The sequence below is a fragment of the Anguilla anguilla genome, chromosome 9 (genome assembly GCF_013347855.1).
Source record: "Anguilla anguilla isolate fAngAng1 chromosome 9, fAngAng1.pri, whole genome shotgun sequence".
NCBI lineage: Eukaryota > Metazoa > Chordata > Actinopteri > Anguilliformes > Anguillidae > Anguilla > Anguilla anguilla.
This window is the reverse complement of record NC_049209.1, coordinates 38920746-38992834: the sequence shown is the minus strand read 5'-3', so window position 1 is coordinate 38992834 and position 72089 is coordinate 38920746. Positions and strand designations below refer to the sequence as shown.

Genomic DNA, 72089 nt, shown 5'->3' with positions numbered 1-72089 from the left:
GAGAAAAAAACCCATAAGAGTGTTATGGGGATATTACATGCCAGAAAAACAGTTGCAGGAATAAGTGAAAATGTCTGAGATGGCATCTTTGAAGGCAATATTTAAAGTGTCTCAATTACTTTTAGAGAAACTAATGCAAAGATAAACAGAAAAATGGTCATTTGAACCATTCAATATTCAATATGCAAAACTGTAGTTGAATATTTGAATGTATTCGCAACTGTATTTTGGAAAGTATTTGCATATATCTGAATTTACTTAAATAGATCTTGTTTCAAGTATTTAATTAGAAATACAGCATACTTAGCCAAAGGATTTAAGTGAATTCAATTTACAGTCAAGTTTCACAGGAAAAAAGTGGACATTATTCAGCTAAAATATTTCATCATTAAGGGGATCACTTTGCATATTACATTCGTCGGCAAAGTGCGAGTATGTGAAATATGTTTAATTTTTTGAATCCCGCTGTTTTAACTGCTGACACCCTCATTTGATCTCTAGCACTCTGAATACCCAACACAAGCATATCAAGAGTTAAAACCCCTCACTTATCCAACATCCAAAAATTAGTAGATTTAATTTGTTAATTATTATCAAAGATATCAATTATTAAATTGCCTAATTTGTTGATAGGCAGAGAAACCTGTTGAGTTTTTATCAAATGTACAACTCACAACCAGATTAAAATTAAGAAATGTATTAAGTTTAAACAAATGTTCATGTCTAATCTAAAGACAAGGTTCAATTACATTAAACAAAACAATGAATGTTACAGACATGGACAGGTTACAGTCACACAAAGGAATGAATGAAAGAAAATACTAAACCACAGCCCATTCTCCCAAACAGTCCCCATTAAACCAAGCTCAAAATCCAAAAACCAAAAGACAGCCAAATATTTCAAAAAGGCAGGGATGAAAATGTAAGAATAAGAAAGCAATACTTCCTTTCTCCTAACTCTGACTAACTAGATAAAGAAATATCTGCCTTTTTAAGTTTTCCTACGAGGGAGGGGGAAATGGTTGAGGGAAAGGGGGGCCACATAACTGCACTGATTTAGTGAGGTGTGAAGTGTGGGGGTGTGCATGTTGTTGGAAGCAGGGCTAAGCACTATGATATTATTATGAAAAGATTCCTGGTTTTAATTTCCAAAAGAAAGATCCTGTTCATTTTTGTGGAGTGGAGAGCAGGGAGCGGTGGCAGGGAGAAAACAGGCATATATAATATTGCCTTTTTCTTAGAGATGTTAATCTAAAGACTAAACATCTGGCATATTTTAAAACTATCAATGTTTGAAAATGGTCATCAGACAATTAACAGTGGTCTGGCCTGAATACATGACGTCTAATTCTAAAATGATTCTCTACAGCAGCAAAGGATGCAGGAACATACAAGTATCCAGATGCAAGTTTGCTCAGTGCTCCTTCCAGAATACCAGTGGATTAGATGGTGGGAGATGTGGGGTATTGAGGTATTCTTCCAACTCTCTAGAGATGGAAGCAAAGTCTGTTTGGGGTGTGCTTGGTTGGTCCATGAAACCAAACAGTATGTCCGTTGAATGTTTCTGCACAGCTGGGTCAGTGGGACAGCCTCTGCAGTGATGAATTTTGCAGCAATATCTTTGACCTCTGCTTTCAGAGTACTCTTCTCTGTTTGACTGCACCCTGTAACTTTGAAGCATGGATCAAGCATGAGACTGAGGCAATTTGGTGGAGCTTTCTTTTCACATACACAGCCAGGCACTGCACAGTGGCCTCCTTGAGAGCTTTGATAAGCTTGCCCTTGTACCTGGTGAACCAATGACTGATGTGGTTGTTGAATCCTCTGACATGTGAAGTAATGTAGCTGGCAGTGACAACATCTGAGCCTTGAACACCAAACAATTTTTTAAGATATTCTGCTATCACAGATTTCATCTGGGCAAAAAAATACCATAGATTAAAGTTACAATCTCGAAGATTTCCGTTTCGTTCTCTTTGGCGGTACCAATGGCGAGAAGCAGTAATTGCAGGTGTGTTTTTGGACCTCACTTCCCATAGATCCAACCGGATCTAACCAGTGTCGCCTGTGTGACGTCAGTCAGTTGGCACCTGGGCCACGCCAACTATAACACTTACTATTTACTGAATAAAAAATGGTTGTTATAAAAGTAACGTTATGTACATACTCATTCATTGTCTAACATTAGGCTATGTCTTTGCACTGCCGAGCCGGGTTAAAATGCTGTAGCAGACCTGGGGTAGAATTAGTGATGATCAATTTCCACAAACATTCTTTATCCACCTTTTGCCCGGTATGAACATCTTTACACTGCAGAGAAGAATTCGCGGCATTCGCTGTGGCGCGTGCAATTATGTATCTCGTGCACAATAAACAGTCTTTTTCGTGAATGATTGTCACGTGATATTTTTGAAACAACAGCCTTGCAAAATGTTACCCCTGGTGTTTGAGGTTTTGCTAGCTAAACTGTTCGAGGATAAAGCTGAGCTGGGTGTTAAATTAGCAATCAGAACAAGAATAAAACAAAAACACAGGAGATTTCATCAAAAAAGGGCATCAAGGCTGAAGGAACATATGAGGAAGCATAATAAAATAATAACAACGCTAATCCATACTGCCGTATTCTTTTATTTAGTTTTCTCCAGCTTGACATCTTTACACAGAAATCAGACCCGGCTCTGCTCCACCTATACCCCGGCTTTATTCTGATCATTATAATATGATGAACTTGATGGCAATGTAAATAACGGTAACGTTAAGGCCAGTTCAGATCAATGATTCGCAACGAGACGAAACGGTGTTGCAGAGAAAATTGCAGCGGTGTGAACTGGTTAGTTGCAGAGCGTCTGAAGCCGTTGCCTGGGGTCTCAAAAGATCCACCTTGTCAAATCGCCAAGTGCAGTTTTAGAACATTTACAATCAGACGTCTTGGAATTTTGCAAGTTGCATCCAGTCTCATTGCGAATCATTGATCTGAACTGGCCTTTAGTTAGCTACATTGCAACGTTGCAACAAGGTAGCATTGCATTTGAGAGAGACGTTTGCGAGGTCAGTACCGGTTGGTAGAGCAATAGAGCAGACACGCTAGTTAGCTCAGCCTCAAGTGTAAAGCTGACCTTTTGCAGAGCTGACACACTAGGTAGCTCAGTTTAAGTGTCAAGCTCGCTTTACGAAGAGGACATGCTAGTTACCTTAGCTTCAAGTGTCAAGCTGGTCCTACAGAGTTGACATACTTGGTAGCTTAGCATCAAGTGTCAAGCTTGCCTTAACCTTACCTTCTCTGTTTCTGTTTCCATGGGGCTCCCGCCCCTTATCTCGGCCTAACTTCAAAGACCACTCCAGCCTGTTTGCTCAGCCTGAATCCATGGGATCACTCCAGTCTTGTCCTTTGCTTTATAGTTATGGACTGCTTCAGCCCTGTTCTTTCCCTAGCCCATGCCTTGACACTGTCTGGTGCCCCAGATCCATCATCCGACTCCTCTTAACTGCACTATACCAAGCTATACCATTTGGTTTTCTATTATTCCTGTTACCTTTCACCTCAGCTGTAACCCGGATGACACAAATTGGCATCATTAATCACTACCATTCATTGTCAACAAATATCTCAGTTTTTTCCAAAGCTGAGTCAGTTTACTTTTTTCATCAATGAGGGAGGGTCTGAACTTTGAGTGACATGTATCTGGAGCCAAACTGGTGCTTAACTATGTCAGCAAAACACGCCCGAAAATTTGTGTTGGCAAAGCAATGGAAGTGTCACTTGCGGACATAATATACTCATTCATGATACAAAAGGTTGTGAAAGTTTTTTCCCAGTTTGAATTTGTTTTGAAATGGCTCCAATGATGCATTTGAAAATCTGGCTGACATCTCCACCTGGATGGCCAGCCACCATCTGAAGCTCAACCTCAACAAAACAGAGCTGCTCTTCTTCCCGTGCAAGACCTCCTTACTCTGTGAGCTCTCAATCACGGTTGATGGCACCACAGTGACTGCCTCTCACTCTGCCAAGAGCTTGGGGGTGTTCCTGGATGACTAACTGGACCTCAAGGAGCACATCAAGGCAACATCACGGTCCTGCAGATTCCTTCTGTACAACATCAGAAGGATTCGACTATACCTGACGACGCACTCCATGCACTCGTCCAGGCTACGGTGACCTCTCGCCTTGATTACTGCAACTCTCTCCTTGCAAGCCTGCCAGCTTGTGCCATACAGCCACTACAGATGATTCAGAATGCCGCTGCCCGACTCATCTACAACCTTCCCAAATTCTCCCACGTCACTCCTCTGCTGCGATCACTCCACTGGCTACCGGTCGCTGCCAGGATCCGGTTCAAAACCCTGACCCTTGCCTACACTGCTGCCAACAGGACAGCCCCCATCTACTTGCAGGACATGACTCGATTCTAAGTGCCTGCTCGACCACTCCGCTCTGCGGCAGCAGGGCGCCTTGTAACCCCTCCCACCCGCCCAAAGGGATCACAGAGCTTCTCCACTCCACTCCACCGCCGTGGCCTGAAGACTCATCTCTTCAGACTATACCTAGACTAACCACCACCACGCTGTATATTTCACTCTAAATCTCCCCCCCCCCCCCTTTTTTTCAATGACACTTGCTACATATTGCCCTATCCCAGCACTTTTTGGTAATTTGTATTTGTCCTAGTACTGTAGCTTATTCTTCTGCCTAGTTGGCTTTGCAGAGGTTAGGTCTGAATAGTGTTCACTGTGTGAACTAAACTGTGTTCTTGGCTAGAAATAGCTGTACAAAATAAGTATTGCACCTTACTGAACCTGTGTTTAGCAGTTGTCTATGACTATGAAATGCACTTTTTGTACGTCGCTTTGGATAAAAGCGTCTGCCAAATAAATGTAATGTAATGTAATGAAAAGAGACATGGATGCTAAAAAAGCTCTTGAAGCTATTCTAACATCCTGTGAGGAGGATTCTGGTTCTGCAAAAGAGTGCACTTTCTGGGGATGAAGAATTATTTTTCTTTGGCATGGATCCATTTTAAGACGATATCGGGTGAGTTTGTTTATTCTTTAGATCCGTCATTATGCAGAGAAATCGCTTAACCATTTTTATTCATAGTATTTGCGTTTCTCTGCAAAAACAGGAAAATATGCTGGTATAATAAAACAATGATGGTAAATATATATATAGTATGCACCGTAATGTAACAAACTTTCTTGTGTATACAGCAGTGGTTTTTCATTACAATTACTAATATTGAATATAAACATAAGACACAATTTATGCTGTAGTCTGTCAATGTCCAAATAAATAAAACAGTACTCAGCGCGCAGCACGCAGGTAGCTAGGATGGCGAGTTGATATTTCCCTCGTAGGTAACGGGAGCGACGTCTGCTGCTGCTACTCCTAAACCACTGGCTCCCTGGTCTCAGTGGCTCAGAGGAACATACCGGATTCCAGTAAGGATTCAAGGGGATACACACCAGGCTTTGCTGGATTCAGGGTGCAGACAAACCATGATACATCAAAGCCTGGTTCAACCCAAGGCACTGCTAGAAGCGTCATGGGTTTCGATAAGGTGTGTGCATGGGGATGTTCATGATTACTCGGCGGTATCATTAGAAATTTGTTTCAATGGAAAAAATCATAGCGTAAAGCCTGCGGTTAGAGTAGTCTCAGAATAATACTCTTTGCCTTCGATCAAGTGATGGTAATTGATTGTCACCAGGTGCGCCCTGATGCCACAGCAGCTCACCCTTATTTTGCAATTATTAAGGATAAACTATATTGAGTGAGTTGTGACACTCAAACAGGTGAAGAAATAACCCAGTGGTTGGTCCCGAAAAGCCGTGGGGAAATTCTGGTCACCTCTGGGCGAATAAAACACTGAGTGTTTATAGAGAATAGAGATCCCGTTTGAATGTGTGAGTATGGATCTCATCAGGCCATTGGACCAAATTGCAAGGGGTTATCGCTTTGTGTTAGTGTTGGTGGACTATGCAACACTATACCCCAAGGCATTGCCATTGTGCAGCATATCGGCTAACAGTGTTGCACAAGCATTGTTTCTGATACTCTCCTGAGTTGGAATCCCTAAAGAGACTCTAACTGATCAAGGCACTTCCTTTATGTCATGCACACTGTGCAAACTGTATGAATTTTTAGGAATTAAATCGATCCAGACATCCATCTACCTTCTGGAAAGGCAGACTGGTGGAATGATTTAATAAAACTTTAAAAACAATGAGCTGTAAGTTCGTACATGAGGATAGTAAAAATTGGGATAAGTGGCTGAACTCTCTATTATTTGGAGTGGGTGAGGTTCTCCAGGCCTCCACAGGATTTTGTCCCTTTGAGATGCTTTTTGGTTGCCGACCATGTGGTATAATGGAGTTGGATAAAGAAAGCTGGGAGGACGGTCCGACCGTGAGTAAAAACAAAATTCAATATAATACGTTCTGGACCTGCGAGCAAAACTCCACACATTCGGACAGTTGTCATGTGAGCGTTTGCTCCAGGCACAAGAACTACAGCAGCACTCATATAATAGAGGGGGTCAACTGAGGCAGTTTGCGCCAGGAGATTAGGTACTTGTATTACTCCCCTCGTCTAGCTCAAAATTACTTGCCAAGTGGCAAGGGCCGTTTGTGGTTACACGGTGAATTGGAGATGTTGATTATGAGGTTGTGCAATCAGACAGGGGTGGTGCAACAAAAATTTACCATCTAAATTTGTTGAAAGCATGGAGAGAGCCGATTCCTGTCTTTCTGGTTACTTCGGAAAGTAGAGAGAGATGAGTTGGGGCCTGAGGTAACAAAAGCAGCCAACTCCAACTCAGTCCTTTTTGACAACCATATCTTGTCAAACCAGAGAGCAGATGTGGCCTTGTTGCATAAATGCTTTTCTGATGTGTTCTTTCCCCTGCTAGGGCACACAAATCTCATTCACTACCATCCTGAAACCTCTCCTGGGGTAATGGCACATTCCAGACCCTATAGGTTGCCTGAGCATGAAAAGAAAATTGTGCAGGCTGGATTAGAGACTATGTTAGAAATGGGAGTAGTAGAAGAATCAACCAGTGCATGGTGCAACCCCATTGTGTTAGTACGTAAGCAGGATGGGTCTGTACGGTTCAATGTTTATTATTGCAAGGTGAATGAGATCTCACATTTTGAAGCTTATCTCATGCCTGGGGTCGATGACCTCCTGGATCGGTTGGGCACTGCTCATTTTTTCACAATGCTGGATTTGACCAAGGGCTACTGGCAGATCCCCTTGTCTCTGGAGTCAAAGGAAAAAATGGGCTTCTCCACTCCGTATGGTATATACCAATTTGTCACACTTCCTTTCGGGCTGTTCGGGGAACCTGCTACATTTCAACACCAGATGGACTGGGTATTACGCCCTCACTCTGCATATGCTGTGGCCTACCTGGATGATGTGATCATCCATAGTGACACCTGGGAGCAGCATGTGGAGCAGGTGGGGGCGGTGCTCAAATCTCTCAGGTGTGTATAGCTAACCCGAAGAAGTGTGCAGTTGGATGGAGGGAGGTACGGTATCTGTAGGACCACTTGGGTGGTGGCCAGGTGCGTCTCCAGGTGGATAAGATGGCAGCAATTGCGGCCTGTCCACGGCCTAAGACAAAAAAGAGGTGAGACGGTTCTTGGGGCTGGCAGGCTATTATAGGAGATTTATTCCAGCTTTCTCTGAGCGGACCAGTCCCCTGACCAATCTGGCCCAAAAGGGTGCCTCAGATCCGGTCCAGTGGACGGAACAATGGAGAAGGAGTGTCTGGACATCAAGTGGGTGGTCGGCACTCTCCGTTATTAACTCCTGGGGTGCTCTTTCACCTTCTGCTCGGATCACGCTCCCCTTCAGTGGCTCCACCCGATGAAAGATTAAAACACGCGGATCACTCGTTGGTATCTAGCATTACAACCCTATAAATTTACGGTGATCTATAGGCTGGGAACGCAGATGGTGGTGGTGGACTTCTTCTCCCAGTTGGAGGGGCGGGAATCTGTTATTGTATGGATGGCTCCCCAGGATGGGGGTGTGTGAGGAGGCGGCATGGTTGTAGTGCCAGCTGCAGGCGGAGAGATGGGGGAGTGGTTTAGCCTGCTGGCAGTCGCAGCTGTGGGCAGTTACGTGATTAGTGCTCACCTTTATCTGTGCTGTCTGCAGTGAGACTGGTGTTGACCACAGATGCACATGGTCACGTATAGGAACTGCAACAGCAACAATGACAACTACAACAACTGCAACGGTAACGGTGACCATGACATTGACAGTGTTGTGGTTTGCTGAATCAATAAACATGTGCATCGTACCCTGTCGATGCCTGTGTGGTTCTATGGGACTAATAATAATAATAATAATGATAATAATAATAATAAGTGAAATAAACTAATCTTAACTTAAATGCGTTGATATATATGTGCTTAGTGATATAACTTTTTTCACTACTTATTTGAAGCGCTTTTTTCTTTTTGACAGTTTCCCTATCACAGATTATGTGCCAGGAAAACAAACTTCTGTTGTGACCTGTAGCAGGTGACAATGTTGCCAACAGTGCTAAAAGCTCTCTGAGAAGGAGAACTTGTGGCCGAAATAAAGAGGTACTTCAGAAGACTGCTCAGGCGGGTACTAAGTGCCAAGTTTTCTTGTCGGCACCAAGGACCTGTTTTTGCTGCATCGTTATTTTGTTGCAAAGTTGTGCAGAGTCCATAGGACTAGTTTGGGATTTGTAACAGTGTTACTTTGCTTGATATGATTTTGCGTCCGGTCGGTAGTTCTGTCACTTTGAGGTGCGCTACTTTTTAAATTTTGTAGCATTTGTCCACGTACCACCTACTCGTGACTTTCTGTTAATCACAGACTACTATAAAATCGATGTGGTCTGCTCTGAGACAAAACTGGTCATTAAAGCTAAGGTAACGGAGGGGTTGCTCGAACCACAGATACGGTCTGTGAAAACTAACCCTTGGGAATCAACCCTTATTATGTCAGAGAGCCATGAATCTACGTAGTCTATTACTTAAAATATTGCTTTATTTAACAAAATGCAAAAATGTATCTGTAAAATTTCATTTTTTGGAAATCTCAAATTTGCTCTTTTCTACTGACACACTAATGCAGAAAACAAAAAATAAACATCTAAGACCAAATATATACTATATATTGTATTAAAAAATTTAGGGTGCCTAAGACATTTGCACAGTACTGTAGGTTTTATTGACCATTTTAATTTGTTTTGGAACTGCTCTTCCTTTTTTAGATTTGACGGAGCCCACCCCAACAGGCTGGGTAGCCGAATGCTAGCTGCTAATTTGCAGCACGCTGTTCAAACCCATCAACATGACTGACTGTTTACATTCCACACACGCCCCCTGGAATTTCCATCTTCTTCTCCGGTTACATCTGAGGTCACTGTTTTCAGTGCTAGCCCCCCCTACTGTCACCCCCTGTGATTAACACATCTTGTGTCCACGGACAGCTGGCACTGAGACTCACCAACTGCCCATTGCTCCCCCTGTCGGTCGTCTTCCGCCTCTAAAATTCCACTCATCTACAACAATAGGCCGTATTATTACGGATGGCCTCGGCGGGGAGCTAATATCGGCAACCTACGTTGGATCAGCTGTGTTCCAAGTAATCTTCGGCTGGACATTAGTATAAACATAGCACTTTTAAATGTGAGATCTTTATCAAACAAGAGTTTCTTAATTAATGGTTTTATTTCTGAGAGGAAGTTACATTATATATTTCTCACCAGAACCTGGCTAAAAATTGACGGCATTGCAACTCTTGTTGAACCTTGTCCTCCCAACTACGATTTTTTTCAATCAGTGAGACAGGAGAAGAGAGGTGGGAGAATAGCTGCAATTTTTTCTGATCAGTTTAGCTGCACTAAAATTGATTTGGGTAAATTCTCTTCATTTGAATATCTTGCCATTGTGCTAAAACTGAATCAAACGTGCTTATTTTAACATCATACAGACCACCGAAGCAATTGGCAGTATTTCTTTCTGAATTCTTAACTTATTATTTTGTATGATTAGGTGTGATTCCAGTGCTAGTTTGTACTTGGTAGGATTCTTGCTTGCTGAACAAGCTTACTCTACAGGGTTGGAGTCCTGATCGATGTGGTCACTTCTGGCACTACGATCCTTACTTCACTCTAGTGTTTCTTTTGCGCCTCTACATCATGAAACCTATGCACTTGTTGTACGTCGCTCTGGATAAGAGCGTCTGCTAAATGCCTATAATGTAATGTAATGTAATATTATGTCTACCATCATTATTAGCTATGATTGAATAATTCTTAATGGAGACATGAACATTCATATTAATAATAGCTCTGACTTGAAGGCCATGGAATTTATAAATCTCCTAGACAACCTAGGATTGACACAACATATAACGGAAGCTACCCACCAACGGGGAAATACACTTGATCTGGTAGCATCGCATGGAATAACCATTCACAAAGTCTCAGTGTCTGACATTGCTGTTTCCGACCATTACTGTGTGCTCTTTGACACTATGTTAAGTAGGACTACACATAGTAACAAAAGAGAATTTATAGTCAAAAAAAGGTACTTAGATACTGCAGCAGAACGAAAGTTTTCTGAACTCGTAAACTCTTTTGACCCATGTGATGTACACTGCTTGATAAATGAAATGGTTGATGCCTTTAACAATAACTTAAGAAATGCATTGAACAGTGTTGCTCCAGACAAAATATCACCATGGATGAATAGCACTATCCGTGATCTTAAGAAATTATGTAGAAAAGCGGAACGGATATGGAGGAAAACTAAATTAGAGATTCACCTCATCATTTTTAAGGAGCAGATTAGTATTTATAACAAGGCTATTCGCTCGGAAAGAAAAACCCACTTTTCAAAGATCATCGTGGATAATAGCAAGAATTCTAGAGTACTGTTTTTAACTATTGATCGATTATTAAATCCCGCGCCGACCTCTGAGATTCTTAGCCTGACCTTTGGCTCAAAATGTGAGTAATTTGCACAATTTTTTAATGATAAAATAACAACCATTAGAGCTGGTATTGTTAGAAATACTAGTATCCTACATGATTTGCCTTGTAACAAGCCGGCAACCATGAGGAATTTTAACAGTATCTCTGATGCAGATCTCGACAGAATTATAGCACAGTGTAAATCGTCAACCTGCTGCCTCGACCCTGTCCCTACAAAATTTTTTTTAAAAGTTGTTAATAGTTTCCACGTCAGTTCTAAAGATAATTAACACATCTCTCGAGACTGGAATTTTTCCCAACGCATTCAAAACTGCTGTTGTGAAACCGCTACTGAAGACACCAAATTTAGACTACAATGTCCTAAGTAATTACAGGTATCCAGTTTACCCTACATGAGCAAGATATTTGAGAAAGTAGTCTTTAATCAACTAAACAACTTTTTAAATGAGAATGATACTTTGGAGATATTCCAATCTGGTTTTAGATTTAACCACAGCACAGAGACTGCACTAACCAAAATAGTTAGCGATCTTAGACTCAGTGTTGCCGCAAACAAGGTCTCTGTTCTCATTCTTTTAGATTTGAGTGCAGCTTTGGACTCCATCGACCATAGCATCCTGTTAGACCTTCTCGAAAAGTGGGTTGGCCTCTCTGAACGTGTCCTAAACTGGTTCCGAACATACCTTACAGAGAGGCAATTCTATATTAGTTTAGGAGGCTACGAGTCAGAGAGATATGACGTCTCTTTCGGGTTTGCACAAGGAAGCTGTCTTGGCCCCCTCCTTTCTTCAATATGCATGCTGCCCTTAGGTAATATTATCAGAGAACACAATGTCAGCTTTCACAGTTATGCTGATGATACGCAATTGTACATTTACGTGGAGCCGAACGATCTGAGCGCCTTATGCTCCCTGACTGCCTGTCTATCTGCAATCAATCAATGGATGAACAATAACTTTCTGAAACTAAATGAGGATAAGACAGAGATTATCCTGTTTGGCCCCAAGAACAAAAGAGATATGGTAAATGGTAAATGGATTGCATTTATATAGCGCTTTTATCCAAAGCGCTTTACAATTGATGCCTCTCATTTGCCAGAGCAGTTAGGGGTTAGGGGTTAGGTGTCTTGCTCAAGGACACTTCGACACGCCCAGGGCGGGGTATAATCTCAAAAGTCTAGGAAATCTTGCCCATCAGATGAAATCGGAAGTAACAAGCCTCAGGATATATCTGGATGCTGACTTAAGTTTTAAATCCAACATAAATAAGGTGACCAAGATAGCATTCTTCCACCTGAGAAATATAGCCAAGGTATGATCATTTTTAACCCAGCAGGATGCCGAGAGGCTAATTAATGCTTTTATATCAAGCAGACTTGATTACTGTAATGCTATTTTTACTGGCCTTCCTAAAAATACAATTGAGAAGCTGCAGCCAATTCAGAACTCTTCAGCTAGGCTATTGATGAAAACAATGAAGAGAGAGCATATAACCCCTGTCTTGGCTGCACTGCACTGGCTCCCTGTGTCTTTCAGAGTTGATTTTAAAATTTTGTCACTTGTTTTTAAGGCTCTTAATGGCTTAGCACCCCCATACATTTTAGAGTCCCTGGTGTCCTATGTCCCCTCACAAGCCCTTAAGTCCTCTGAGACAGGTCTTTTAAATGTAACAAAGGTTCCCCAAAAGAAAATTGGGGAAGCCGCCTTCATCCACTACGTGCCTAAATTGTGGAACCTCCTGCCAAAAGGTATCTTTTTAACCTGGCATACAATTAATGATACCCTTTTCTACTCCTTTTAATTATTTATTTATTTATTTGTTTGTTTTTTTTGTTGTTGTTTTATTCATTGTTGTGATATAGTTCATTGTGATTTGGTGATATGGTTTTATCTGATATTCTGATATTTATCTGGCTTTTTCTGATATTGTGGTATGACTGTGTTGATCTGTCAAAGCAGTATGAGCTACATACTCTGTATGAAAGGTGCTATATAAATAAAATTATTATTATTATTATTATTATTATTATTATTATTATTACAGATGTTCCGAGTTAGAAACTGCGGTAATCGCTGTCTGTCACTACAATATGCACTTTCTACAACTAAAAAGTAACACGAAGGCCACTATTAGTAACTTAACATGTTATAGAAGAGCTTGTTAAGAAGTTGCAGACAACAGACAACATGGACTATAGGCAGTAGGCAACTCCAAGCTGTAGGCCAAGACTAACCAAGACTAAGACTAACCAAGGCTAACTTAAAAAGATGCACATCATAAATATATAGTCTGGCATCTTTCTAATATCGCTACTCTGTGATGGTCCCGGCATTCTCATAACAGGCATCCTTTAGAATGGTTGCCAAGCGATGGCGTGCGTCATCTCTCGGGTCCATCATTGGACTGGCATCTCTGCGACGGGACCGTGACGGCATTATCTATATCTGTAGGGGAGACAGAAACAAACCTGGCAACAACAAAATATAAAGCACAAAAGGCACGGGGACGTAACAGTATTAACATGTACTAAAGTGATGGAAAGCGAAAAATGTGGAGAAAGATAGGAACTGCTCATTATCCAAAGCACTTCACCTTATCATTGAAACACAATGGAGGTAGTGTTATGGCTTGAGAGGAAAAAGTGCACTGTTCTTGACTGGCCAAGTCAACCACTCAACTTGAATCTAAGTCAACCAAACAGGGCTGACATTAACACTTTCCACCCACAAATTTTGGCTGGTGAAAATGCTGAGTGGCTAGTGACTTTGGAAAAACACTAACCCCAGTGGCTGGTGGGCCTAAAAGTTAATGTCAAGCCCTGCAACCAAAGCATCTGGTGATATCTATGTGTCTTTAGGCAGATATCCACAGACTTTAGGCAGTCATCAATGCCAAGTATTTGTAGCCTCGTTCTAAATATGACAACTTGTTTTGATTAACTTTTGAGTATGTTAATTTCTCCAATTTCTTTGGTCCTCTAAAATGGGGGAACCATGTATCAAAAGAGCTACAAGTCCTAAATGGATCATTGGATATGGGTGTAAATACCTTTAATGTCAGCAGTCTGCACTTTAGCTTCACATTAATTACTTCAAATTGTTTCATACAATTCAACCTTTTCCTGCAAACCAAGAATGCACTCTGCTCAGCCCCGACCTACCCTTATGACCAACCACTTCTTCACGTCTTCCAGTTAACCACCGTCTCATCCTGCTAGTCTTCTCTCATTCAGGACCAAAGCCTGGGAACTGTCTTCTATCTCTCAATTTTTAAGAAGCATGTAAAACACACCTTTTCATACTAGCATACATGTAACACATTTTTGTAGTGTTCCAGCTGTATGGAGCACTGTGGTAAACTGTATCCAAGGCTTCTAACATACAGTAGTTGAGGATGCATGCATATAATGTGTCTATATTTTCTAAAACAAAACTTGGCTCAAAAAGTCTTGTCTTGTTTTAAAACAATATTTATTTTCCAAAATTCTGAAATTGTTTGCAAGAATGGAGAGTTTGAAATGATTCACATCAAAGGGATCACCACTTTTTAACAGCCAAACCCCCACACTTGACGATGATGCCTTTGTTGCTTTGGATTACTTGGCTAATCATACCTCGGGGAGAAAACATTGTCTTTATGGACCATGCAGATTTTTTTTGTGGATTGCTGATGTTTGCACGTAACCCTAAAGGCAGCATATGTGCTGCATAGTTCCATCATTTGCAGCTCCAAAAGTAATTGGACAAATGGCTTCTCAGTTATCTTGGGCATTTGTGTGTTGTTGTATCATTAATTAATACAGAAGAAAGCTAATAAAAGGTCTAGAGTTGATTCATGGTGTGGAATTTGCATTTGGAGTCGGTTGCTGTTGTTTCTTAACACGAGGACCAAAGAAATGTCAATGGTAGTCGAGCAGGCCATTATGAGGCTGCAAAATCAGTATAAATTCATCAGACACAGCCAAAACATTGTATCAAAATCAACTGTTTGGTACATTGTTACAAAGCATGAATGCACTGGTGATCTCTGCAATAACAAACAACTTGGTAGACCACAGAAGACCACTACAGCGCGTGACCGGAGGAAACTTTCAATTGTGAAGAAAAACCATCGAACAGATAAGGAGTACTCTCCATGATATAAACATAGATGTGTTATACAGCCTATAATCTAGAAGGCATTCATTTGCAGCAATACAAACCCCATTTTCCTCCTTGAAATAACAAATAACCAGTATAATAATTTAATTTTCTTCCATTCCATAATTATTCAAAAAAAAAAATCTTTATAACATGCATGTTTGTAGAACACTGCAGATAATACAGCATTGCAGATGTACATATGTAGACACTGTCATGGAGGTTTTGATCTTGGACCGCAAGAACCCAAATCCAGTTAATGAACATGGTAATTGCGGCTGAAAAAGAGAGACTGAAATTGCCATGGCAAGGACAATGACAAGGATGAAGAAACTTTAGAGTCCCCTTGCTTATTGTGTTCATATTATTCTGTCTGTAGGCCTGATACAATGTTTATCTTTAGTGGTCTGGTAAACATTTACTGAAGTGGTTGATTGTAACAACCCAGGACCTAGATATTCCTGTCATGAAAATGTATTTGGTATATTTATCTTCATTACAGTATTATTATTATATAACAGCACTATACTGAACCATACAATTTGGTCTATGATTCCTGTTAGCTATCATCTCAACTGTAAACTGCTTAACCCGTTTTATTTGCTGTGAATGATGCCTTATAGCATTTCTGCAACGTTCAATTTTACCAGGCTGGCCAGTGGAGGATGGGCTCCCCCTCTCTAGCCAAGTTCATTTCTCCCCACTGGGAGTTTTTTTTGTTTGTTTTTTTTTTTACCTCATGTGCTTGCTATTTCAGGCCTGACATGCATTCAAGGTGACAAAGGTTTGTGCCGAACTGAGTTTATGGTGAATAGTTCAAGTTGAATGATATTAAATGTACATTCCATTTCCAGTTAGTTCGACAACAACACATTTTTAATAAAATGTATGCGACTAAACAGATGGTCATTTTCACAGTGGCTTCCGTGATATTAGAGGACTTCACTGATAGTGGTCCTGACATGACAGATATTATATCTCTGTATTGTCGCGTAGCACAACTAATGAAGAGGTATGCAGAACTGAGTGATGTTCCGAGGAAGTCATCTCTTGATATGATGATTTAACTTTTCGCTCACATTTCAGGTTAAAACGGGCAACCTTTGTTTTATCTGCGTCTTTTCTGTCAGCAGTCATTTTTGTTCAGGGCACACTACGACTTCAGAATATTAGATAAGTTAGCTAACATTTGTGGTGAACAGAAAAAAAGTTTTAATATGTTTGAATATGTTCGTGAAAGTTAGCGGTTACCCTCTTGAATGCACGTTTGGTGTTTGCTCTGTTTGCACTTTTTGCTCTAGTCTCTTGCCTTGCTACTCTGTAAGGCATCTTTGTGACCATTCTCTGTAAACAGTGCTATACAAATAAAATTGAATTGAACTGAATATTACAGGGGGTCCACATTTAGCAGATTTTACTGGGCTTTAAGATTCCATCAGTGGCTGGAACAGGTGTACAGAACACTTCTTCAGAATGCATAAATGCCAGATATAAGGCAGGAGGCTGAGTATCCTATTAATCTGCCATCAGACCCCTGCAACTCATTCAGAATGCTGCAGCTCGTCTGGCCTTCAACCTTCCCAGACAATCCCACGTCATCCCCTGCTCACTACCCTCCACTGGCTGCCCGTTATGGCTCGCATCAAATTCAAAACATTGGTCCTAGCATACCAGGCAGTCAAGGGATCAGCCCCAGCATACCTCCACAAGATCTTCAAACCCTACATGCCAGCCAGACCCCTCTGTTCCACTACCTCAGGACGCCTGGTCCCTCCGCCTCTTCGCACTTGCACTTCCCGGTCACGTCTCCTGTCTGTCTTGGCTCCACGATGGTGGAATGACCTTCCCGTGGAAGTCAGAACAGCTGAGACCCTGACCACCTTCAAACGACGACTAAAGACTCACCTCTTCAGGCTGTACCTCTCCCCATCCCTCCCTACCTCCCTGTAGTCTCTAATTGACTATGTAATCTTAGGGTTGTAGCTAGGTAAGCTGTTTATCCTGTTTATCCATTTCTCCTCGTAAAAATCTTTTACTTACCTCAAGTGCATTCTGGTACGACCATGTGTGGGTTGAATGAATGCATTAGACTATTTTATTCTTACTCACTACATGCACAGAGGGATACAGAGAATGTATCTGGCAGAAAATGAAGTAGCAAACCAACTTATTGTGTATACACAATACACAAAAATACATTTTTATACATGGTAAGAAACAAAATTTGACACCAAAATTTTCGATGGATTTCAGTTCCAGTTGGTTTCATCATGATTCAGTTGATACTGAATTTATGGACTTGAATTTATGAATTTATGGCCTAGTGGGAAAAGTGGAAACCAAAGTAATCTGCATAAAGGCCTTGGCTCACATCCTAGGGGAAAGGGTCTCACTTGTTTTATGGGCACCAAACCACATTATCTCCAAAGCAGGATCATCATCAGACATGCCTTAAGCTTGGTGTAACATTGTTCTCTATTCAGGCTATAGAGACAGTACTGGACTTTATCTCATAGTTTTTATTTCGACTCTTCAGGTTGCCTGATTACAATTAAAATTATGTGACTGTCTAATCATAACATATTCAGCTTGCAATCCCATTTTGATGGTTGATAAAAAATAATAAGCTTAATTGATAAAACTGATAACAGCTTGACTGACTGGACGATTATATGCAAGTATGAGTGGTTTGCTGAAAACCAGGACTGTGTAGAATGCAGGAACATGCTTGGAGCATCCCTTCAGCAAAGGAACAGACTTAGAACACACCAGAATGGCACCTGTACCTCACTCAAGTTATCTGTGTTACTTTAATGCTTACACTGTTTTTATCTTGTGTAATTGGTACCTACACTACAGTTGCCTCTGTAACTCTAGTGTTCACAGGCTGTTATCTGTACAACATAAAATCCAATAAGGTTAGCTCACTCAAAATATGTTAGGAAACTCAAGGACTTAAACAAATTGAGTAAAGCTACTCTAAATATTTCATTTTATTGTAGTAAGGTTACTTCAGTTAATCTAACACATATCAAAGTTTGTTCATGTAAGATTAAGATTAACTATTAACATTTAATTCAGTTAACCTCTAACTTAATACTTATTTCATATATTTTAAAATTCCTTGAGTTAACACAACTCCAGTTTTGGTTGTATTAGCTTGTATCAATAGTCATTTTTACCTGAAATTTACCTAGTTCATCTATTCAAAAGATCTGAACTGAACTTAGTATTGCAGGAGGAAGAGGAGGTGGTACATTGTTGTGATATCAGTCCAGTGTCTTAGTTTTCATACAGTAGCATACACATTTGCATTCAGGCATTTAGAACAGGAGCTTAAGTACTAATTGTCAAAATGTTAATTGTCCTTGTTGTCATATTTGTATTTTAGAATGTAGGGCCAGTTGGACTTTGTATAAAAACCCAGTAAATATTGTTCTAAGTCAGGAGTCTCCAATTCTGGTCCTGGAGAACCACAGGGTTTGATGGTCTTCATTGTTACTCAGCACTAAACTGATCAACGGAAGCAGCAGATTACACTGTTAAATCATCTGCCCTGATTTCTTGAGTCTGAATTGATTACAGATTTTAAGATGCTTACAAAAGCCAGCTGACCTCTGCGGCTTTCCAGGATCAGGGTTGCTGACACTTTCTGATAGTTGGACACTTGGAGGTTGGGGCACTAGGATATGGCAATGTGACTAAAATTGAACAACAAAATTATACTGAATAAGGTCGTGAACATAGCAAATGCAGACACGGCAATCATTTTACATATCCTCATATTTTATTCTAGGAAGAGGAACAGTTCTGAAGATAGGACAACATTGCAGCATCCACTCGCTCTGGTGCAAACTTCAGCTCAGCCTCTGTGTCTCTGTTGTTTGTGAAATGAGATCTGAGGATTAGCTGATTAAATAATTGCCCATAAAGCCAGAGTGATTGTAGTTCAATCACTTAATTGATAAAGGATTATAGGGTGAGCATTGGGATATCCAGGCAGCCTCGTTGCAGTATTTTACTGCACCCTTTGGGCTGTCAGGACATAGCTGAACATTTTGTCTCTCTATTTATTTAGGTTTTACTGTAAAAAATCATGCAAATTCTATCCATATTCCATGCACTAAGCATAGCACTTTTTTCAAAATCCTAAGTTAGTACCATACATTGCATATTATTTTAGGCCAGGGAGGCCAGAAATTTTGCTCTGAAAAGCATTTTTTAAATTTCACACCTATTCCCAAAGTTCTGACTTGAAAAGCGTACATTTTTACATTTAAAAAGACCTTAATTTTTCTTATTAATTTACAGTACTGTGCAATAAAAATGAACCAATCCATAAAACCAAGTTAAAGAAGTTACATTGCATAATTTCCTTTTCATACACATAATATGTTATCCTAAAATGTTTAAAAAAGGGCTGTTGACATCATGAAGAGCAGTACAACTAGCCCTGTACTACTTTCAGCGATAAGACTCATGGAGGGGGGAGAAGAGAGAGGAAACAGATGGAGAGTGCATACCTCATAATCAGGTCCCACATTTTGTTGAGACCTCATTAAAGAAATCAAGAACAGAGTCCAACTGAGTCACACACCTGCTGAACATAGGCAGCACCCACTGGGAGGGGTCTCATCAGGACAACGCACACCTGGTGAGACAAACATGAGGATCACTTGGCTATGGTCCTCTGTGGCTGTGAATCAAACCTGGCTCTTGTTTCAGATAGACCCCCCGGAGTGCCAGTTTACCTCCATCAGTGAGACAACAGGAACAGCATCGAAACCTGTGTATTTTGATCTGTACACAAGTCAGTTTTCTGATATGATCTGGCACGACACCTTTAGAAAAAACATCAAACATTGCATTCAGTGCTAATGTTTGAATATATGCTGAAATTCATTTGAGAGATTTCAGTGCCTGACTTCCAGGCATGTTCAATACCTGATTAATTTATTTAGATAATTCATTTTTTGTCATTGCTTTTCTTTCAACTACAGGAACTCACACTCAAGAATCTCAAGTAAACACTGCTCTTACCGGTCACTGGCCCTGTCAGGCCCTGTTCTCTGCATTATCAAATGACAATAATGTCATGTGATTGGTGCGAACAGTGCAGTACAAAACAGAGTCGTGTGATTGGAGCAGAGAGTGCAGTAAAAAAAACAGAGTAGTGTGATTGGAGCAGAGAGTCCAGTGTAAAGTAGACTTGTATGATTTAAGCTGGCAGTGCAGCATAAAACAGGTTCTTGCTATTGGAGCAGTAAAACAGCTTTTTAGCCCAAACTAGCAAGTCACAGCAGGTTTCTCAGTACCCTCATCCCTGTGTGTTCTTATGGAAATACATGTCATAAGTGGTCTCAGTGTCACAAAACCGACGAGGTACTTTTAGCTCTCATCACCATCTTTCATCTCTCTCGCTCTTCCCCCCATAACACTTCATCACTGAACTCAAAGGTACATACACATCTGTGTGTGTGTGTGTGCATCTGTGTACATTTGTGTGTGTGGGGGTGGGATTTGGTAGATGCGTATATACACACATATATATATGTGTGTGGGTGGGTTGAAATTTGGTGTTTATGTATATACAGTGCAGTCCAACATTATTTGGACAAAGACAATTTGTATAATGTTGGCTCTGTATGCCAGCACATTTGATTAGAAATGAAACAGTACATATGAGATTAAAGTGCAGACTGTCAACTTTAATTGAGAGCACCATCCATATTGGGTGAAACTTGGAAAGGAATTACACCCATGATTATACATTAGGTAATTCTCCATTTTATGGGACCAAAAGTAATTGGACAATAGGCTGCTGAGCTGTTTCTTGGCTAGTTGCATGTCATTGCATCATTAGTTCTTGCACAAGAAAGCAAAAAAAAAGGTCCAGTTAATTTTAGGTGGGGGATTTGCATTTAGAGTCTGTTAATGTTGTCTCTCAATATGAGGCCCAAAGAAGCGTCGATGCCAGTAAAGCAGGCAAAGAAATCTGAATAAATCGATCAGAGACAGCCAAAACAATGGGTGTGTCGACATTATCTGTGTGATACATTGTTAGGAAAGAAGACCGCACAGGTGAGCTCAGAAATAGCGAACTGACTGGGAGACCATGGTAGACCAAATAATAGTTTGACCGAAGAAAAAGCCTTTTCAACCCCTGTCAAACCAATCAAAAAGTTGTACCATAGTGATGGTGAGGAGAAAAATGTGGAGAAAGAAAGTAACTGCTCAAGATCCAAAGCATCCCCCTCATCTGTGAAACATGTTGGATGTAGTGTTATGGCTTGGGCATATATGGTTACCACTGGAGCTGGCCTACTTGTCTCCATTGATGTAACTGCTTACGACTGCAGCAGGATGAATTCTGGAGTGTATGGAAACATCTTATCTGCTCAGATAAAACTAAATGCCTAAAAACTCATTGGACAGCGCTTCACCTTGCAACTGGGCAATGAGTTTTTCAGGGCCAAACAGTGGAATGCACTTAACGGGCTAAGTCAATCACCCGAGCTGAATCCAAGTGAACATCCATTTCACTTGCTGAAGACAAGTCTGAAGACAAAAAGCCCTCTACCCATACAGTACAGGAAGTGCAGAGGACTGCAGTACATGCTTGACGGAGCATCACCAGAGAAGATAGCCTGTGGCTGGTGATGGCCTTGGGTCACAGGCTTCTGCCAGTCATTGAATGCAAAAGATTTGTAACCAAGTACTAATATGACCACTTTATTAAAGTGTTAATTTGTCCAATTACTTTTGGCCACCCTAAAATGGGGAAACAATTTAGAAAAAGGGCTGCGATACCTACACAGTTCACCCAAGATGGTTGTGAATACCCACAAATTAAAGCTGACAGTCTGCATGTTAACCTCATATTAACTGTTTCATTTCAAATCCAATGTGCTGGTGAACCAAACCAAAATAACAAAAATTGTGTCCCTGTCCACATACTTAGACTGCTCTGTATATACACATACACACACAGAAGGAAATGTTTCAGGGGATGAACCTAAAATATTTGGCTTACCCAATGAAGCACTTTTTTTCAGTGGATATATATTTGTGTGTGTGTGTATCCTCACTGCTGAAGAACTAATAGTGTACATTTCAGCACATGCTAATGCTAATGCTAATATGCATGTACAAGCACTTTTATGTGAACAGATCTCCTAGCTGTTTCCCTGGTGAGAAAAGAACCCCAGCTCAGCATGCTCGTTGCCGTGAAGGACAACACGTCATCAGAAACTGTGCTGCCTGCATCATCCTGCAGCATGCTGCATGCGACAGCATCCCAATGCAGCTGTGTAAGACTGGGAGTACTGAAAATTTGCAGTTAGGCCAATCAGTGCCCAGCAGCAGAGTTGGAGGCAGGGCCTATTGTATTGTGCTTTTGGGTCCCTCTTTTACAGTGCAGCTGCTTTATTGCATAAACACAGAAGCTTTTTTATAGATATTATTGCTGGGGCTACAGAGTCCTCCCAAAGTGAATTATCCAATGTCTGCATGTAAGAGTGCTACACATTAATCATGTACATGATTTCTTTTTTTAACACATGCCATTAATACACATCATAGGAGCAGGATGCAAATGAACAAAGTCTTTTTTAGAAATTATATCTAATGACACAGTCTGTCCATTCCATTAGTAGTTTGAAAACATGCTCTTTTCAAAAGATCATTCAAAATTACAAATTGTTTGGAATATAATTAATTTCAGACCAAGAACTAAACAAAAACCTAAACCACGTAGATACTGCAAAACCCATGGAACAGCACCCCCTCCCCCAACTTCTACCCCATTAAATAAATAAGATTTAATATATTGGTAAATTATTAGGTTGTATGTTGCCATTTAAATTATGGCACTAACTCTGGCACAGAAGAAATAAATATTTCTGAGTGCATGACAGCAAATAGTAAAGGAATCAATATGTTTCCTGCTCAACTGAAAAAGAAGAGCTGACTAAGATTTTAATTTTTAAAGACTAATGTAATCTCACACCTACAGAAAGACTCTCACAGGGAAGAGTGCTGGGGCAAGAGTGCAGGGGAGAGGAGCTATCCATTGCTCTTCTGTTCTTTTGTTTTTACTTTTATTCTCCAGCAGAGTAAAAGAACTGTAGTATTTTTCTCTGTGCCACCTGTGGAGGTATAGTGAGGAAGCGGATCAGACCAAATTCCCACAAGCATCTTCACTTGGACACAATCCGTTATCATGTTCTGGGTTACAAAAGATTATGATGCTGCTGAGCTACTATAATGGAAACACATCTAACAGGGCTTTTCTGAAAGTTTACTGTTTAAAGATTAAAAGAGAAACTTTGATGTTATGTGATTCATGAATGGTTGGCTATTTCATTTCAATCACTGTTCCACACCAGTGAAATAACTCCAGCTACCCTCATTATTTGTCAAAGAATTTCTGTCCTTTTGTCCTTCTGACTGCCTGAATTAACACCCCAGTACACTCTATTTATCTTGCTCATGTGAACTATACTGCAGAAATGTTACACCCACAAATAAATTAATTCCAGGCTTACAAACACGGCAGCTTGGAGGTGCGAACAGGGCAAGAACATGCCAGCGAGGAAGCAAGCCGTCAAACGTAAGCTGACTCACTGGACTGGGTCCGACCCAGGTTGGGAGCCTGGGACAGGTGAGAGACATCCTTTTTGCGCACCTCACAGATAGACTTGCGTCGTGCCTGTACACCACGGATGGCGGTTTTAATCTTGCGCCAACCCAGGTGGTTAAGCTCAGCCAAGTTGAGCAGCACGCAGATCCCGCTGACCGCAAACATGAAGACGAGAAACACTGTCTTCTCAGTGGGTCGCGACACATAGCACTCCACCTCCTTTACACAGGGGTAGCGATCACACTCAAACATGCCTGGCACATTAAAGCCATACAGGAAATACTGCCCGGCCAGGAAACCAATTTCCAGTGCATTGCGGAACACAACCTGGATGACATAGAAGCGGGAGATGCCCTCCTGGCGGCGCACCTTGGCGCTCTTGCCGTGTGTGAGGCCACGGGGTGCATTGGGTATCTCCTTCACCTCCAGACAGTCATGTTCCTCCTTGCCCCCACTCTCTGGGTTGTGCACCAGGATGCCGTTGATGTTGCGCAGTTTTCGGGCACCCTCATGCCGGCCGTGGTCCCGCTCCATGTAGGGGTGCAGGAAGGAGTAGCTGCGATCACGCTGCTTGGCGGCCTGATGCACGGAGTAGGTGATGAAGCACAGACTGGGTGTGCACACCAGAATGATCTGGAAGACCCAATAGCGGATGTGGGAGATGGGGAAGGCCTTGTCATAGCAGGCCTGGTTGCAGCCAGGCTGCATAGTATTGCAGATGAACATGATCTGCTCATCCTCATATACTTTCTCACCCACAATGCCCACAATCAGGATACGGAAGATCACCACCACTGTCAGCAGAATCTGCAAAGAGAGGAGACAGAGAGAAGGGAACACCAGAAAAGGAGGAGTGAGAAGAGTTTTAATGAGAAGAATGGAGGGACAGAAGAGGAACTTTAGCTAACGTTCTGCTACTTCTCATAAACAGTACGTACGCAGTGTTTGTATGCGAGTGAAATTCTCTTTCTCTCATTACCACAACAGCCACTATATTGTAGTCCCTAATAGTGTTTTTTCCGATAGCTAATGTTTACTTCGATACCGATACCAGTTTGATACCACATCCATACACGGTGAATCACTGATAACAAATAATTTTCATAAAATTAAATGTAAACTTAACATATCTTTTCACATATGTTCATTAAAGGGATATTACACTTTGGTATAACATAAGTAATTTTGTGGTGGCTACACTGTTGTATTTATAGGACGGAGTGTGGCAATAGGACGGAGTGTGGCACAGTGGGTAAGGAACTGCGCTTGTAACCGAAAGGTCGCAGGTTCGATTCCCGGGTAGGACACTGCCGTTGTACCCTTGAGCAAGGTACTTAACCTGCATTGCTTCAGTATATATCCAGCTGTATAAATGGATACAATGTAAAGTGCTATGTAAAAAGTTGTGTAAGTCGCTCTGGATAAGAGCGTCTGCTAAGTGCCTGTAATGTAATGTAATGTACACAGCAAGAATACTAGCAACATCAGCCGTCCTAGCTGACAGTTGACAGCATTGATCATTTCTTCCAGTTGTCAGGCTCCCAATTCCCTCCCACTCATTTCCAGGACCTCACTGAAATTAACATTTTTAAAACACAAACATACCGTATAGGATAATATATCAATGCAATGTTTTAGTTAATCAAAGGTATCTGTTTTGTGAGCTGATAAGCTGTATTCAGGTTTAGGTTAGTTATAAACATAAGAACTGTTTTGCTACTGGGGGAAAAATGAAGCCAACTACTACTGCAAATAAACTCACTTTGGATAGTGTTTATCATGCCAATTTGTGAAAACATCAAAAAGATTTAAAAATTAATAGCTAACTTCATCTGCAAGGACCTATGTCTTTATAATGTGGTTGAAAATGAGGGATCTGATCACATGGTTAAAACTATGAAACTACAGTACGTAACTCTACTTCTTCACATTGCTTCTTCACAAACAAAGCTGTGTCAAACCTGTACAAAGAAGTAAAAGTGCAAGTCGAGGAGGCCCTGAAAACAGCTGAAAGAGTTGCATTTACTTACAGGTATGATGGTTTTGTCATGAGGGCTATGGAGTCATATATCACAATAACAGCACACTACATCAAGCACAGGTGGAAAATAGAATCTAATTTCCTGCAAGCCAGAATAATGAGTCATGCTTCCCATGTTGTCGACATGCTGGAGAGGGTCACAGAAGAGTGGAATATTGCAGAAAAAAATCCTGGCAATACTGTCTGACAGTGCTGCCAATATAGCTTTTGCATGCCAGCTAGCCACCTACCAACATGTCTGTCATTTTGCACAAACTAAATCTAGCGTTACCAGTGCACCCTGAAACTGGTTGCTCTTGCTTGGCTTCCTGGAAGAGTGAGGTGGATTGAAACATTTTTGTTTTCCCAGCACACAAGCTGAGAACTGATGTTTCAGTTTGCTGAACCAGTGTGAACAATTTTCAGCTTTTGTTAAACACATTTTATTATACATTTTAGTTTCACCATGTAGAAATCACAGAACTTTTGTATAAATAATCCCCCCATTTTGTGGCATCATAGTGTTTGGGACAAATGGCGTCACAGGTATTTCTGAATAGTCAGGTGTGATCAATTTCTTCCTTAGTGCAGGAATAAGATTTCAGCTTTTTGTTGGCCTTTGCAGTCTGTTATAGGTGTTTTTCAACATGAGGCCCAGAGTTGTGCAAATGAATGTCAAGGAAGCCATTATGTGCCTGAGAAATTGAAAAAAAAGAAAGAAAAAAAGTGAGAGACATAGGCCAACCCTGAGGCTACCCAAAACCAATTCAGAACATCATTAAGAAGAAAGAGGTCAAAAATCATAAAGAGCTTGGTAAGCCAAGCTTCTATAGTTGATGACTGAAGAACCACAATGAAGAAAAACCCCAAAGAGCTGGTCGGTGTGGATATGTCAGTGACTACAGAAATACAGAGCCGACAATGCATGATGTAAACCACTAGTTTGCTGCCAAAATAGGATGACCAGGTTACAAAAGCTAAGAAGCACCTAAAAGTGCCTGCAGAGTTCTGGGAAAAGGTCTTGTGGATAAATGAGACTAAGATTCACTTGCCAATGGGAACAGCCCAAGATCCAAAGTACACCCCTCATCCTGTGAAACATGGTGGGTGGGGCGTGTTATGGTTTGGGCTTTGCTGATAGCAACAGCAGATGAATTATGAAGTGTACAGGAGCCTGCTTATCTGCAAAGGTTGAATCAAATTGCCTCCAAATTCATTGTATTTACTGTAGAGGTCTTCCTTGGTGTACCAGGCTCTTTGTGATTTCTGAGCTCACCAGTGCTCTTTCCCCTTAATTATTATTATTCCAAACAGTTGGTTTGGTTGGCCTAAGGTTTGGCCTATGTCTCTGATTGTATTTTTCTTATTTGTCAGCCTCATAATGGCTTCCTTGACTTTCAATGGCACAACTCTAATCCAATAATGCCAATAGCAGACTCCAAAGCCAATCAAAAGGCTAGAATCAAAACTAATACTGAAAGCTCTTTGGGGCATAGGAGCATGATTGTATTGTAGATTTAAAATTTACAGATTTGCTCCCCATTTTGTTTCAGGGAATAATAATAATAAATATAGCTGCAAGCAGCAATGAAGGAGCCAAGCACTACAGGGGCACCAGGTAGACAAGTAATCAGAACAACCCCTGAACAAGACACCAGTCCATCACAGGGTGAACAGACACATTGACACGCACTCTTACACTTACAGCTATGGGCAATATAGCATGTCCAATTGACATTACCTGAATGTTTTTGGACTGTGGTAGAAAACCAGAATACCCAGAGGAAACCCACATGAACACAGGGACAAGGTACAAACTGAACACGGACGCCCCCCAACTTGAAACCTCCATATTGTTAGGCAGTAGTGCTACCCATTTGCACCACTGTACTGCCCCCCACTACATATATGTCAAGCTTAAACATAAGCAGTGCCATAAAATTCAGTGTGCCGTCTTGGAGCATTGCAATAAGAAGTGCCAACGCTGTTGGAAGAGTGCAATTTTTGGGTATTTGAAAAAATCATGGGAATAATGGCAGAGAACATACCATAACATATGACCCCTCATTTTTCAACACCTTTTTTTGGTAAAAGACTTTTTGAAGATCAAATCATAATTTTTTAAGAAATTAATTTCATTTGACTTGAATTTAACAAAACACACTGAATAAAATAAGGTATGCTGATATATTTTCTACATGTTTTAAATTAAATTGTCACATTTAAAAGAAAATAAAATGCAATCACGTTTTCAAAACAAACTAAAAATAAAAACAAACTAGTCTACTGGGATTTCTAATACCATTGAACCATCTCCTTGTGAAAAGCAACCATTTTACAGATAAATGGCACCATCTGCTGTTGTTAATGTATAATGACATTAAAAAGTCTAGTCCCCCACTTTTCAGATGCAATTTCTGAAAAAAAAAAAGAATGCCGTCTTATATTCAGGCCATTACTTTAAGTCCAAGTGCTTCTTCAACACTATTTAGTGTATTCGTTGTGGCAGTAGGTCAAAAGGTGCAGGAGATGTGCCCATTTTAAGTGCTACAAACTGATCATTTATAGTTTTGCTTAAAATTCAAAATGGCAGATAATCTAAGCAACATGGAAGTTATGGGTCCTTGGGGCAAATGTGTTCCTTATGCGTGCAAAATTTCATGATTCTAGGTCAACGGGGCATGAGATATGCCTGTTCAAAGTTTGGCAGTTTCAATCGCTTGCTATAGCGCCCCCCCTTTGGCCAAGCGATGTGAAATTAGTTTCATGGCCTGTTGGCATAATCCTCTACCATTCTGCAAAGTTTTGTAGAAACCGACCAGTCGGTTATAGGGGGCTGCCATAGACTTCCATGGCAGAAAGCATTGAAGCATTTTTCAAAAAAGTCTAATTTTCAGAAGATCTAATGGGCAGAGCTTATGGGTCCTTATGGGAAACGTGTTACGCTTGACGAGTTTCACATATGTCCAAAATTTCATGACTGTAGCTCAAATGGGGCAGGAGATATGTTTGTTCAAAGTTATCTAAAAACCACACCTATTAGCTCATGATAGCGCCACCTATGGCCAATCGGCTTCATATTTACACCCTGTGCATTTGGAGTGCCCCTATAGCAATGTGCCAAGTTTTGAAAAAATTGGCATAGTGGTTATGCCTAACCCGGAAATGAGCTCTCTAGTGCCACCATTTTGTTTGATCGGGCCAACAATGGAGGGTTAGCCTCCACTTATGTGTGCTGATATGCCTAAAAAGTTTTGTGGTGTTAGGTCAAACTGAATTTATACACATTTATCTTAAAAGTCACGCCCTCCACAATATTCATTAGCTCATAGTGGCTATATCATTTGCCCTAGCAATTCTGTGAATAACTTTTGGTCAGAACCGTCTGTAGATGATACGTACCAAATTTGGTGGTGATAGGATCAACAATCTAGGACTAGTTTGCAAAAATAGGTTTTTTGAAAAATTCAAAATGGCAGAAAATCCAATATAGCGGACTTTAACGGCAATGGGTGCATCGAAATGACCCAAGGATTCAGGGGGGAAAAAACATCACAACCCTAGGACAAACGGTTCAAAAGTTATAAGCAAAAATGTACCTTGAAATTTGCCCTGTTGGTGGCGCTACAGAGACGGATGGATTGACCCCAAATTTGATGCCTGGATACATTGGACTGTCCTTTATCAATTTGCCAAATTTCCTCAAAATCCACCAAGGGGTTCTATGGGCCGCCATAGACTCCCATGGCTGAAAGTATAATAATAATACTAACAATTACAATAGGTGCCCAGCACCTTCAGTGCTTGGCCCCTAATAATAATAATAATAATAATAATAATAATAATAAAGAACAAAAACAATAATGCTGCTTAATATAACCGCAAGCAGTAATTAATGGGGGTTCAAGCAGTTTGTGGAAATGAAAAACTTTTAAGCTGTAAGCTGTCTCTTTAAACAGTCTGGAAGATTCCAGAAATTGATGTAATGACTTTTTAGAATCTTTTATTGGCCAATTGTCATAATTAGAGTTAACTGGGACTTAATTGGCACCTGTGGCTGTATTTTAAGGGCCTACCTTTAGAGCCACTGCCTTTTTGCACTTGATACCATGGGAAAATCCAAGCAACTCAACCAAGATCTCAGAAAAAAAGTCACAAGTCCGGTTTCTCCTTAGGAGCAATTTCCAAACAACTGAATGGTACCACGAACATCTGTACAAACAATTTTATGCAAATATAAACATCTTGGGACCACACAGGACACTGCGTTGTTCAGGAAGGAGGCACAAATTAACTCCCAGGGCTTGAACACACTTTGGTCTGAAAAAGTTCAACTGGACCCCAAGATAACAACAAAGGAACAGGTGAAAGAGTTGGAAGCATCAGGTACCACAGTATCTACATCCACTATTAAGAGAATCCTACATTGCCATGGCCTGAAAGGCTGTCGCGCAAGGAAGAAGCCTCTACTCCAAGCCGGCATTAAAGCCCGAATGAATTTTTCTGGTGATCACCAGGATGAAGGCCTTTTGGAGGAGTGTTCTCTGGTCTGAACTGATCCCATCCCAACTGTGAAGCATGGAGGTGGCAGCAGCATGGCGTGGGGTTGTTTGGCTGGAAAAGGGACTGGTGCACTTCAGAAAATAGATGATATCATGAGGTAGGAGGATTATCTAGAAATACTGTAGCAACACCTCAAGACATCAGCTAGAAAGTTAAAACTTAGTTGTAACTGGGTCTTCCAGCAGGACAATGATCCTAATCATATTTCCAAAGTTGTAACAAAATGGCTTAAAGCAACAAAGTGAAAGTATTGGAGTGGTCTCAAAGCCCTGACCAGAATCCCATAGAAAATTTGTGGACTGAACTGAAAAAGCATGTCTGAGCAAGGATGCCCTCAAACCTGACTGAGTTACACCAGTTCTGTCAGAAGGAATGGGGAAAAAAAGTATTGTGAGAAGCTTGTGGAAGGCTAAACCGAAGCGTTTGATTCAAGTTAAGCAATTAAAAGGCAATGCCACCAAATACTAACAAAGTGTATGTAAACTTTTGACCCACTGAAAATATGATATAGTACATAAAAGCTGAAATAAATCTGTCTCTTATTATTTTGAAACAACCTCTTATGGAAATAAAGTCGATACCCTAATTGACTTAACACGGGAAATGTATGGTAACATGAAATGAGCTGTGAAAAATTGAGTTTGAATGTCTTTAGCCTATTTAGCCTGTACATTTTTGGCCTCAACTTTATTGTTCATACTTTTTACAATGTATGGAATATATCTCTTGTATATTTTCCAATCTATTGATAAGATATTTTTTGGAATTTCCTTAGATTTTCTTGCTTAGACCTTTTCAACATGTTATCTTGGCTCAAAAGTTCCAGAACTTCTAAATTTTGTTCATATGAAATGCTGATGTCCATCCATCCATCCATCCATCACCCATACTCACTTATTCTTGGTCAAGGTCACACACACCATTCACTCACACATTCATACCTATGGGCAATTTAGATGAACCTAAGATGCATGTCTTTGGACTGTGGGATGAAACTGGAGTACCCAAAGGAAACCCATGCAGACCCGGGGAGGACATGCAAACTCCACATAGAAAGACCCAGGCTGGGATTCAAACCCAGAACAGTGCTACCCACTGTACCACCATACCGCCCCGCTGATGTATTAATTTTGGTTTATTGTAAATTAAATGGACTGCAGCATTCGGAATGAGCTGGGGGGACTGTGGCACATGCAGGGCAAGGAGAGAGTTTCAGCAGTCTAGTTGGGGCAGCACAAGGGCCTGAATTAATGAGCCAGGCACTTGTGTAGTAAGGAAAAGATTTTGTGGATGTTGTAAAGAAGAAACCACACCCTCATGCTCTAAATAAGCCACACCCTACCATTCACAGTAAACCATATTCTCTTGGTATTAATAAACTATAGCATGCCTTCAATTGTAAATTAAGCACATCTCATGTTCTAAATAAATCACACCATCCTGTTCTAAATAAACCAGGCTTATGGCTTCTGTGTTTTGTATAAATATGCTTTGCAACCTTATTTCTTTAATGAAAAAAGCACAAGATTGGCAGCAGTATCTGGCAGCCTTGCTAAAGCCCTGAAGAATGCATACATACCCCATCTGCCCATTATTACACACAAGTAGCTGGATAATACTTATTTTGCCTTTATTTTTATTCATAGTATCATAACATGACAGTGATTGATTGTTTAACTGTTTTGTGAAATAAAAGCTGTAATGTTTTGGTGGAGATTCATCCCACTGCCACACCCAGTAGTCAGAGCATAATGCAGCATACGTTTAGTGGTTATTAATAAAAACTGGTCTCAGATTAATATCACTGTTTATGGCCTTCACATGACCATGCAGGTCATTGGAATTGACGCAAGCATAAATCTGTTAGCTGTTAGAACCAAGGCCAACTGAGGGGGGATTCTGCATTTCTCCCTCCCACACCAATCTCCCATGGGCAGTTACCACGGAAACTGCATACTTAACCGCTAGGATGAGGGGAATGGAAACGATAGGGGAATGTGGCACTGTGCCGATGCAGATGTCCTTAGCCATAAGCAATGCAAGAGACACCTATTGTGACCGCAGTCCTCCATTTTATATTAAAATGAATTTGCATCTATACGCACGCTTGTTATCACCACATAAGGCTTTTTGCTGCAATCCCCTACAAGTGCTTTGCAAATGCAGCTAGCCTTAACAGTCTACACAAAAAATATTTTCCATAATTTGAAAGCATTTCAAAGCTACACAGCACATGCAACATACTACACATGATCAGCAGCCATAACAGATTGTTCAAAAGCTGAAAATGAACAAACCTACGTATGCAGATGTTGTTGGTTTGATTCCAAGTTGGAGCACTGCTGTTCTACCCTTGAGCAAGGCACTTAGCTTGAATTGCTTCAGTAACCAGTCCAGCTGTATAAATGGATTGTACAGTATATGTATATAAACATTTATTCTATGTCACTCTGAATAAGCGTGTGTGCAAAATGATATAATGTAATATAATGTAAGCAACCATGCCAAAATAACATGTATATATAAACACACACAAATATATATATATACATCCTCAGATATCTGGAGAAGAGTACATATTATTACCTCCAAATGTATGATTTTTTTCGCCCTTTTGCTAAAGTACAAGAATGCTCATGAAATATAAACACCATATTGCGGCTATGAAATGAAAGCCACTGAGAAACATTTATATTTATACTTTGCAAAAATGTATACAAAATCTCAGATTGTGCTTATGATGATACTGCATGACTGCCTTTCAAGTACTCAGTCTGATTGGTGCTGCTTGTTTACCAGAAGCTTATTTACGGTGGAACAACAAATTGCCAGTGTGTGAGTGGTCACCACAGAGCCAGATACGATATATTTTTTTCCAAATGCGAGTGTGAGAAGATGGGGGAGAAGGCGCATCCCATGCGGATATTCATGGAGAGAGTGACAGCCAGACAGAGAGAACAGAATAGGAGATGAAAGCCTAAAGAACATACCCGATGATGAAGAAAAGGATGAGATGAAGAGAGAGACAGGAGGAGTGGAGAGGCAGTATGAGGTTTTCTGGGAAGTAGCAGTGAGAACCATGTGTTTGCAGCTTTAAATATAGCAGTGTGATGCTGGAGGACTGTTCACACAGCACCTGGGTCCTATGCGTTCACCAGTCTATGCTTGTATGTGTGTGAATCTGTGTGTTTCTATGCATGAGTGAATTTCTGTGCATGTGTGCACCTTTGTGCTGTGCCCATGCACATTGGTATGCAAGTTGTTTTTAGGCACAGGCAAACTAGGTGGTTGTCTAGATCGACAGCACCTGGGAGTGGTGGCAACGAGGATGGAGAAGAAAAATATTTAGATCAATTTATCTGACGCCCATCTGCTTTCTATGTCCCTCAAAGTGGAGTCCAATGCACCCATTTCATTTATAAATGAACCAATGTTCGCAATATACTGCACACCTCACAGTTTTGCTCAAATTGACCTATTTTTTGGAAGGTAAAATACCATAGAGCTGAATGCATATTTTCAGTATTGCTTAGAGTAGATTCACTTGCAGAAAACTGAAGTACATTTAGCTACCTAGTTACAGTTCAGCCCAAATAACATAATTCACCATGACAATGACCTAATTTAACCAACTAGCCTTCATCTCATTATTAAATGTGTTTATTAAAATATTTTATTTATTTTATCACCATTCTTATAGCAAGTGCATATATATATACAGTGAGCTCCATAATGTTAGGGACAAAGACATTTTTTTTCTTTAGCTCTGTACTGCAAAATTTTTGAATTTTTTAATGAAGCAATTCACATGTGGTTAAAATGCACATTTTCAGCTTAAATTTTTTTAAATTTTTAAATGCATTGTGGTTTCCCTATGTAGATATTAGAGCACGTTTTTATGGAGCTCACTATATACCTAGAACTCTTCATATCACTCCGCAGAAAGTGCCACAGCTATCAATTTGATCATCGTCACTTTAACTTGAGAAAACCAATAAATATGCCATCATACACACTTGTGTTGCCTAGTAAACCTAATCGGTATCACAGTTGTTACTGTATGACTTATGCTAGAGTCTCAATTAGATGTCGAGGAGGAAATGAATGTTGATGACACTGACAGTGTTGGGAGAGTGACAGTGGAACTCTTCCTGCTGTCAACACAGTGGTTCTGTGTACAGCTGTTCTGTCAGGAGAGATTCTCAATGCAATGATTTGTAAAGTAGGAGCTATCCTGTGTTTGTGTGTTTGAAAGTATTTCTCAGAGTTTCCAGAAGTGTTCCTTTTCCCAGGGCTTAGAGTGAGCTCTGATTCCCCTGGATGGTGTTATCAGCAGGCTCTGCACTCAGCAGTAGTACTGGGATTTTCTATGAATTTCCTGCAGGACTTGAAGGCAGAGAAGTAGCTTCTTATTATTCATGCCAATCAGGTATAGCCATGTCACAAATTGTAATTGTTAGTCATTGAGTCATTGAGTTCATTTTTGAAGTGACAGTGTGAGCTTATGGAAGGATGCTATGTGCTTTGAACATTGTTGAGCATAGTTTATCAGCATGCTCTTCCACTTAAAATATGAGAGAACTATAAGCTTTAACAGAGGTAAAATTGTTCAGTACAAAATAAAGAGCACAGAGGCCAAACGTTTACATACACCTAAGCTAAAGACATTCAAACTCAATTTTTCACAACTCCACACATTTCAAGTTACCATACATGTCCTGTGTTAAGTCAGTTATGGTATCTACTTTATTTCCAAAAGAGGTCATTTCAAAATAATAGCTAAGAGACAGATTTATTTATTGTGGAGGTCCACAATTTTTTTTTCTGAGGTCTTGACTGAGTTGCTTGGATTCTCCCATGGTATCAAGGGTCAAAAGGCCACAGGTGCCAATTAACTCAAATTAAATTCCTAATTATGACAACTGGCCAATCAGAAGCTTCTAAAAAGTCAAAAATCTTCCAGACTGTTTAAAGAGACAGTCAACTTGGTGTATGTAAACCTTTGACCTACTGGAATTCTGATATAGTGATTTAAAGCTGAAATAAATCTGTCTCTAATCGATTGTTTTTGTGAAAAAACTGAGTTTGAATATCTTCAGCCTAGGTGTATGTAAACTTTTGGCCTCAACCCCTTACATTTTAAAGTTTCTATGAGTCTTAGGAACTCATATCTGGTCATCTGTGACTTCCATGCCAACAAGCTATTTTTGAAGGCTTGTCAGAAGAAAGCCAATACTGTCAAAAACCACAAATATAAGCACCTGAAATTTGCTGAATTTCATTTAACTTTGATTAGAACCTGGTTCTGTGGTCAGATGATTGAACACTAGGGCTTTTTGGTCAAAAATAAGGGTAATTTTGTCGTGAAAAAGGAATGTTCTTGCAGATAAGAACATAATACCGACTGAAATATACAGGTGGATTAGTGATATTGTGGAGCTGTTTTGCTACCAAAGGCCTTGGGAAACATGGCATCATGGAATCAAGTACCAGGAGATTTTAGACCAAAATCTGGCTGCCTCTGCCAGATGGCTGAAACTGGGTTATGGTTGGATTTTTAGTACGACGATGTTTGAGCATTCCTCTAAATCCACAAAATGGTATTCTTCTAAATCCACAAAAATGGACCACAGAATCAAGCTCTTGCAATGGCCATTCCGGTCCTCTGACTGACACTCCCTTGAAAACCTGTGGGGTAAGCTGAAGAGGATAGTCCACAAGTGAAGAACACAGACTCTGAAGTATCTGCTGAGATTCTGCATGGAAGAATGGTCTCAGATCTCATGCTATGTGTTCTCCCACCTCAACAAACATTATAGGAGAAGACTGTCATCTTGGCAAAGGGAGGGTGCACGAAGTATTAATACAAGGGTGTCAATAATTGCAACACAAGTTTTTTTCTTATGAACAGTGGCATCATAAGTATTTCTCATATTGCTGAGCATAGAAAATGTTAATAAAAAATAATTTTATCCAGCATTGTATATTAATTGGGACCGATTTATTCATGTTTATTAATAACTGGCTCATTGTGCCATTTTGGAGCTCTTACCAATGAATGCTGAACGTAGCAGACAGGTGATCACACAAGACTTTTTGATGGGATAGAGAGAGAGAGAGAGAGAGAGGGAGAGAGAGAGAGAGAGCAGGGCACTCACTGCTCGCACAGATCAGTGCTGTCTTTTCAGCTCCCCTGTGCATGCATTGATTGCTGTATGTGAGTGATAAGACAGGCACTTTTTTGTTAATGACTAACATTAATAATTCATTTAAATACTATTGTAGTAATATGATTAATAAAGAAGTTGTTGGGTTTCTTTAGTTAGCAATATTATATATACAGGGTTTTTTTCCCCAGAAAGCCGCTACAAATAAAATGCAGCGAAGTGAAACTCAGCCAAGGGAAGGTGAGGCCCTGTTCCAGTCTGAAAATATGCTTGCTTCTTCATGCTCACTTTGCCCTTGATTGGAGGAGGGAATGCTCAAAGTGACCCAGATGTAAGATGGCCACCACAAACAATGGTATTCCAATCCAAAATAAGCATCCATACTCCCTCAATCCCTCGTTATTCCTTCCTCCAACAAAGTCAACAAAATACATCCCTCCAAGTGGTGTTATTGCCCAGAATGCATCGCGCTGCTCCCTTCATTCTTCTGATTTCTGTTTTAATTGACACTATCTTTTTTTCTCGGTAGAATGTCGGACACTTACAAGTGTAAGAGCTGTAACTATAAATGTTAACCTTAGCTTTCACATATTTCATATTGACAAACCATGTTATTTTTTTGGGGAGAATATCATTTTTGCAGGTATGCCCCATACCTATTCAGTTCCCGAGGTTTCCTACAGAAATAACCACATAAGCAACATACACCAAATCCTAGGCTTGTCTTGGTGTTTGGTATAACCTGGCGGCATTGGCTATGGTGCACACACCTACACAGATGGACAGGTGACAAATCAATGAAAAAACCTGAATAAATGAGTGGAGAAATATAACAAATGCAGATACTTCCATACAGGTATACTGCATGATACAATTAAGCTATTAACATCCTATCATGGTCTGCGGCAAGGATAACAATGCTGAGCAGGACCAGTTGACCTCGATTTTGAATAAAGAGGAAAAGACCTAAGAGACGTTTAAAGCGGGTTCATTATTGGATGGCAGGAGCTTCAGTCACAAAGACAACTCAAATGGCTAGTGTTTCAATAGGAACAGTGACTAAAATGTCATCTGCATTTAGATCTATGGGCCAGAGGGGATAACTAATAAAGCTGAACATGAATGAACATTAAGGGCCATATTTTCGAAGGATTTGTGAGGCTTCAATGTGACAAATAGCATGTATCCACATTTACTAAGGTGCCACACTAGAGGTTTGCACTGGAAAAACAAGAGAAAATTTGTGTGTTTTGATTAAAGCATATGTATTTTAGGGTGTTCTGATGTTAAGCCGCAAAAATATGGGAGGAGAGAAAGGAAATGTATGCATATGACCTGCTAAAGGTGATTTATTATGGCTGGGGGCTGTTGCAGGAAAGGTAATTGCATCTGTTTTTTAAGTTACTGTCTTTCCAGCACAAAATCAGCGTGGCCATTTGTAAGAGGAGACATTGTCAGAATGTTAGAGTAGGGGAGAGTTGGCGTATATGTAACAGTTTTCAGATTTAGCTCTTTTATTCATTAAATGTTTAGGCTACTGTGAAATGTTACTTCAAACAGCTTTGATATATCAGTAGTCATTAGCCGTTTCAGTTACATTTATAACTTAATTGAGTCGGATACAATTAAAACCAAGGTCCGATGTTACATTCATATCACCTACTCGGTATGAGTGTATCAGAGGTGGGGGATAACTGTACCAATAAATGAAAATGCCCAATAATTATCCTAATTCACCTTTTTCTGGCATATTCTAACAGTATTCAAGAAAACACAATTCCATTGGTAACGTAAGAGCAGCCACATCCTAAGATTATGAAGCATGGGGCTTTATTCACGAAAAAAGTGCATAAACATTGACGCACAAAAGCAATTTCGTAACTTACCATGAAGTGAGTTGTGCTAACGTCCAACAGATGAGGAAAGCTGGTTTTGTTTGTTTCACCCAAGTAAGATTTTACAAAGCAAAAAACCATACGGACCTGTCATATTATAAATGCCTGTGACCAGAGAGCTGTTGCTTTTCCATTTATCACAGCATCCAGAAGATGAGGCTATGTCAATACAGCAAAATTAGCTGAATATATTTAACATTAACACTGAACTAACTTAAAAAGTTAAATTAATTTCAGTGAATTTATTTAATAAATATTGGGGGCGACATAGCTCAGGAGGTAAGAGCGGTTGTCTGGCAGTTGGAGGGTTGTCGGTTCGATCCCCACCCTGGGCATGTCGAAGTATCCCTGAGCAAGACACCTAACCTCTAACTGCTCTGGTGAATGAGAGGCATCAATTGTAAAGCGCTTTGGATAAATACCATCCCAATCCTGCGAGAATACACTTTGAAAACCATACTAACATTTCAAGGATAGGTAACTTTTTAAAATGATGCATTATTTGATTTATTGCAAATAGAAATAAAGCCTCATACCAAAAATGACTGTTTTTTGTTTTACTTAGCTCGCTAAAAAACAGATTTTTTTTTTTTAGAAAAATTTCCCACAAAGGTCATCATGTTGCTCTCTTCCTTTGGGAGGCGGTAGATGACTGAATTGCACATGTACAAACATGCAGTGGCTACGACAGCTGCATTACATTTATGGCGACTCTTCCACTGTTTGCAAAAGGAGAGAATCTTCAAAAATCTTTTTAAAACACGACTCCATCTTTAGAAACGGTTGCCAGTTAAAGAAGCTGAGAGACGATGATTCTGGAGGTGGTTGGCTATTGCAGTGGGTCCCAACCTCAGTTCTGGAGTACCCCTGTGTATGCTGGTTTTCGTTCCAACCACAAATGCAATTCCAGAATTATAACAAGTTGTAAATTTTTCTTAATTAGGTGCTCTTTGTGTTCAGAGGGATTATTTACCCTCTTCAACCACATTATGTCAGAAATAGCTAAGCTTTCCATGCAGAATAAAATTCCCATGTTCACGCTGTGCTTATTGTGCTACATTGCAAACAATTACATTAAAAGGTAAATTATTTTTAATGGATCAAATTAAAGACTGAAGGGAGTCAATAGGCTTCTAATTGGTCAAAGTGTGGACACCTGGCCACTAAAACTAACCATCTGGAAGATAACAAAGTGTTCAAAGACAAAGCGAATGATAATGAGCCAAACCTGCATTGTGTCAATAAATTTCAGGAAATTAAACGTGATGCTACATGTTCAGGGGTCTATTGATTAATCTCAGTCTTTCAATTGGTCCAAAAAGTTTGTTACCTCTTCTATGTAATTGTTTGCAATAAAGTACAATAAGCACAATATGAACATGGTAATTTTATTGTTTATGGCAATTTGTGACATGATGCGGCATAAGTGGGTTAATAATCCCTCTAAACATGAAAAGCACCTAATTAAGGAAAATGAACAACTTGTTAAAATTCTGGTATTGCAATTGTGGTTGAAACGAAAACCAGCATACACAGGGGTACTCCAGGACTGAGGTTGGGAACCACTGGGCTATTGGGTACGGAATTAAACAACTTGAAACAACTTGCTTTCCTGCAATGCGTAAGACACACCTTAAATGCCAGCAATGTGTTTAAATGAACTCACTGCAACTGTGCTCATTTACATAACCAGTCTTAATAAATACCCTGCTCAATTGAAAATATGCGATGATGCAGAATTTTGTGGCACTGACTGTAATTTGCAGTATACTCAGTAAATATGGCCTAATGGCGTCCTCACTAATGTTGCATCTACAATTTTCTGGGCAAGTGAAATAATGTAATGTAAACTCTTTTTTCAAGCTTTGACTTTCATATAGGCTAGCACTGCTAACTGCTGTTAGGCCATAATGATCAGCGCTATGTATGGATGAAAAAGGGTGAGGCTTTTAATCCGAAGAACACCATCCCAACTGTGAAGCATGGGGGTGGCAGCATCATGTTGTGGGGGTGTTATTTAGAAATACTGAAGCAACACCTCAAGACATCAGCTAGAAAGTTAAAACTTGGTCACAACTGGGTCTTCCAGCAAGACAATTATTCTAAGAATACCTCCAAAATTGTAACAAAATGGCTTAAAGACAACAAAGTGAAAGTATTGGAGTGGCCATCACAAAGCCCTGACCTGAATCCCATAGAGAATTTGTAGACTGAGCTGAAAAAGCATGTCTGAGCAAGGAGGCCCACAAACCTGACTGAGTTACACCAGTTCTGTCAGGAGGAATGAGCAGAAATTCCAGCAAAGTATTGTGAGAAGCTTGTGGAAGGCTACCCCAAGCATTTGATTCAAGTTAAGCAATTAAAAGGCAATTCCACCAAATACTAACAAAGTGTATGTAAACCTTTGACCTACTGAAAATCTGACATAGTACATAAAAGCTGGAATAAATCTCTCAGCTATTATTTTGAAATGACCTCTTATGGAAATAAAGTAGATACTCTAATTGACTTAACACAGGAAATGTATGGTAACATGAAATGTGTGAAGTTGTGAAAAATTGAGTTTGAATTTTTTTAGCCTAGGTGTACGTAAACTTCTGGCCTCAACTGTAGCTTTTATCACAAAATTTGCTTGAACAGATCAAACCTGAAAAGGCTATGGGGAGACTGGCCTGAAGGCTCTGATGCCAACAATAATAGGAGGAACTTGGTGGGTGGTACATTTCCTGTGAGCACTTAACCACTTCCTGAGAGGCCACACGACCTGTGCACCACCTAGAGCAGGTATAGTTGGCACTAGGCAGATAGTTATGGTAGGTCACTTATGACAATTCAAATGATGATAGTGTAAGTGTTGTATTTTAAGTGTTTACCCAGAGGAAAAATCTTTTGCTCAGGATAGTCTTTCCTTTAACTCTTGAGAAAGTAGTAAGATCTCAATTGTACATCTTTTTGAGAACACTTCAATCTGAATTGTTGCTCCTAGAACCCCCTTAGAAGAAAAGATGAGATAATGAGAGGATGAATTTGAGACTTCAGTAAGATGAATGAATATTGAATTGAGATGCAGTTGTTTTTCATGAGGTCACTATGAGAAAACTGAGACATATTCGAGAAGAATCATGAGATCCTAGGAGTCATAGCTGAGTTTTCTTTGAGCTCTTTCTCTGATCTCATGGTCCCATGTTCAGGAGACCTAAATTAGACTTATTTAAGATCATTTAGAGATCTCTTGTTTTGATCAGAGTAAGACATAAATGAGATTATATGTGGTTGTTTCTCCTGAGTTGAATTTGAGAAGTAGGAGAAAAAGCCTTTGGTCTCACCTTAGTATTAAAAATGGCTCATTTGTGTCTACGAGAAATGAAAGAAACAACTATGAGATCTCTTCTTGGATTTTGCTTTCTTATGGGTATTGTTATGACACTCTCCCTTTCTGTTGTCTAGCTCCTCCCAAATTTGTGCAGACCAGCGGAGAGAGAAGATTGGATAATTGGAGGCACCTGTGATGCAGTCTACGTAATTGGCTTGGTGCTAAGTCTCATTGTCTCTTTCTCCCAGATTTCCTCCCTCATGTCAGACCTTTTGGCTGTGGGTCTTGGCATGGGCCTGGTACATTTCCTACTACAATTCTTGTATCATACCCCTTGTAAATAAACGTACTTTTATCGGCAATCTAACATCGTTGTCATCATCATATATGTTGTGGGTTTTGAAAGCCACAATCTGTAACATAATTATAATCTTTTTTTAATAAAACTTTTTATTTCACACTAATGACATGTATTTCATTCGTGTCAGACAGTGTCATCAGAAGCAGATGGGAATACAGTGCAGAAGGCAAAGGCCTGAGCATTCCTCCGTATTTATGAAGGATGGAGCAGTCATCAAATTCTTCATGACATGCTGATTCAGCTCAGCAGTCTGTCCTTGACCCTGCAAAGGTTCTCTGTGACTGTGGCTGTGGTCCATTCCTGCATGTCCGCCACTCAGGCCGTAATACTCAAGTACAAATCTTGGTACAAATACCTAATAGATTGTATTAATCATGAAGTATGCATGTTTAATATGAACAATTTAAACATTATGTGATCATAAAATTCAGTCACTTAAATAGTTTTGTTCTCTCTTTTTATTAATAATGTGTAGACCAGGGCCTATGCTGAAGACAGTATTGGGACAAACCACTATAAAGGTCTCACTCTAAAACCATGTGATTACTGCTACCTGAATCCGTCCAAAGATCACCTCATAGACCTGCTGTCAAAGACTGTGTATAACTGGTTCGGAGACGTGAGCCATGGCATCCTGCATGCCATGCGAATAATCTGCTTCCAATACTAGCTAGATGCAGAGAGAAATGCTGGGAATTAGTGTTTTGTTGGTTTTGTATACAGAATGCCCTGGCCATACACAACATTACAATTTACTCAGCTTATCTAATTTTCATCTAATACATCTGCTATCTTCTGTTGTAGACTCTGATATGGAGGAACTCATCATACACTTCAAACCCGTACTCCTGGCATCTGGGGTGAATGTGGAACACATCCTGGACCATCAGTCAACTCAAGGTCTGCACAGCATCACTAAAAAGTCGACGGCTTAGTCAGGAGTGCTCTGACATCCTCCACCTGGTCAACGTCATCTCGTGCATCCCTGCTTCAACCACTGATTGTGAGCAGGGATTCAGCACCATGAAACAAGTGAAGACTGGCAGTCATGCCAGAAGAGCCAGAACCTGCTGACTGACTTTGGAAAATTACTAGACATGGTGACTGGTGAGCCAAAAAGTTAATGACAAGCCCTGCTTGCAACAATGACAAAAACCACCATTCGGAACACAGTTACATGCTTATTAGGTCAGGCCCAGTGCTGTACTGGTAAAAAAAAAAGGTGGGCCTGCTCACACTGCACAGCCTTGGTTGGTGGCATCATGAATTGGCCACCATTTTGTGTTGTATTTACTCATCTATTCCGTTACCACTTGGCTGATTCTTATGAAACTTAATATATTGCTTGAGGATGGCACCCAATAACGCAACACCAAATTTGGTGGCACTCTAATAGTTGGTTGAAATTGCAATTATAAACAGTCATAACTCCTGTTGGGTTTTACCTAGAGACTTGAAAATAATGTCAGTAGATATCACTCCTCACAAAGAACAAATTTGCCTCAAGGAAACATATGACTACTATACAGTGGTTTCGGAAAGTATTCAGACCCCTTCACTTTTTATATTATAATTTTTTTAAATAAAATTTATTAAATTCATTTTTATTCTCATCAATCTATACATAATACCCCATGATGACACAACAAAAACAGCTTAATAAATTTTAGCAAATTTATTAAACATAAAAAACTGAAATACCACATTTACATATGTATTCAGACCCTTTACTCAGTACTTTGAGGCACCTTTGGTAGCGATTACAGCCTTGAGTCTTCTTGGGTATGCCGCTACAAGCCTGGCACATCTGTATTTGGGGTATTTCTCCCATTCTTCTCTGCAGATCTGCTCAAGCTCTGTCAGGTTGGATGGGGAGCGTTGCTGCACAGCTATTTTCAGGTCTCTCAAAAAATGTTCGATCAGGTTCAAGTTCGGGCTCTGGTTGAGCCACTCAAGGACATTCACAGACTTGTCCCAAAGCCACTCCTGCATTTTCTTGGCTGTGTGCTTAAGGTCGTTGTCCTGTTGGAAGGTAAACCTTCGCCCCAGTCTAAGGTTCTGAGAGCTCTGGCAGAGGTTTTCATCAAGGATCTCTCTTTAATTTGCTCCGTTCATCTTTCCCTCGATCCTGACTAGTCTCCCGGAGCCTGTCACTGAAAAACATCCCCACAGAATGATGCTGCCACCACCATGCTTCATCGTAGGGATGGTATTGACCAGGTGATGAGCGGTGCCTGGTTTCCTCCAGACGCTTGGCATTGTGGCCAAAGAGTTCAATCTTGGTTTCATCAGACCAGAGAATCTTGTTTCTCATGGTCTGAGAGTCCTTTAGATGCCTTTTGGCAAACTCCAAGCAGGCTCTCATGTGCCTTTTACTAAGGAGTGGCTTCCGTCTGGCCACTCTACCACTCTACCGCCTGATTGGTAGAGTGCTGCAGAGATGGTTGTCCTTCTGGAAGGTTCTGCAATTTCCACAGAGGAACGCTGGAGCTCTGTCAGAGTGGCCAATGGGTTCTTGGTCACCTCCCAGACTAAGGCCCTTCTCCCCAGGTTGCTCAGTTTGGCCAGGTGGCCAGCTCTAGGAAGAGGTGGTTCCAAACTTCTTCCATTTTAGAATGATGCAGACTACAGTGTTCTTCAGGACCTTCAATGCTGCAGAAAGTTTTTTGTACTCTTCCCCAGATCTGTACCTCAACACAATCCTGTCTCTGAGGACAATTCCTTGGACTTCATGGCTTGTCAACTGTGGGACCTTATATAGACAGGTGTGTACCTTTCCAAATAATGTCCAATCAATTGAATTTACCACAGGTGGGCTCCAATCAAGTTTTAGAAACATCTCAAGTATGGAGGCACATGAGCTCAATTTTGAGTGTCATAGCAGGGTCTGAATATTTATGTAAATGTGATATTTCAGTTTTTTATTTTTAATAAATTTGCTAAGATTTCAAAACAAAAAAAAGCTTTGTCATTATGGGGTATTGTGTGTAGATTAATGAGCATACAAATGAATTCAATCAATTTTAGAATGAGGCTGTAACAACAAAATGTGGAAAAAGTGAATGGATCTGAATACATTCCAAAGGTACTATATTGTATTTTCTACCATTTTGAATTTTATGAAAACACTTAAAATGCTTCTCCTGTCAATTCGTATAAAATTCCAGCCATAACTAGACCTTTTCGACTGAAGGGAAGAGAGTTTTCTCTAGCATAACTAAAATTATGGTACCACCTTAAGTGCCACTCTAAATTCCTATGCCTTGCAGCAGGCCACAAACGACCCAAGGACAATACGTTTGAAGTATATATAAGCCTATAGCCTATACGTGTGTCTATGTATGTGCATGTTCTTCTCTCTGTCTTTTTATGCCTTTCTAGAAACCCAAACTGGGGAGTTTGGGCTTTCACCTCATTCTCCCCCTTACCATCCTGAACTGGGAGGCTTGGCCTTTCACCTCATTCTCCCCCCCTCCATCCTGTACTGGGAGTCCTGGCCATCCACTTCGTCCTCCCTCTGCCATCCTGCCATGCTCAGGACTCTGAAAGCAACTGATAGATCGAAGACTAAACAATTATTTCTGATTTAAAAGCCTGTTCAGACTAAGCAGCCACCAGGTCACCAGGTGCCTATGAGCCTATATCTCATAAAAAAACACGTTTTCAATGTACAGTACCAGTCAAAAGTTTGGACATACCTGACTGAATGTATGTTTCTCATGATCTTAAAGACATTTTGATCTAAAGGATTATGCTGAAATTTTCTAAATTAGTTTCTTAGGCATCAACTTCACTATTATATTTTTCTATGTATTAATGTCTTCACAAAACAAAAATTTTAATTAATTATCTGTCATGAAGAACGTTTTCCCGACCCTGATGCTGCATTCAAGACACCTCGGAACTAGCAAAAAACGAGGTGCGACTTGTGAAATAAGCAACTGAACGGTCGTAGAACTCGGAATTATAGGTTGGAAATTCGAGCATCATTTCTGAGCTCCGACTTTTCCGACTTCCAGATTAGTGACGTCACATTAAGATAAATGGCGGCATTTGTAGTTCGTGGTAAGAAAGAAAAATGGTGTATTTAGGCTTTTCATGCATTTTCATTTGGGTGTGTGATTATGTGATATGCGTTAATATCTTTTATGTTTCCCATTCATTATAGCAATATGTGAAATTTAAAAGTTACGATATCCATCAGCAACTTTTTTCGCTGGCCAGCTTAGCTAGAAAACTTATTTTGCTCAGAAATAAATGCTGCAAATGATATAACGAAACACCTGACAGTGATACCATATTTACATTTCAGTACTACTGCAGCCTAACTAGTTTCACGGTTTCACTCTATTTACTCATTTAATATATTCCTTAACAATAAAATAAAGCAGCGTTTTCTGTGGGAATCCATGTTTTCCCGAGTAAAACAGCGTGAACGCAGTTTTTCATTGTCTCAGCATATTGTTCAGAAGAAGGGAGCTGCCCTGTCGTCCGACAATGTAAACAGACTTGTCTGTTTAAGCAACTGGCTCGGTGCAAAGAAATAGAAGTATAGCCTAACTGCTGTATCCAAAGAAATGGAAGTATAGCCTAACTGCAATATCCTAGTTTGAGTCCTAATTCTGTATTATACTCCCTTTCCACTGTTTCCTGCTCACTTTATTTATTGTTTGTTTTATTTTGTATCATCCTGTTTTGATCCCACATAGTAGAAAGGGATGTTTTTGTGAGCCTTTATTTTCCCCATGTGAGGTTGGACACAATTACGTTGTGTGATTTGCTTTAGAAGTGCGAGGGATCCAGGGAATGATCTTTGAGTAACGGAAAATTTAGCTGACCAATGTACTTGTTGTACAATGTGTCTGTTGTTGGAGTGCATTGAGGTCCATCGCTTTGTGTTAATGCTTAAAAAAAAAAAACAAGATGTTTTAGTGAACCTTTATAAGCGTAAAGTTGGACACACTACATTGTGTGAGTACTCCTATTACTAAGTACTAATGTTAAATTTAGCAGGTCAATATGCCCATCTGTTGTTGCCTGTTGGGCTTGGGTTTGCCTGCTAAATGCAGTATCTTTGAGGGTTTATGGACAATATTTGTCATTCTTTTGGGTTGTTAATTGATTTCTAATAATAAATAAAGCAAGCATATTTGTCCACTCCCATGTTGGTAAGAGTATTAAACACCTGAAAAATATCCCTTTAAGGTACATTTTGAACAGATAAAAAATGTGATTAATTTGTGATTAATCACGATTAACTATGGACAATCGTGCGATTAATTGCGATTAAATATTTTAATCGATTGACAGCCCTAAAAAAAATATGTTTTTTGAAATGCACCCCCAACAAGTAGTTTTCATTTAGAAATTCAGTGAAATTTAGACGTGGAGAATGTTGAAGCACAATGATTAAATCATCATTTTAAAGGTACACATAGTAAATGTGTGCCTTTAAGAGTTAATCTGTGAAATGTCTTTCCTCATTGATGCCTAATGTCTACCAGTTGTGTTATGACAAGGTAGGGTGGGTGTTAAATAGCCCTATTGGGTAGAAGGCCATAATTTCTGGTGGTAGTAGTCCGTAATATGACAAGAACAGCTGAACTTAGCAAAGAGAAACGACAGTCCATCATTACTTTAAGAAATGAATGACAGTCAATTTGGAAAATTACAAGACCTTTGAAAGTTTATTCAAGTGTAGTGGCAAAAACCATGAAGAGCTATGATGAAACAGGTTCTCATGAGGATCACCACAGGAAAGGCAGACCAAGAGTTACCTCTGCTGCACAGGACATGGGGGAGGAAGCATGATGGCGGGGGGGTGCTTTGCTGGTGACACTCTTGCCGATTTATTTAGAATTGAAGGCACACTTAACCAGCATGGCTACCACAGCATTCTGCAGCGATACGCCATTCCATCTGGTTTGCGCTTAGTTGGGCCGTCATTTGTTTTTCAACAGGACAATGACCCAAAACAAACCTCCAGGCTGTGTAAGAGCTATCTGACAAAGAACGAGAGTGATGGATGTATCAGCAGCCGTACCACCACGCATTCCTGGCGACTGGCTGAAGCTAAGCAAGTGTGGGCTTGGTTAGTACTTGAATGGGAGACCATCAGGGAATACTGAGTTGCAGCTGGAAGTGGTGTTGGCCAGCAGGGGGCAATCTTCCTTCTGGTCAAATAAACCCCAATGCCCCAGTGCAGTGACAGGGACACTGTGCTGTAGGAGATGCCGTCTTTCGGATGAGATGTTAAACTGAGGTCCTGACTCACTGTGGTCATTAACGATCCCATGACACTTATCGCGAAGAGTAGGGGGTTCCCCAATGTCCTGGCTAAAATCCCAAATCTGGCTCTCACAAAAACCTAATCCACCTAATCATCCCCTGATTCAATTGGCTAAAAAAAAAAAGTCCTCTCCCTCCAGTGGAGCTGCTCAGTGGCCAAAAATAGAGGATTGTGTTTTTATATTTTATATATGTACAATTTTTTTATTTAATAAATGCGCATATTAACTGAATTCTTCTCTACCTAAGGTTTTTTTTTTTTACAACCACAGGCGGCCTAATACTTTTGGCTTGTACTGTATGTGATTATAGGGTCAGTGCCATCTTGAATTGGCTGCCATTTTGTATTTTATTCACTCATCCATTACTTTTGAGTTCTTCCTTACCCACTTGGCTGATTCTTATCATATTGATAGGGGATGGCACTGGAAAACCAGTATATGGGGATTGACCACTTGGTGGCACTATAATAGTCAGTTTAAGCTACAATTATTAAATAAACATAACTCATGCACTGTTTGACCTAGAGACTTGAAAACAATGTCAATAGATGTCCCTGCTCACAAAGAACAAATATTCCTCAAGGAAACATAAGACCACCATATTGTATTTTCAGTCATTTAGAATGTTTTGAAAAACACTTACCATGCTTCTGCTCCTACAAAAATTAACCAATTTGTATGAAATTTGGGATTTTGTTTAAACTCACAAACCTGTATATAGGTATTACTTCTGTTTTTGTTATGTAAAAATGTGGCCGAACGACAAGCCAATGAATTTGCAGTGGGTGTGGCTTCTCACAAAAAAAAATAGCTTCTTCCAAAACAGTTCGGCATAAAGCTATGAAACTCGGTATGTGTATTGACAGTTAGATCTGGGGCTCATTCCAATCATTTATTTCATCGATCTTTGCTTCCTTTCCTTGCACCCTTTCCTAGTATGGAAGGCTAAACGTCAAAATTATGTGAAATTGATGTCTGGGGCTCATTCCACTCATTTGTTTTATTCATCCTTGTGTCCTAGGTCCTTGACCGACCCGGAAATCGTCTGAGGACATTCCAACCATAGAGCATACATTGGAACTGGGGAGGGTTGGAGGGGCCTGGCAGTGAAACAGCCTCTACTGCCTATGTTGAGGACAGAAGAGCTTGCTGCCCATTTAATTCAATGCAGAAAACCAAGGGGTTTTAACTAAAAAAAAAACTCATCTGTCATTTTTAATTTTTATTATTAAATTTCATTATGTATAGCAGTTTTTGTGAAACAAAAGTTGTTTTGATCCAGAAGCCTTGGGAAAATATTTATTAAAATGTACATATTTTATTACATATATATTACAGTCTGCTTTTCATGTGAAATGTAACAATCATTTTATTTTGCCTTGAAAAGTCTGATAATCCCCATTCATTTTAATTGGAGCTCCAATGTTTTACCCTCAGCATGAGCAGTACAGGCTTACTTCCAGGACTTCACAAACTTAGGTGAGCTGCAGGCATGCTTGCCTGTCTAGTTAAGTATGCATGTCTATGATTCCAACCAATGAAATACTCCTTGAAGGAACTAGGAAGCTCCCGAAGGACGCTTGAGCAAGGAAACATGGGTGCATCTTCTGTTGAAGCATTTTTCGGAATGCATGACATATAAATGATGGGCCTGTGGATCCAACTCGTCCCATGTGCCAAGTCTGTAATTGATGTGGCTTCAAACTGATGCTTAAAACAGCAAGGACAATCTATTTGCCTACATTACATTATATTACAGGAATTTAGCAGATGCTCTTATCCAGAGCGACGTACAACAAGTGCATCAGTTCAAGGTGCAGAGGTGCAGAAAAACACACTAGAGTGAAGTAAAGATCGTAGTGCCAGAAGTGACCACATAGATCAGGACTCCAACCCTGTAGGGTAACCTGTTCAGCAAACAAACAAAACAATCCTGCCAAGTACAAAGTCAGCACTGAAATCACATTTGCCTAATATTTGTTTCCAAGATTCCTTTGTACTCCCATCCATTCCATGCACCGTTGTCAAGCAAATCTCTTGTTGGTAGTTCTACTTGGACCGTTGTTATGCAAAAACTCTGGTTGGTAGCTCTATTTGCACCGTTGTTAAGCAAAAAACCTCTGGTCGTTAATTCTATGAAACCAACAACTGTATCAAGGAAAAAATAGTTCCTTCTTGTTTTATACCATACAATCAGCACCAATTTTGGTCATTTTTGTCATTACATTATTTAAGAAATCTACATAACCTCAAATCTCAAAACCATAACTCAATCAAATTAGTCACCCTAGCCCTGTCTTGCTTTTTAAAATGGTGCGGTCATGCAGTGTAGACATAGCGTTTTTCCAAGACCCTCTGAACATGCCAGCTAGAGCTTTATGATAGGTTCGCCGTCACCTAGCCAATATTAAAATTCAGCTGGGCTTTGGGTCAAAATGGTCACACAGAATGCTTTTTATCCTGGCTAGCTTGCTAGCTAACTACTGAATTATATTCAAAACAGCGGTTACTATAAACGCAATCGTTAACAAAGATACAGAAGAAAATACGTCCCATTTTTCAAGTCTCTGTGGTGTACACATCTCGAGTTATGAAGCTTTAAATAGGGTACCCCCTAAATGGGAAAGGATTGGCCAGATTTGGCATGTGCACTAAGGGGTTAAGCCATTTTACAAGTCTCTGTGGTGTTCACATCTGGAGATATGAAGCTTTAAATAGGGTACCCCCTAAATGGGCAAGGATGGGCCAGATTTGGCACAAAAGGGTTAATTGGTAGTGAGTATGCACGGCTGAATTTTATTTTATCAGTGTCTAACCTTACAAAATGTAAAAGATGGAACTGTGCATATGGCTGTGCAATATTACAGAAAAAAGAGGAAATACAGTTAAAGGTCACTAACATTAAAAAGATTGCATGAGTACAAATAAACTGGCAAGTAACTTATCAAGAAGTCTGAGTTTGCCATCCCCCCATGCAAAGACATGTACAGGCATTTAGGCTACTGTCTGTTGGAGGCAGCACATGGGTTGTTTAAAATTGCCAGTGTAGGCTACCCTTGCCCATAATCCAAATTCAACCCCTTGCCCCAATAATTCCCCTGGAGTGCCCTCAGTATTATAACTCACTGACATCATCACCGAGGGCCTCTCACAAAGATTGTACAAAGAACTCTGGGAAGCCTACATTATTGCTGGCTCAGTCATTTCTGTTGTCTATCACAGAAATATTTCAACATATTTTAAAATTGTATTTGTATTTTAATGTATTTTTAAAAGGCTCTAAATACTAAAGTATTTTATTTCCCTGGAAAGTATTTATTTAAAGGAATGTATTTTAAATACTATTTGGGAAGGTATTTTGTTTTCCATGAAAATATGTATTTCATATGTATTTCACTACATTTTCAAATACAAATACATATTTGTATTTGACCCAGGTCTGGTTATAATCGTCAATATAGTAGTGGAATGAATACATAGTAATGTTTGTATTTCATTACACAAACCATAAACAACACTTAATCCATCAAAATAGTGTGAATTCATTGGTTTCAGTTTCACTTGACCGTCAATTGCACGTTATGTTTCATGGAAATAATCACCCCCAGTGCATTTTCACTTTCACCTCCTGACCATCATCTTCATCCTTAGAATGAAGTATCATGGCATTCAGTGATAGTTCTACTAATAATGTTTATCACCGAAACATGTTTCTGAAGTATTAGAATTGCATGCTCTGTGCTTTGTGCCTGTTTTCAGAAGCTAGTACTGTTGGTGACGAAACAGCCGAAATTTAGTTAAATTTAATTGTGGTTTTCAAATGCAAACCTGATTTTATTGTCAGTCGATTTGTCGTAATTGAGAGACACAAATCTTCACAGCATAAAATAAGAGAATGATCCTACATTCAGAGAGTTATTTAACAGAGGGAGTGTTTTAATTTTTTTTTTTTTTAATTTAACCTTTATTTAACCAGGTGAAAGTGATTAAGAACAAATTCTCATTTACAACACTGTTGTTTTATGATGCCAATTGGCGTCATCCGGGTTCAAATAATTAATGTGGGTATTGCTTATCACAAAAATGCAAATAATTGCAAAATGGCACAATAGAAATTGATAAAATTCCGTAGCTATATTGACACTCCTATCAAGAGCCAAACACAAAAATATTGACCCAATTGAATATAGTGGTGCAACAGAGCACAATAATTTTTAGATTCATAAATTCATGAAAAATCACTGCTGTCTTTTAAAGATATGTTGGTAAAAATCGACCTTCAGTGGAGGACATGGAACACCGGAAATGTTCTATGAGAGATTCAGAAGAATGAAAGGCAGCAGCTCAAAACCAACCACAATTGTACTACAACAGTTATACTATTTACTGCTGTATATTGTGTAGTTTGTGTTCAACAGAAGTGTTGCATTAACAACACAGGCATTGTTACGTCATGCCCCAGATCTAACTGTTTCTCTCCCTTCAATTTACCTCTTCCCACCAAGACTTGCAATATTTCTGTGGGAGAACTCCGTACATGACCTTTCCTCTCTGCATTCTCCATAACACTGTAACACACCACCTGGATAAATGTGCCATCCGCAACACAAATAACTCCTGCATCCATCTATACTGACAACTAGGTATACAGCCTCAGAAATACACAAACACACACTCACACTCGGAAAAACACAAGCTTACACTCTGCTACACGGACACTTACATTCAAAAATAAACAAACACAATGTGCCACACACTCACACTCAGAAATGCATAAACACACCACTCTACTACACAAACACTCACAGACACAAACTCTGCCACACGGCACACTCACACACTGCACACAATCAGAAAAGTACAAGTGCACAAACACCCACCCACCATAGTCACACATTGCATCACAGATGCACACACTCAGAAAAACACATACTTGACCTCTCTGGTTCTCGCTTTCGCTCTCGAACACACAAATACATGCAGATATTCAAACATGAGCTAGTGAGCTCATACAACACAGTGAAAGATCACTTCCTTACAAGAGAGGGAGAAAAATCACTTCACTCGCGTAAGGCAGTATGAAAGGGGAGAGTGAGAGCTGTATAGTCGGGTGAGAGAAAGGTTTGTACAGCAGGACAGATCCCATGTAATGTGAATATTGTTTGTGTCACTGACAAACATTAAGAACTTAGAGTCAGTGATACATCATTTAAGTGAAAAAACACTTCCATAATATAAAAGGCTGCAGTAACACTGCCCCTACAGTAACACTGTCTCTGCAGTAATGCTGGCACTACAGTAATGCTGCCCTTATGGTAATGCTGTTTCCATGGTAACATTTTCTCTACAGTAATGCTGTCACTCAAGTAAGCACATTCAGTCTCCTTTTCGCACTGATACACTGATGTGACAGAGACAAAATTGTCTCTGTCCAGTCAGTGATAGCCTCCTGCCCTTATAATGGCTGCTATTGATTATGTGCTATTGACTCATCTTCAATTGATTATTTTCTATCAATTACCTGCTGCTGGCTCATTTCTGGAGAAGGAGAACAGAAGAAAGGGAGGGATTCCCAGAGCCGCAGTGAAGCTGGTGCTTCTTGCAACCAATCAAAATGTATCTTAGTGTATTCCTCACATTTGCACATGGTGAACAGTCAGCCTGTCCAAACATCAGGGCACAGAGAGAGTATGTGCCAGGATAACCCACACTCATCTATAATGCAAATACATGCACACAAACACATACACACATGCATATGAGTCTGTATGTTCAAGGATTAGAGCTATAGCAAAAGGGTGCTTACCGGCCGATCATGGTAGAGTGTTGCTGTACAGCAGCCTCTAGCAACCGCTCCAGAATGGTCCACTCTCCCATGGTCACTGAAGAATGTGGGCCACTGGCTGAAACAGGAATGTTCTAGAGCCCTTGTCTCCTAGGCTCACAGGCACACCCAAAGCAGAGCATCCACTCCACCCTGAACCCCTCTCGGTGCTCTTACTACTCTTTCTCTGTAGGCTCCCAGTTGGCTCGACATTGGGCTAGCATTCAGGTGTGCGCCTCTTCTGATAATATGCCAAGGGCCGTGGACGCTTTCACAACCTTTACACGACTCTGTCCTCTCCCTCCCCTGTACTGGTGATACTACCACAGTCCCACAATTCCTGTCCCCCCCCCCCCCCCCCTTCTCTCTGCCCCACTCCCCCAGCCCTAGATCCCAGGCCCTCCCCACATTTACAATGCACCAGTTCCTTTCACTGTGAACCGCGTACTCCTGTGCTGAGCGTCTACGTTCCTCGAATGTTCACTATATTCTCTTTTCTCACCACATTGATTTCTCTGCTCACCTGCATACAAATTGCATGTACACACATACAAACCTACATCCTCTCTCATCCTGTCATCTCCACACTACACACACACACTTAATTGTGTAACCCAGACCATAGCTCTTACCCAGCCCCAGCCAAGCCAGCAAAACCCTTACACACGCAGTAAGACACACACACACATACACATACACGCACACACACACACACACACACACACAGACACTTACACACACGCCAGCTCTTCAGTGTCCTATATTGTCCCTGTTATATTCCACCCAGTCTGTGCAGTCATACATGTAGTGGAAAGCAGAAATCAGTGTCTGTCCTATTAGACTCAGCTATCTGCTCCATCCTCCCTCCTGCCCTTGCTCTCTCCCTCCTTGTTCATCTTCATCTCTCCTCTTTTTCCCTCCTGCTTTCCATGTATCTTCCTCTATTCTGTTCTTTCTCTCTGTCAACCTCTGTGATTGCACCACCCTCCCTCCTCTCTATCTGTCTCTCTCTCTCTCGTCTTGCTCGCTTCCTCTCTTTGGCTCTCTCTCTCTCTGGTAATACTGCGCTTGGGCTGCCTGTCTGCTGCGTCTCTGATGCTTCTCCTTTGTGTGGTTCTCTCTCTCTGCCTCTCTCTGTACTCTGCTTCAATGTCAGAATCAGGGATTTTGCAGCCCTCCCTCCTTCCTTCTGCAGTCCTCTCACCCAGTATGTGGTCTGAGCTGATTTCTCTCTCCCCCTCCCTCTCTCATCACCTTCCCTTCCACCTGGTCTCTCATGCTTGTGCGCACAGGCGCAGGCTCTTCTGTGTGTCAGGCGGATTAGAGTGGAATTGCAGCTCTGCTCCCTCCCCCATCTCTCTGCTCTTCTCGCCTCCCTCCCCCATTCCCCCTCTATCCTGTCTATTTCACACCTCTATATCTGCTACCATCCCTCCAGCTGTTCCCACACCTTTACTTAGCTCTACCATGTTGTACTTTTAATTTACTGTCCCTGAGCTACCATTTCTTCTTCCCTTCCTCTTGTAGCTCAGGGCATGCCGCAGTATATTTTTCACAAAGCTTGATGACATTGAAACTCTAATTTTATTAGATTACTGATTTTGCTACTGTGTTCTGGATACTCAATTATCTGGATACACCGCACTCTGTATCACCTATACATGCAAACCGATATTCACATTCCCTCCATCTTACTTACACACACACATTTATGCACACACACACACACACACACACACACACACTCATGTCCTCCCATCTGAGTTTGAATCTGAGGTTTCTCATTAGTGAATGAAAGCTTTAGGGTCTTTAGGGTTTTGCAAGCACATGCAGATTTGCTGTCAGACTGATGGTAGACACACAATTATGCAGAGTGTGAGAGTGCGGCTGCCTCTGGCCCCAGGCAGATGCTCCTTAAAATGGGGTTTTATTCAGGTCAGATTTGGAGTCAGAGCAACTACCTGAGAAGGACCAGAATGCTCAGTTTTCTTGTGCAGCAGTCCCAAACGGTCATGACATCACAGCTGTGTTTTTGAAACGTGACCACATGGCCTCAGCCAACTGATTGCAGCACTGCTTGCTGATTGGAAGGAGCTCATCACTGGCTTACACATGCGTGCACACACCGGAGCTGGTGCAGCAATGAAAGGGAATTCTGATTGCAGGCTGATTTCATTTGTGACGCATTTGTACTATACACTATACAGCCTTCACATTACTCAAGCAATAGTATTGTGTATTTCCTGAAACAATTTGCACTGTACTGCTGGTAAAGTGCTATACAAGTAAAGATATTATTATCAATCAGATCCATCCTTATATATAATCCACAACAGCTCAGTGCTTATTCACTGTGGTTTCCTATGTCCTAGAGTCAAAGGCATAAGAGAAATAAATTTTCATTGAGCTCCAGAAATACACGATTTTTAGAAATGAATTAAAGAATCTCACCATTCCCAGGCGTACAGGCTGGGATTCCCTCTGAGGTACAGCCTCACAGGATAAACTGTGTTTAACCCCTCTGAGCAATGCCCCTAGTGGACAGCATGCCGGCGTGCCTAGATTGCTCAGTTCAGATATTCTGTACTCCTGCAATCAAATTATGAGTTGAAAACACAAACTCTGTTTTCTACCTTTATTAGTAGATGATTCAGGACAACTATGGCGAATACAGAGTTTTTCAGTGCTACCATTGGTGCGCTGGTCATCCATCTTCCAAGCACCCCTTCCCTGCAGTCTCACCTGTAACTACACCTCCCACGCAAATATAGTGTCTATCTGTGCATACATGAAAACATTCTTTTACCCCTAAACATTTGTATTTCATTGTAGCAACAAGATAAAGCCAACAATAACTGAAGGTATGCCAGTACAGCTGGGAAAAATGCTGCTCACTGTACACTGAAATAAACAAGAGTAATTTAAAAAAAATATATACCATGTCATTCTACTGTCAATATCTGTGACTGAATATAGAATAAATATACAACCTTACCATTGGTTTTACACGTAGAGATGTCCCTTTCTGAGACTGAGTGGTCATGTATTGTCTTGAACAATCCGTTTGTGAAATAGACGCTGATTTGTGACGACTGGGTACCTTCCAAAATAGCTGTGCGTAATACCACACTTTGTTTACGGTGTTGTCGTCTTTTGTAGCACAATCTGGCTTGATCAACAATTAATCGATCTAATAGGTGACAGAATAAGCTTTCTAACGATGTATAGTATGTCTAATTTTACTTTTGGAAAAGTGTTTTATAGCTAAGCGTAACTAAGCGTAAGTTTTGTCTCATTATAGCTGCATTGCACAGTCAGTCTGTGTTAGCAGTAAAGGACACTGCACTTGGCGAAATGTTATCGATGACTTTCATCAATACTTGGAAATATTATTATTCTTGAGAAATTCTGAGCATGGCTAAGGCATACGCTTGCTGATAGACCTAGCTGATATATTGTTTTCTGGAGTAAGTTAGAACTGGGGAGCAACAGCATTGATCCTGTCTCTGTCTTCATCTACTGAACAGAGGAAACATTTCATCGTCCAAGTGTTACTGCTGAAAATATTTTGGTTACATGCGTTATTTTTGGAATTGAGTGTCTTTAAATAGGTTAGTGGTTTTTATAATGAGGATATTTCACACTGTAACATGAGCGTTCATTTGTTTGCTAAGTAGTATTTGTGTTTAATGCACCGGATGTGACCTCAACTAGAACTTTGCCACAACGTGGTGTACGGTTGAATATTGTTTTAATGTTGTCCTATCCCCATACAAGAAAACATCACATACTGTAACATCACATTAAGCCATTATTCACGTCTCTGTCATGCTCACATCTGGAGTTATAAAGCCTCAAATAGGGTACCCCCTAAATGGGCAAGGATTGGTCAGATTTGGCAATAAAACTTAAATTCATCCATCCCCTGAACTGATAAATGGACATGCCATAATTATGTGGTTCCTCAGTCTGAATGAAGATTGCTGTGTTTTCAATAGTGATGTGCGGGTTGGCTGTAAATCAGTGGACCCTGCAGTTTATCTGCAGATCGGGTGGGTCAGGTCACAAAAAACAACATTCTGATTAATCATGGATGGGTGTAAAATAAATGGTTATTTTAGCTCAAATAAAAATATATTTTTCATCTTCGAAGCTTCATTTGCTGTCTGCATGCAGTTGGCAGTGCTGGGGAGTAGCAGAACAACATGTAACAGAGCTGCTAGCTTAACTACCCAATAGCATGTGGTAGTGTGAACAAAGGCATATGCATATACCTAGATAACTGTATAAGAGCTAGAAAGGAAACTGTCGTCTCAAAATGGTGCATTTTCCTTTGCCATGATTTTTTCTTTGATTGGCCAACATGACATGTCACATAAACGTGGTGATTTTGTCACTTTTGCACAGTGTAATGGCGACTGCTGTAATCTTTACTAGATCTTGTCAGAATATTTTTCAGCTATCTTCTTTTAGATTACCACCTTTGAGAAACAGAAATATAATTTGATCTGGCAAACTTTCTGTTCTATCTCTGCCTTCTTTCCCCTACAAGCATGGAATGCCATTGGGCAATTAGGGTCATGACGGAGGTCTTCTAAATGTATACAATGTCCTGGATTCTCTCTCTTTTGAAAGTTTCATTACTCTGTTACCTTTCCTGGAGGAAACCCAGAGATCAACATGGCTAGAAAAATGCACAAAGATCATGTTGTTGTAAGTTTGAATACAATCTGTGACATTTAATTGAAATCATTGATAGAAAATCTTAAAGGGGAATTTCACTTTATAACACTTCTGCTTCTCATGACTGATATTGTCCTTCTAATCAATGTGCTGCCCTTCTTTTTTCGATTAGTTATTTCATTATGTTAATATTTTACGCTGTTTTGTTGTTTTCCTTTACAAATGCAGGAAGTAGACCCAGGCAGTTTAGTGTTGAACTCGAGGATGCATATTATTGCGTGACTTCTGATGTGGGCGTACCTGCAGACAATAACATTAGGTTGGTCGTAAAAATAGTGTTGTATGACTACTAGCTAGCGAAACCGAACATGTCTGAGAACGAAGGAGATTTTGTTTTTGATCATGGGATTGTTGTGCCCTATCGATTTGAGCCGGAATACACAGAAGAGCTGGCTAATTTGCAGGCTGATCGTGCGAGACAGAAATCGTGCGAGTCAGGAGTGGGCCGAGATCGAGGAACCACAGGCTATTCCCAGGACAAACGGCAACTGGTGGTAGACATCTTATGCATCACAGACAGATGCGATAGGGTTAGCCAGCCCGCTTAGTACCTACCTTGAGCGGTTCGACCAACGATGGGAAAACGGTGGGTACAGCTCCAGGCTTAAGACGGTCGCTTTGGTAGTCGGTGGCTTCAAAGTGGTCGCTGCATATCCTTAATTCTCGTTTGCAAACTTCTTCGGCTGTTATCTTGTCTGGCACAAAGTTGCATCACATGGAAAACTATGAAAATGTGCTTTCAAGCTAAGTTTAGCGAGGGCATTATAACAACCGGATACAATGCACCTCATTATTACAGCGATATCGCATCAAACAAAAGCTAGCAGACGTTAGTTTGTTTGATGTCAATGCTACATTAACAGAATGTCTTGGTTTGCTTCTTCTCAATTTTGCCGCTAAACGAAATCGAAGAAGAAGAAAAAACCGGAAACTGTACTACAATGTGGACTTGCGCTAAAAAAATAGGTCTTTCTTTCTAACGTTAGACATTTAAAATGAAATAACTAATCGAAAAATGAAGGGCAACACATTCATTAGAAGGACAATATCAGTCATGAGAAGCAGAAGTGTTATAAAGTGAAATTCCCCTGGAATGCCTATAGAGATAATGCTTGTTGAGGCCTGATAACTTAAATCTACATTTTTTGGAGCCATTCCAGTTTCAGGTGGAAACCAAGATTGATTTAGTTTTGTTACATCAAAAATATTTTGCCTGAAAATGAAGATTACAGCTGGCAGGATTTAATTGTCATTTGTCTACAAATAACTCCCCTGTTGTTGGAAGCAAATGTAAACTTCTATATTTTAGGGGTATTCCTTAGCTGAGTTGGATTACCTCCTAACATAATCATGGTTGGTCTTTTTATGAAGACAGACAATGACTCTTTTGATAATAATATCCTTGTGCTTAGCCCTGCTTCCAACAACATTAGCCGTTAATACTGTAATACGTTAATTTGCCAGGTTTCAGATAAGAAAATATGTCCTTGTCTGCCCCTGCCCCCACATCTTACCCAGTCAGGACAATTAAGCCGCCCCTTTCTCTAAAACATCTCTCCTTCCCCTCTTGGAACAACTTAAAAATGAAAAACTTAAAAATGTGGACTTTTCTACGCAGAGTTCTTCGGTGCTTAACTTCAACCGCTAAACATCTGTTGCAGTGGGCATCCAGGGGGTGATATCAACTGTTGCCATGTGAGAAATTTGAACCTTGCACCTGGGCCTGGTGTTTCTGTGTTAGTGTGTGCAGGGTCTGAGGTTTTTGCCTTACAGCTTCACTTGACATTTTTACGTCTTTTTTTGGAATATTTGGCTGTATTTTGGTTTTTGCACATTTGATATTGGTTTTCTTGGGATGAAAAAGATGTGGTTAGGTATTTTTCCTTCATTCATTTCTTGTGTGACTGTAACCTGTCCATGTCTGTAACATTCATTATTTGTTAAGATAGTTTGAACCTTTGTCTTTAGATTAGATGTTGAATATTTTTTGTGTAAATTCCTTCATTTTTATCTGGTTCCGAGTTGTACATTTTGATAAAGGTTGATCCAATAGGTTGCTCTGCCTATCAACTAATTTGGCAATTTAACTGATAATTAATATCTTCTATAATAATTACCAAATTAAATCTAATAAATGTATTTTATTTCCTTGATAAGTGAGAAGTTTAACTGTTGATTCACTTGTGTTGATTATTCAGAGTGCTGAACATCAAACAAGGGTGTTAACTGTTAAAACCACTAGATGACCATTGGATAAACACGTTTTACATTACATTACATTACAGGCATTTGGCAGACGCTCTTATCCAGAGCGACGTACAATAAAGTGTATAACCATAACCAGGAACAAGTATGACGAAACCCCTGTCCAAGTGCAGGGAACAACCGCATAGTTCAACTTGGACCCTGAAGGTTAAACTGATTAACACTAACAACGCGAACAGCAACAACGCAGTCTATGGAAAAAATACAAGCAGTAGTTAAGACAGTTAATGCACCTAAGTCACCTACGAAACAGCTGCCTAGTTACAACCCTAAGCCTACAGTCATTTACAGGGGGGTAGGGAGGGATGGGGAGAGATGCAGCCTGAAGAGGTGAGTCTTCAGTCGTCGTTTGAAATAGGTCAGTGTCTCAGCTGTTCTGACCTCCACAGGGAGGACAGAACAGACAGGAGACGTGCTCTGGAAGTGCAGGTGCGAAGAGGGGGAGGTGCTAGGCGTCCTGAGGTAGCAGAACGGAGGGATCTGGCTGGCATGTAGGGTTTGAATATCTTGTGGAGGTATGCTGGGGCTGATCCCTTGACTGCCTGGTATGCTAGGACCAATGTTTTAAATTTGATGCGAGCTATAACAGGCAGCCAGTGGAGGGTAGTGAGCAGGGGAGTGACGTGGGAGTGTCTGGGGAGGTTGAAGACCAGACGAGCCGCAGCATTCTGAATGAGTTGCAGGGGTCTGGTGGCAGATACCGGTAGTCCAGCCAGAAGAGAGTTGCAGTAGTCCAGGCGGGATAGAACCATTGCTTGGACCAGGAGCTGGGGGCGGATTCTGCGGATGTTATACAGGAAAAATCTGCATGCCCGGCTTACTGCTGCAATGTTCTTGGAGAGGGACAGCCTGTTGTCCATCACCACTCCGAGATTCTTGGCACAGGGTGATGATGTCACTAAGGTGTCCCCTAGGGAAATGGAAAAGTCGAGGAGGGGAGAGGATAGAGCAGGAATAAAGATTAGCTCCGTCTTTCCCAGGTTGAACTTCAGGTGGTGATTGTCCATCCAGCTCTGTATGTCCCTCAGGCAAGCGGAGATGCGGGCAGGGACCTGTGTGTCCGATGGGGAGAAGGAGAGAAAGAGTTGCGTGTCGTCGGCATAGGAGTGATAGGACAAGCCATGGGCAGATATTACAGGGCCAAGGGATCTGGTGTACAAGGAGAAGAGAAGGGGACCGAGGACTGAGCCCTGGGGAACTCCGGTGGCGAGGGGACGGGGTGGTGATACCTTACCTGCCCAGGCAACCTAGAAGGAACGGTCAGAGAGGTAAGACTCAATCCAGTCAAGGACTGTGCCGCAGATCCCTGTTGCTGCCATGGAGGACAGGAGGATAGAGTGCTCCACAGTGTCAAATGCAGCGGAGAGGTCTAGAAGAATCAGAACAGAGGAGAGGGAGGCTGCTCGTGTGGCATGGAGTGACTCACTGACCGAGAGGAGTGCAGTCTCGGTCGAGGGGCCAGGCCTGAAGCCAGACTGGTGGGGATCAAGCAGGTTGTTCTGAGAGAAGAAAGCAGAGAGTTGGTTAGATGCAGCACGTTCAAGTGTTTTGGATAGGAAAGGGAGGAGAGATACCGGGCGGTAGTTCTGAATGACTGAAGGATCTAGCGTGGGTTTCTTTAGCAGCGGGGTGATGTGGGCCCTCTTGAAGGATGAGGGGAAACATCCAGAAGATAGGGAGGAGTTCACGAGGGAGGTGACAAAAGGGAGGATGTCTGGTGTGATTGCCTGGAGGAGAGATGAGGGGATAGGGTCGAGGGCGCAGGTGGTAGGGAAACAGGGGGCGGAGGGTGCAAAGGAGCTGCGGATGTCTGCAATCTTTTCGTCAAAGAATGCTGCAAAGTCATCTGCAGTGAAGGAAGACTGGGGTGGAGGAGGTGGCACGCTGAGGAGAGAAGAGAAAATAGAGAAAAGTTGATGAGGGTTAGAAATGGAGTTATGAATTTTAGTTTGGTAGAATTTTGCCTTAGCGGCAGTGACAGCAGAAGAAAACTCTGTCAGGAGGGACTGATAGGCTGAGAGGTCAGATGGGTCCCTGGATTTGGCCCACTTCCTCTCAGCAGCGCGGAGGCTGGCCCTGGAGGTGCGTAGGATGTCAGACATCCATGGACTGGGAGGGGATGAACGTGCTGGTCTAGGGACGAAGGGGCATAGGGAGTCGAGTGCTGAGGAGAGAGATGAAGTTAGGGTGGAGGATGCAGAGTTAGTGGGGAGCTTGGAAAATGATTGAAGAGGGGGAAGGGAAGCAGTCACTCTGGGAGCAAGAGAAGAGGGTGATAGGGAGCGGAGGTTATGGCGGACAGTGACAGTGGGGATGGGAGGAGGAGAGGGAGGATGTGGAGAGAGGGGGAGGGAGAAGGAGATGAAGTGATGGTCAGACGTATGCAGGAGGGTAACCGTAAGATTGGAGCTGGAGCAGGTCCTCAGGAAGATCAGGTCTAGGAGGTTGCCTGCCTTGTGGGTTGGAGGAGAGTGTTGTAGGGAGAGGTCGAAGGAGTGGAGTAGTGGTAGGAAGGCAGCAGACTGGGAGGCCTCTAGGTGGATGTTAAAATCTCCCAGGAGGATCAGCGGGGTGTCGTCCTCAGGGAAGGAGCTGAGCAGGGTGTCTAGCTCATCCAGGAAGCTTCCCAGGGGCCCCGGGGGATGATAAATAACAATAATATAGAGGTTAGCAGGGTAGGTGATAGAGACAGGATGGAATTCAAAAGTGGATATAGACAGGTCAGGGAGGGGGAGAACAGAGAATTTCCAGGTGGGGGAGATCAGTAGACCAGTACCACCACCACGGCCAGATCGCCGGGAGTTGTGGGAGAAGGAGTAGGAGGACGAGAGGGCAGCAGGAGTGGCAGAGTTGTCTGGTGTGATCCAGGTCTCTGTGAGGGCAAGGAACTGCAGGGATAGGAGGGAGGCATAGGCGGAGATGAAGTCTGCCTTGCGCGTAGCAGACTGGCAGTTCCATAGCCCCCCAGTGACCGTGAAGTTCTCACAGGGGGTCAGCGGGGGGTAGCAGAGGTTAGAGGGGTTCCATTGTCGAGGGGGGCCACATCGCTGGAAGCGCCTTCTGAGGGGGAGAGCACAGACTGGAATGGGGAGCTGGCTCATAAACTAGGAGGGAGCGTCGCTCCGAGTGTACCTAATTAGCAACTGAAAACCTGAGTCGAATAACGCGCTGATTACACAGGTTCACAGTCTGTAATAGTGCAATAATCGCAATCTATCAATTTACTCAATCCTTACTGTCAAAACAGTTTATAATAAGGCTTTTGCTCCTTGATAGGTATAATGGTCTTGTACACATCAGTACCTCATGCATTAATAATTAAGGATGGGTGTTTGTCACAGACGTCACAGGTGTTGCAGAATATTCCCCATTTCATGCAATTGTCATGGTCCTGTTTTCCTGTCTGTGTTTCCCCTGTTGGGCCGCCAGATGGCGGCACTTCTGTTTTGTGTCCTGCTCCCCCCCTGTTAATTGTATTATTGTCTGTCCCGTTATCCCATCATTGTTCCCACCTGTGTCTTGTTATCCCCTCCTTCTGGTTTGATTGTTTTTTGAGTTCACCTGTGTCTTGTTACCCCTTGTCTATTTAAGTTCTCTGTTCCCTTGACTCGGGTGCTGGTTCCTTGCGTTTGTTCTTCCTTGTGTTTGTTGCCTATGAATTTTCAGACCCATTGTACCTGCCTGCGTTTTTTACCCGTTTGTGTTTTGTTCCTGACTTGTTTGTTTCCTACCTGTGTTTGCTTCTGACTTGTGTTTGTTCCTGACCCGTATGTATTTTCTGGTGTTTCTTTTATGTGTTTGCCTGTGTGTTCCACCTGCCAGTACCCTGCCTGCCTGCCTGTGTTCTGTTCTGTGTTTTGTTCTTAATGTTTTGAGTTTGTTGTTTTGCCCTTTGTGGCCTTGCCTGTTCCCTGGTTGTGTTTGCCTTTTTTTTGTGTGAGTAAAATCTTTGTTAATTTTCCCTTTTTGAGTTTCGCGTTTTTTTTCCCCCACTCTGCGCCTGGGTCCCAGCACCCGTACCGTCACAGAAGGAACCAGCCAGTTTGGGACCCAGCAGAGTTTTTTTTTTTAATTTTTATTTTTTATTTATTTATTTATTTATTTATTTATTTTTTTTTTATTTTTTTATTTTTTTTTTGTTTATCATGCCACCGGGGTGGTGGAGTGACCCGGAGGACTCGCCGCCCAGCGACTGGGAGTCCCTCGCCCTTGAGCTTCCCAGCGCCCGGGGCGGACGGTCACGGAGGCGCCGTGGTCGGGCTGCCTCCCGGTTGGCCAGACCTCCAGCTGCCCAGCCAGCGGTTCCCGGCCCTGCATCATTTGAAGGGTCTCGACTGGCGATCTTCCCAGGGTCCGGCCCGCGGGGGTCCCGCCGGCCCCGTCCGGCTGCCCAGCCGGGTTCCCTACAGCTGTGGTCTGTGTTCCTGTCCCCTGCCCAGCCCAGACGGCAGGGCCCTCGCCCTGCTCCACCCCAAGTCCAGGAAGGGCCTTCACGGCCTGCTCTGCCCCAAGTCCCGGAGCGGCCTTCACGGCCTGCTCTGCCTCAAGTCCCGGAGCGGCCTTCACGGCCTGCTGTGCCTCAAGTCCCGGAGCGGCCTTCGCGGCCTGCTCTGCCTCAAGTCCCGGAGCGGCCTTCGCGGCCTGCTCTGCCTCAAGTCCCGGAGCGGCCTTCGTGGCCTGCTCTGCCTCAAGTCCCGGAGCGGCCTTCGCGGCCTGCTCTGCCTCAAGTCCCGGAGCGGCCTTCGCGGCCTGCTCTGCCTCAAGTCCCGGAGCGGCCTTCGCGGCCTGCTCTGCCTCAAGTCCCGGAGCGGCCTTCGCGGCCTGCTCTGCCTCAAGTCCCGGAGCGGCCTTCGCGGCCTGCTCTGCCTCAAGTCCCGGAGCGGCCCCCAGAGCCACCTGGAGCCCCGGAGAGGCTCCCAGATCCGCCTCGAGCCCCGGAGAGGCTCCCAGATCCGCCTCGAGCCCCGGAGAGGCTCCCAGATCCGCCTCGAGCCCCGGAGAGGCTCCCAGATCCGCCTCGAGCCCCGGAGAGGCTCCCAGATCCGCCTCGAGCCCCGGAGAGGCTCCCAGATCCGCCTCGAGCCCCGGAGAGGCTCCCAGATCCGCCTCGAGCCCCGGAGAGGCTCCCAGAGCCGCCTCGAGCTCCGGAGAGGCCCCCAGAGCCGCCTCGAGCTCTGGAGAGGCCCCCAGAGCCGCCTCCAGCCCCGGAGAGGCCCCCAGAGCCGCCTCCAGCCCCGGAGAGGCCCCCAGAGCCGCCTCCAGCCCCGGAGAGGCCCCCAGAGCCGCCTCCAGCCCCGGAGAGGCCCCCAGAGCCGCCTCCAGCCCCGGAGGTCCCGCCTGCTCTGACCCTTCCGCGGAGGCCACCTGCTACACCCAAGTTTCGGGCTTTACTTGTGCCTCGAGCCCCGGGGGGGCCTCCGGAGCCGCCTCAAGCCCCAGGGGGGCCTCCGCAGCTGCCTCGAGTCCCGGGGGGGCCTCCAGAGCCGTCCAGAGCTCCGGAGAGGCTTCCGGAGCCGTCCAGAGCTCCGGAGAGGCTTCCGGAGCCGTCCAGAGCTCCGGAGAGGCTTCCGGAGCCGTCCAGAGCTCCGGAGAGGCTTCCGGAGCCGTCCAGAGCTCCGGAGAGGCTTCCGGAGCCGTCCAGAGCTCCGGAGAGGCTTCCAGAGCCGTCCAGAGCCCCGGAGAGGACAACGGTCCCTTCTGTTGTCCCGCAGGGGCCGCCGCAGACTGCTCTGGCCGCCCCGCAGGCTAAGCCACCTGCCTTGCCCCCTAGCGTTCGTGCTCCCCCTGGCGTTCGTGCTCCCCCTGGCGTTTGTGCTCCCCCTGGCGTTTGTGCTCCCCCTGGCATTTGTGCTCCCCCTGGCGTTTGTGCTCCCCCTGGCGTTTGTGCTCCCCCTGGCGTTCGTTCTCCCCCTAGTGTTCTCGCGCCCCCCAGTGTCCGTTCTTCCCCTAGTGTTCTTGCTCTCCCTAGTGTCCACACCTTGCCCCCTGGCGTTCGTGCTCCCCCTGGCGTTCGTGCTCCCCCTAGTGTTCTCGCGCCCCCCAGTGTCCGTTCTTTCCCTAGTGTTCTCGCTCCCCCTAGTGTCCACACCTTGCCCTCTGGCGTTCGTGCTTCCCCTGGCGTTCGTGCTTCCCCTGGTTTCGTCGCTCCCCCCAGTGGTCGTCCCTCCCCCGGTGTCCGTCCTTCCCCCAGTGGTCGTCCCTCCCCCGGTCTCGTCGCTCCCCCCAGTGGTCGTCCCTCCCCCGGTCTCGTCGCTCCCCCTGGTGTCCATTCTCCCTTTGGTGTCTGTCCTCCCAACCGTGTGTCCGTGTGTTCCCCGGCCCCCCTGTCTAATTGTCTGCCCGCCTGTTTGTCTGTTAGTCTACCCGTATGTGTGTCAGCCAGTTTGTTGGCCTGTTTGTCTGCCCCCCAGGCCGTCAGCCCATCGGCTAACGTGTTTGCCCGCCTGTCTGCCTGTCTGTCTGTGTGCCAGTCCGCGTGTGTTTTGTCTTGTTTGCCTGTGTGTCAGTCCCTATGTCAGTTGTTGGGTTCCCCCCTCGCCTTCCCTGTCTGCCTGTCCCTTTGTGTGTCCATCGGTGTCGCCGTGTGCCTCCCCGCCTGCTTGTCCCTGTGTCTGTCTTTGTAGGTCTCCCTATTGTGCCAGTGTCTGTCAGTCTTTCCCTCTCAGTCTTGCCCTACCCAGTCCAGTGTTGTCCACCTCGCCCCAGTCCAGTCCTGTATGTCTGCCTTGCCCCTGTCCTAGTCCCCCCTGGTTTCCTGAGTCCCCCTGGTTTCCTGAGTTTCCCCGAGTCGCCCGATGTGCGGGCCCTGAGTTTCCCCGTGTCGCCCGATGTGCGGGCCCTGAGTTTCCCCGTGTCGCCCGATGTGCGGGCCCTGAATTTCCCCGTGTCGCCCGATGTGCGGGCCCTGAATTTCCCCGTGTCGCCCGATGTACGGGCCCTGAATCTCCCAGTGTCGCCCGATGTGCGGGCCCTGAGTTTCCCCCGAGTCGCCCGATGTGCGGGCCCTGAGTTTCCCCCGAGTCGCCCGATGTGCGGGACCTGAGTTTCCCCCGAGTCGCCCGAGTGCGGGCCCTGAGTTTCCCCCGTGTCGCCCGAGTGCGGGCCCTGAGTTTCGCCCGGGTCCTGCCCAGCCCTGAGTCTCCCCGTGTCGCCCGGGTCCTGCCCAGCCCTGAGTCTCCCCGTGTCGCCCAGGTCCTGTCCAGCCCTGTGTCTTCGTCGCCCGGGTCCTGCCCAGCCCTGTGTCTCCTGTTTCCTAGTTCCTGAGTTTTGTCCCAAGTTTTCCTGTTCTGTTTTCCCCCGTCCTCTTGTTCCCCCGTCCGAGTCCAGTCCCGAGTCCTGTTCCCCAAGTCCGAGTCCAGTCCCAAGTCCTGTTCCCCCGTCCTAGTCCAGTCCCGAGTCCCGTCCTGTTCCTGTCCAGTCCTGGTTCTGCCCTGAGTCCTGTGTCCAGTCCTGTTCCTGTCCAGTCCTGTTCCTGTCCAGTCCTGTTTCCAGCCCCGAGTTCCCGTCCAGCCCCGAGTTCCCGTCCAGCCCCGAGTTCCCGTCCAGCCCCAAGTTCCCGTCCAGCCCCGAGTTCCCGTCCAGCCCCGAGTTCCCCTCCAGCCCCGAGTCTTGTTCTTGTTTTGTTCCTGTCCTGCCCAGTCCAGCCCCGAGTCTTGTTCTCGTCTTGTTCCTGTCCTGTCCAGTCCAGCCCTGAGTCTTGTCCTGTCTCTAGCCCCCACCCTCTGTTGACTCCCTCCCCGGGTCGGCCTCCTGGGACGTCAGGAGCCGTCCCTTGGGGGGGGGGTACTGTCATGGTCCTGTTTTCCTGTCTGTGTTTCCCCTGTTGGGCCGCCAGATGGCGGCACTTCTGTTTTGTGTCCTGCTCCCCCCCTGTTAATTGTATTATTGTCTGTCCCGTTATCCCATCATTGTTCCCACCTGTGTCTTGTTATCCCCTCCTTCTGGTTTGATTGTTTTTTGAGTTCACCTGTGTCTTGTTACCACTTGTCTATTTAAGTTCTCTGTTCCCTTGACTCGGGTGCTGGTTCCTTGCGTTTGTTCTTCCTTGTGTTTGTTGCCTATGAATTTTCAGACCCATTGTACCAGCCTGCGTTTTTTACCCGTTTGTGTTTTGTTCCTGACTTGTTTGTTTCCTACCTGTGTTTGCTTCTGACTTGTGTTTGTTCCTGACCCGTATGTATTTTCTGGTGTTTCTTTTATGTGTTTGCCTGTGTGTTCCACCTGCCAGTACCCTGCCTGCCTGCCTGTGTTCTGTTCTGTGTTTTGTTCTTAATGTTTTGAGTTTGTTGTTTTGCCCTTTGTGGCCTTGCCTGTTCCCTGGTTGTGTTTGCCTTTTTTTTGTGTGAGTAAAATCTTTGTTAATTTTCCCTTTTTGAGTTTCGCGTTTTTTTTCCCCCACTCTGCGCCTGGGTCCCAGCACCCGTACCGTCACAGCAATTTCTGCAATTTTCCTCTGTTTTTAGAGCTTTCCGTAAGTTTTTGTAAATTTAGTGTGATAACTTTAAGAGTGTATATGCATGAGATGATGTGTACAGATTCTGGAATGCAAAATGTTTGATGGCCCCTGTCAACAATGTGATGACCCCTGTTGATGTGATGGAGTGACAAGAGGCGCTCCATCAAAGACCAAACCTAGCAATGTACAAAAGGTTGTATACCAAAACTAACTTTAAAGAAGTAAAAACGGCAAATATGTTTTATTTTAGTAATGCATTTTCAGAATGCAGTATTTCTCTATGTTAAGTTAAAGGCAAAATAGCATGCTCATTCTTTCTGTGATGGACCAAATTAAGCAATGAAATGTATCACCCTATCAGTATATTTTGCTTGTAGGCAGGTTTTTCCAAGCAGCCGGTTACTGCCCGTAGATTCTTTTAAACTCCAAGCTCTGGTTACTGTTGTTACAGTTGTGTATGTTATTTAAACTGTTCCCCACTGCTGTGCATGAGATCTATAAATTCAATTAATTAACTAACTTTTTTAAATTCTGTGATTTCTTCAACTTTTGCCATGACTGCTCTGTGACTTCAATATCTTCCATGATAAACACCCAGCCTTAATAATAATCTTTTAAAAATTGACCTCCATATTATGATCAGCATCACTCAGAATTTTTGTAAGAGCCTTTCCGAAGCAGCAGGAGCAAGAGGACATTTCCTGAATAGCAAGGCAGCGGACACTTACAGTGACTTCACTCTTACTTACAAATGCCTGTGATATAGGCAGCAGTAGGTTGTGCCGAAGAGATTTTGAGAACAGCTGTGAGACAGATAGAAAAAGCAAGAGAGCAAAACAGAGGAGTGCATAACAACAGAAAGAGATACTTCACCAATCTTCAGACAGCCTACATTAGAACACAAACAGGTAAGTTGGGCCCAGTACAGACTTAGCCATTAAAGGACGCTGTGTCCTATAGGCTCCTGAATACGTATGAAAATTGTATAGTCTTTATTCAAAAATGTAAATACCATGCTAGTACTTCTTTTCTTGAGTGCAGTGTTCTCAGGTACCTAAGCAAATAGTTCTAACATTATTATACAAGCTACGTTGGAGTTACCTGGATTGTATTTTCCTACTTTAAGCCACAAACCTCTGAGTGCCATACACTCTCATGAAAAGGTACAAACACTTGTCTTTGGGGTGGTACCCTATTGATACATAACATTATACCCCATAGCCAGTAATATATAATACTTTTTTTATTCTTACTGTATAACAAACTTATTTGAGAACATTATCATACTTTCAGGGTACATTGGCAAATGTGTTCACTAAAGAACAAAAATCTGTTTTCTGTTTGCAAGATTGGTTGTATGCTAGTTATAATCACAGCTTCTTATCAACCCCAGTGTATTGCTGCACTGCCAGCTTCATCTTCGCACTAGGGCTACCATACAGGCATTTCTACACATCACTTGCTTTGGCTAACTACTTAGCTGAGGGTGTTTTAGCCAGCATGGTAATAATGGTAAGACTGTCCAAACCAAATCCTACATGAATGACCACATAGTTACGCATACTTACCATTGTTTTCAATAAGATGTTGATACATACATATGACACCAGTTCCAGAACCGACTGGAAGTGGAAGACAACCGTTTTTGCGGAGGGCAACAGGTTTTGCAGTGACAGTGGTACGGCCCTTTGTTCTATTAGTGTGCCCTGACTGGGTTGAAAGTGCAGGATCTACAGATTTATTGGTCTTCTGTTATTGGTTTAGACTTGATCAGCTGTTGGCAAGTTTCATTTATTTATAAAGGTTTTTTAGCCTACTGTATATGTTGTGGATTGGTTTTGGCTTTGTTCTTAGGAAGGTTTATGTAACTTGTGAAAGCCAAAAGAAGTGGTTGCTGGGGATTGCTGTGTAGGGCTCAGGCAACATTTGCATGTAAACTTAAGTTTATTGCTCACTTTGAATTTTAAAAAATCGAATGAACTGCCAACATGATACTGGAATAAAAATAATGTATTCTTAAATAAACTGCCAACAAGATGTAATGATCATGTCATTTGTATGTAAATGCTATTATACTGTGTGTGTGTGTTTGTGTAGGTGGGACCAGCATGGTTAAACGTGTGTGTGTCTTGGAGTGTTTGCAGGCCCAGTATGGCTGCTCTGCATGAGATCTGTAGGTACCAGAAATCCACAAATTTGTTGATCTGTAAGGTACCTGTTGCCTGTTGAGGGAAATTGCCTAGGATTTCAAAACTAACCTGCCCTTCCACAGTGCTGCCATTGGAGCCCTGCAGGTAAAAACAGACCTTACAAATTGTTGCATCCGTATGCTTTCCTTTCTGAGTCGCTCTGCGCCACTAGTGTATCGGGGCCTCTAAACATGGGTGTTCTTTTTGTTTTGTTTTTCCCTTAACATCCGTCCTGA

At 42.2% G+C, this 72089-nt stretch overlaps 1 protein-coding gene across 1 annotated transcript; it reads right to left on the bottom strand.

Moving 5' to 3' along the window:
- Nucleotides 1–18892: 18892 nt before the first annotated feature.
- LOC118235605 (gap junction delta-2 protein-like) lies at nucleotides 18893–55479 on the bottom strand. The gene is made up of 2 exons (XM_035433121.1): nucleotides 54183–55479; nucleotides 18893–24575 (listed from the first exon to the last, which is right to left on the bottom strand). The coding sequence occupies exons 1-2, from the start codon at nucleotides 54252–54254 to the stop codon at nucleotides 23733–23735; spliced, it is 915 nt and encodes a 304-aa protein (XP_035289012.1). The 5' UTR covers nucleotides 54255–55479; the 3' UTR covers nucleotides 18893–23732.
- Between the last annotated feature and the right edge of the window lie 16610 nt (nucleotides 55480–72089).

Excerpts from the sequence above, each read along its gene's own strand:
- LOC118235605 (XM_035433121.1), bottom strand. The coding sequence starts at position 54,254 with ATGGGAGAGTGGACCATTCTGGAGCGGTTGCTAGAGGCTGCTGTACAG. Across the intron at positions 24,576-54,182 it reads ACTCTACCATGATCGGCCGG|ATTCTGCTGACAGTGGTGGT; the intron begins TAAGCACCCTTT and ends CTCTCTTTGCAG.